Source organism: Lepidochelys olivacea, assembly GCF_965140295.1.
Source record: "Lepidochelys olivacea isolate rLepOli2 genome assembly, chromosome: 1".
Lineage (NCBI taxonomy): Eukaryota > Metazoa > Chordata > Testudines > Cheloniidae > Lepidochelys > Lepidochelys olivacea.
The window spans coordinates 253520588-253592676 of record NC_140411.1 but is presented as its reverse complement, the minus strand read 5'-3'; the positions used below and the strand labels follow the sequence as shown (position 1 = coordinate 253592676).

Below are 72089 nucleotides of genomic sequence, written 5' to 3'. Positions count from 1 at the left end.
AATAATATTAGAATCCTTTTTCCCACCAAATATCTCATTAAAAACGTAAGAATGGCCATCCTGGATCAGACCAATGGTTCATCTAGCCCAGTAGCCTGTCTTCTGACAGTGGCTAGTGTCAGATGCTTCAGAGGAAATTAATAGAACAGGCAGTCGAGCAATCAACCCCTTGTTGTCTAGTCCCAGCTTCTGACAAAGGTTTAGGGCAGTGCTTAATTTGTGCCAGGGCTGAGGCCTGGCACCTCGAGGCTTGACAGTTCATAGCCCTGGCACCTCTGGGCTTGCTGCATCATTTAGGAATGTAAAATAATTGCTTGAGCCCTGGCATCTCTTTCATTACAAATTTAGCACTGGTTTAGGGACACCCAGAGCATAGGGTTGCATCTCTGACCATCTCAGCTAATATCCACTGATAGACCTATCGTTCATGAAATTAACTAATTCTTTTTTTATACAGTTATACTTCTGACCTTCAGAACATCCCCTGGCAATGAGTTCTACAGGTTGAGTGTTCAGGGGTGAAAGTAACTTAAAGGACTTACTGGTACGCTGGAGCCCTGAGTGAGGGTGTTACCTCAATCGGAAGAGGCATGGCCTCAACCGGAAGAGGCAGGGCCTTTAAAGATTTAAAGGCCCAGGGGCTCCGGCTGCGGCTGGGAGCCCTGCGGCCTTTAAATCACCCCCGAGCTCCTAGCTGCAGAGGTGGCTGGGAGCCCCGGGGCTCAAGGGCAATTTAAAGGGCCCGGGGCTTCAGCCACCGCTGTTGGATCATATTAAAGAAGTTCTGTATTAAAATCAAAAATGAGTTTGATTCCCCATAGTTTAAATTCCAGGGTATTACTAATTAAGAGGTCTCTTGGTTTTTGGTACTGTTTGTCTCCCTCTATGTGTGAAACTTGCAAGCTGCTAATTGTGTTAGTACATTCTAAGACAGAGTCTGTTCTCAAAGCAATTCTTTGTAATAACAACTTCTCACACAGAGAGAGACTCAAAGCAATACTCTGTAACAACAGAAACAGCACCCAGAGACTCCCCGCCCTTTTGTTGTATTCATCTTGCTTTGTGAATAGCACAGTGAGGGACCCTGGGAGTATATGACTGGGAATGCAGACTTGGAGTTGTGTGGGGTGTGATTATCTTTGGGAGATCATACTGTATTGTAGGCCAGAGAGTATGTGTAATTCCATGCGGGCAGGTGATTACAGCTCCTCCAGAAACTAAGAACAGTGATGGGGGAGGGGGGTTACGCAGACTCACTCAGGTTGTAACACCTCCAGAGAGCTCCCACCACCTGGAGAGACTTGCATATACTAGTTCAAACTGGGACCAACAGACAAAGGACTTTTGGATAAACAGCTTGAGTTTAAACTGGCTCAGGACCTTCTTTCTGATCAGCACAGGCACAAGACCTTCTGCCCAAAGAGGGCCCCAATACTTCCTGGAAAAGATTGGAAGGATTTTGGCCTACTGAGACCACCAATCAGCCTTATGGGATCTCTGGTAAGCTTGTAGCATGTATATAAGAACTTTTATTGTTTTCTCTGTAATGCTTTCACCTTAAGAATAAATGTACTTGTTTATAAAGTGTAATCATAATTTATAACTGTTGGCAATTATGCTGTTCATAAGCCTTCAAAGAGAAAGCAAAGTGTAGATGCTGGCCTGGTTAGGTAGTCTGACTGTGCTAGGGATATCACAGTGTAGGTGGGGAACTGTGCAGCCTGGAAAAACCCAGCTTGGGAGGAGAGAGAGAGTGTGTCTGTCTCTCTACCCAAGAGAGGTGACAGCTGAGGAGCCAGGAACCTAGGGTGAGTTCCCTTACTGGACCATGTGGGGGCAGAGGAAATACAGGTGCTGTGGCCCTGAAGTATGATAGAGGGCACAGAGAAAATGACGGTGGTGGTGGGAAGGTAATGTTATACTCCTATTTGCTGTTGGCATCCCGAGGGGGGATGCGAGCCTCCTCCAAGTGCGGAGCTCTAGCTCTGGGCCTGCTGTGGTGGCAAAGTGGTGCCTGGCAGCCAGCTGCAAATGCTCTCCAGATCAATACTGCTATCCAGAGCCCAGTGACGGTTAGCGAGTATGTGAATAAGAGTGGTGATATGAAATTATGGTGGGCACTGAGAAAAGAGCAGGCTTTATTGAGGATGGATGAGGGCTCTGTTTAGATACCTGGTCCCTATTGCCATCTCTATGGGGCAGAGTTAAGGTGGTGTGGAAGGAATTGCTGTAACTGTGCTTCCCTGGCTTTCTAATATTTGTGTTTTTACTTGATTGAGTGCACTTCCTGGTTCTTGATGGCTTCTGGGTTTTTTTTTTTTTTTTGGCTGCCCACTTCCATGTGATGGAAGGGGACAGCCCCACTCAATTCTCATGAGAGTTCTGAATGGTCAAGAAGTGCAGGACTGGGCCCATGACACTTGTTACAGCCACATCTGTAAGTGGCAATTCTTTCCTCACAGTTTAAGTGGCTTAGTTAGGTCACCTGCTTTGGAAACTGCTCAATTCAAATTCTTTGGGTTCAGTTCCAAATTAGCTGCCCTTAACCTTACCTTTGCAAATGGTCAGTGGTACCAGTCCTTGTTCAATATCCGAGTGTCACCCAGGTATAACAAGCAGGCTCAGAGAGACATGTCAAATCCTTCAAAAGTCACAAAGGTTTGGCATAACTTTTAAATCCTTTCAGTCATTGCCTTGCTGTAAAAGCAGCTATCTCCCTGTCATATCAATCCACTTCCAGCTATTCATATTCCAGCATGGAAAATTAAACTGAGCTTTTTACATCTAAGTGAACTGTTGATTAATCACAGTTAATCCCACAATTAACTAAAAAAAAATTAATCGCAATTACAAAAAATTAATTGCAATTAATCGCACTGTTAAACAATAGAATAACACTTGAAAGTTATTAAATATTTTTTGGATGTTTTTTCTACATAGAATACAAAGTGCACAGTGCTCACTTTATATTTTTGATTATACTGTTAAATGATAGTATTTTGCAATTCACCTCATACAAGTACTGTAGTGCAATCTCTTTATGGTGAAAGTGCAACTTACAAATGTAGATTTATTTTATTTGTTACATGACTGCACTCAAACAAAACAATGTAAAACTTTAGAGCCTTCAAGTCCCCTCAGTCCTACTTCTTGGTCAGCCAATCGCTCAGACAAACACATTTATTTGTTCTATCGGCGGTAATTGCCATTTTTTTAATCACTTGTCAGCCCAATCTTGAGATATAAAAATATATTCAGCACCTGCTGATATTATGAAGACAGCTAGAGCCAGTTATAAAAAATAACATAACGCTTCTAAAAAGTCAACCCGAAAGGTGCTGCTAGAGGAAGAATCTGCAGCCAGTTTGTCGTCAGTATCAAGATAATGGGCCTGTTTCGTTTTGATTCCCCTCCTGCCACGCATGCCCCTCCCCCTTCCCTTACACCAGTTTTACTTCAGTGTGACTCCACTGACTTCACTGGAGTCACGATATCATAAAATCCATGCCATCAAGGGGACAATCAAGCACCATGTGTTTTCAGATGCATTCCTTTTGTTTCTTAACACTACCCCACGTGGGTTCTGAGGCATGGTATGGAAGAAGAGTTGCAAAGGGGAAGCCTTCTACAGAGCTTTTCCTACCAGTCCTTTAAAGTTCAGAATAGGGAACTGTCAGCCGGACCCTCAATATCTGATATTAACCTTCACTGCTGCCACAGGATGAGAGGTGGTCTTTAGCGAGTATCTGGGACCCAACTAGGGTTGCCAACTTTCTAATCGCACAAACACCCTTGCCCTGCCCCTTCTCCAAGGCCCTGCTCACTCAGCCCCCCCCCACGTCCCCCAGGCAGGGGGTTGGGGTGCAGGATGGGGTGTGGGCTCTGGGGTGGGGCTGAGGGGTTTGTAGAGTGGGGGGGGCCTCCGGGCTGGGGCAGCGGGTTGCGGTCCAGGGGCAGGGGGTTGCAATCCGGGCTCAGGGTTGTAGAAGGGGGTTGGGGTGTGGGAGGGGGTGTAGGCCCAGCTGGGTGGCGCTTACCTTGGACAGCTTCTGGAAACGACTGGCATGTTTGGCTCCTACGCACAGTGTTGGTCAGGTAGCTCTACACACTGCCCCTGCCTGCAGGCACTGCCCCTGCAGCTCCCATTACCCATGGTTCCCAGTCAATGGGAGCTGTGGAGTCGGTGCCCAGGGCAGGGGCAGTGTGCAGAGATCTCCTGGCTGCCCCTGCATCTAGGACTCCTGTACAATCCGGGAGGGTTGGCAACCCTAGACCCAACCCATTTAAAAACTTTAAACCCATGCCTTAAGCTGCATCCAGAAGTGAATAGGTGGCCAACAGAGATACTTGAGCACACTAGTGTGGTGTGCTCATAATGGTCCATGCCACTCAGAACATGGGTTTCTGCATTATGTGCTAGCAGAAGCTTCTGGTTGGCTTTCAAAAGGAAGATAATCTACACCAATGCACTCTGCTTAGAGATATCATAAAGGGGTCCCAAAGGCATAGGGTTGCCAGGCATCCTGTTGTCGACTGGAATGCCCAGTCAAAAAGGGACCCTGGTGGCTACGGTCACCATAGCTGACTGGGCTGCTAAAAGACTGGTTGGCTACAGGGAGGCAGGCAGGCTCCAGTGGTTTTCAAACTTCAGGTCGTGACCCAGTACTGGGTCATGGAATGTAAGGCACTGGGTCGCGGCGGCTCTGGTCAGCACCACCGACCGGGCCGTTAAAAGTCCCATTGGCGGTGCTGCCTGGCTAAGGCAGGCTAGTCCCGACCTGTTCTGACACTGCGCTGTGCCCCAGAAGCAGCCAGCAGCAGGTCCGGCTCCTAGCTGGGGGGGGGGAGCCCACAGGGCTCTGTGCGCTGTCCCCGCTCTGAGCACCGTGGTGCTCTGCACACCCATTGGCCAGTTCCCAGTCAATGGGAGTTGGGGATGGCAGTGCCTGCAGGTGAGAGCCACGCAAGCCGGTTGTGCGCCTCCGCCTAGGAGCCGGACCTGCTGCTGGCCACTTCCAGGGTGCTGCGTGGTCCACTGTGCCAGGACAGGCAGGAAGCCTGCCTCTGCACCCTGGCTGTGCCGCTCGCCGGGAGCTGCCGGAGGTAAGCCCACACCCCAACCCCGCACTCCAATCCCCTGCACCAGGCCTGACCCCCCCCCGCACCCTTCATCCCAGGCCCCACTCCAGAGCTTGCACCCCGTGCGCAGAGCCCTGATCCCCTCTTGCACCCCAACCCCCTGTCCCAGCTCAGAGCCCCTCTCACACTCTGAACCCCTCCATTCCTGGCCCCACCCCTCATCCCCAGCTCTGTTGGATCATGGGCATCAACAAATTTTCTTCAACTGGATTGCCAGGAAAAAAAAATCTGAAAACCATTGATCTAGACCCTTCCTGACACGTTTGTCTAACCTGCTTTTAAAAATCTCCAATGATGGAATTTCCACAACCTCCCTAGGCAATTTATTCCAGTGCTTAACCACCCTGACAGTTGGGAAGTTTTTCCTAAAGTCCAACCTAAACCTCCCTTGCTGCAATATAAGCTCATTGCTTCTTGTCCTATCCTCAGAGGTTAAGAAGAACAATTTCTCTCCTTCTTCCTTGTAACAACCTTTTATGTACTTGAAAATTATCATGTCCCCTCTGTCTTCTCTTCTCCAGACTAAACCAACCCATTTTTCTTTCAATCTGCCTTCATAGGTCATGTTTTCTAGACTTTTTATCATTTTTGTTGCTCTTCTCTGGATTTTCTCCAATTTATCCACATCTTTCCAGAAATGTGTCGCCCAGAACTCGACACAATACTCCATTTGAGGCCTAATCAGTGCGGAGTAGAGTGGAAGAATTACTTCTTGTGTCTTGCTTAAAGCCCTCCGGCTAATCCATCCCAGAATGATGTTCGCTTTTTGTTTTTGCAACAGCATTAAACTGTTGAATCATATTTAGCTTGTGGTCCACTATGACCCCCCCAGATCCCTTTCCACAGTACTCCTTCCTAGGCAGTCATTCCCATTTTGTACATGTGCAACTGATTTGTTCCTTCCTAAACAGAGTACTTTGCATTTGTCCTTATTGAATTTAATCCTATTTACTTCAGACCATTTCTCCAGGTTGTCCAGATCCTTCTGAATGTTAATCCTACCCTCCAAAGCACTGCAAACCCTCCCATCTTGGTATCATCCGCAAACTTTATAAGTGTACTCTCTATGCCGTTATCTAAATCATTGATGAAGATATTGAACAGAACCAGACCCAAAACTGATCCTTGCGGGACCCTACTCGTTACATCCTTCCAGCATGACTGTGAACCACAGATAACTACTCTCTGAGAATGGTTTTCCAACCACTTATGCATCCACCTTATAGTAGCTCCAGCTAGGTTGCATTTCCCTAGTTTGTTTGAGACGGTCATATGAGAGAGTCTCAAAAGCATCACCACATCTGTTTTTATGTCTTCTACCTTATAATCCAAAAGTGAGTAACATTCTTTTATTGTTTAGAATAATTCTGAGATTAAGAATGTACTATAAAACATCCTGGTGCTGATCCAAAGCCCACGGAATGCATCCGATGAAGTGAGCTGTAGCTCATGAAAGCTTATGCTCAAATAAATTGGTTAGTCTCTAAGGTGCCACAAGTACTCCTTTTCTTTTTGTGAATACAGACTAATACGGCTGTTACTCTGAAACATTTCCTTATTCACTTTCTCCACACCATTCATGATTTTATAGACCTCTATCATATCTCCTCCCCTTAGTCATCTCCTTTCTAAAATGAACAGTCCCAGTCTTTTTAACATTTCCTCTTATGGAAGCTTTCCATACCCCTAATCATTTTTGTTGCCCTTCTCTGTCCTTTTTCCAGTTCTAATATATCTTTATATTAGATTGGATGACCAAAACTGCATACAGTATTCAAGGTGTGGGCATACCATGGTTTACATAGTGGGATTATGATATTTTTTGTTTTATTATCTATCCCTTTCCTAATATTCTGTTGGCTTTTTTGACTGCTGCTACACATTGAGCAGATGTTTTCAGAGAAGTATCCACAGTGTCTCCAAGATCTTTCTTTAGTGGTAAGAGCTAATTTAGATCCCATCATTTTGTATGTATAGTTGGGATTATGTTTTTCCCATGTGCATAACTTTGCATTTATCTATATTGAATTTCCATCTGCCCTTTTGTTGCCCAGTCACCCAGTTCTGTGAGATCCCAGTGCAACTCTTCACAGTTAGTTTTGGACTTAACTATCTTGAGTAGTTTTGTATTGTCTGCAAACTTTGCCATCTCCCTGTTTATCCCTTTTTCCAGATCATATATGAACATGTTGAACAGCACAGGTCCCAGTACAGATCCTTGGGAGACCCCACTATTTACCCCTCTCAGCTGTGAAATCTGACTATTTATTCCTACCCTTTGTTACCTATCTTTTAACAATTTCTATCGGTGAAATTAAGATCTCTCCTATGTGTAAACTAGAAGAGAAAAGCTTGTCTCAGTAATGTCAAGATCCTGTAATGCCAACTGGTTTAAGGTTTGAACTCTTAGCCCTGAATGCAAAAGCAGCTATATCTTAGCACTATTAAAACCTACACAGTTCATGGATGTCCTGGATTTTAATTTCATTAAAATAGGCTGTCAATTTTGCAAGATTTGTGTCTAGGATCACAGGAGAAAAAAGAACATACTGTAATCTATGGCTCTGTCTACACTACAGATACAACCATGTCAAAGAACCAACCTACTTAGGGGAGACAGTTCAGATCCAGTTGATGCTACCAATTGGAATCATATTTGTAGCTGGTTTAGGGGACAGCTTTGTTTTTACTATGTTGCTAACATGGTTGTACTTGTGCAGACAGACCCTGAATTCCTTGCATCCCAGTGTCCCACACAGTAACCTGCGCGGGATGTATATTACAAAAGATGACCAACACCAGAGGATCTGGACAGCTCTGTCATTTTGTAGCAAGTTCTGAATTCCTTCAATGGCATGAACAAAATAAAGTCCTCAAATCCATGACAAGGATGAAATTCAACACCATCCACAAAGTTTGAGAAAATTGGCTTTGGGCAAGGAAACTATGCAGGGACTGGAAGGAGATGGAATCCCCACTTAACCCACAAGCAGGATGTGGGACAGCTCTGCTGCCCTCCATGGCTATTACTCCACAACTCCATTGCACCACATGTGCAGAGTTCTGTGATCATAGGATCTTTGAATTCCTGACCCAGATCACAGTCCATGCCCCCTTCCTCACCTGTCCAACCCCCAGTACTTCCTCCACACTGACCTAAGTAGAGCTGGTCTGGAACCCAGTTCCACCACATGCAGGGAACATAGAGTTCTCTGCACTGCCATTAAGCAACTGTCCATCCTCCAGAGCAGAACAGCATAAGCTTTTCACAATTCTTATGCTGCTAGATAAATATCACTCAAGTGCAGCTGAGAATGTCCAAAAAGCCAGTGGAATACAAAGAATTAGAAACTAACCACAACAACACAAAATTCCTACATGGTAAGAGATCTTTATTAGCAAGTGCATAATAAGCATAGTTATAAAAATTAACAATTAAAAGTACTATCAGTTTCTAATTTCATAGTCATTGTTTGTTATATTCGCACAATGCTTGAAAATAAAGATGCTTTTATCTTTTTCCATTTAAGATCAGCATTGATTTTTTTTCTGTGTTTAAAATGGAGCTAAGACTAACACAAGTTATTTTGTTCAAATTATTTTGTTCAAATTATTATGCTACAATTGTAGGCTCCCACACAGTCACAAAGCAGGGCTTCTGTCAGAATGTGCATCAGTAAAATCGCAACACTGCTCTGCTGAATAAAAGATGGTGAGGACATCGTTACTGCACCACCTCCAACTGTTACCTGGGCAGAGTGGAGGGGCTCCATTAATACAGTCTCTCAAACTAATCTCTCTACACCTGGACCTTCTTCCTGCAGATGTCCTTTAAAGTTCCCTATCACTCTTGTGGAAGGTCTAAACTAGACTTTTTAGTCATCTTTTAACATATTAATTAACCCAAATAAGTCAGTTCTAGAGCAGACACAACACAAAGCATTTGTTGCTACCCATGTTTAACCCTGGGCAGCCTAGGTTTAATTAATACGTGTTAAAACATGACTAAGTTTCAAGTGTAGACATACTCTTGGTGCTGCTGAGCTAGCTAGCTGTTCCATTGGTGAAACCAAGATTAATTACCATTTTGATCTATGGTACTTTTATACAGCCTCTATTACCGTAATATCTGGCACTGCACAATCTTTTAGAGTATGTATCCTCACAACACTCCTAAGACTATAGAGGTACTCATACCCATTTTACAAAGGGGAAACTGAGACACAGAGCAACAAAGGTCCAGATCATCACACGTATTTAGGCTTCTAACTTCCATTTATTTCAAATGAAGTTAGAAGCCTTACATACCTTTGAGAATCCAGCTCAAAGCGACTTTGCCCAAGGTCACACAATAAGTCTAAGGTGGAACCAATAATTGAACGCAGATCCCTCAAACCTCCAGTTTGCACCGTAGCCACGGGGCCACCCTTCCTCTCAGACGAGTTATGGTCATCTCAATTTCACAACCTGCCCAGTCTCTCTCTCTGGAAAGACAACAGTCTGTTGCGAATACACCCAACTGCTGGATCCCCATGCTTTATTATTTGTATTATCCTAGGACCTAGGAGCTCCAGTCATGGACCAGAACCCCATTGTGCTAGTAAATATACAAGTTCAGGAGACGAACAGTCCCTGCCCCCAAGGTCTTACAATCTAAGTGTAAGATGAGAGATAACCGATGAATACAGACAGATGGGAGTACAAGGAAACAATAAGATGATATTGGTCAGCACGATAGGCAGTGGTCTCAGCACTCCAGCAGCCTACCCATTCTCAATTTTGTATAGGCCTTATGGCAAAGGACAGTTTGAAGGAGGGTTTTGAAAGAGAATAATGAGTTAGTTTTGCAGATGTTTACAGGGAGTTTCTCCCCCACATAGGCACAGGCTGGGAGAATGCACAAAAGTGGCTGTTTGAAACTTTAACAGTGGAATGGAATGGGCATTGGAACCATCTTGGACGAATCAGAAGCAGGAGTCAATCTTTTGATACTGAAGGAGATAATAGGTGGAAGCAGGATAGGCTATGAAGGGCCTTGAAAGCAAAGACAGACAATTTATGTTTGATGTGCTAGAGAAGAGGGAGCTTGTAGAAGGAGAAAACTCTTCCACCCTTTCTCATGCTGTTCCCCATCTTTACTCTTGGGCTTGCCCTCATTAGCTGCAGCAATTGTGGGCGTGTCTTTCCATAATTGACCATTTTTACAGTTGAGCAGCTGGGGTTGCTTTTGCTGTCTGTGGGCCAGGAAATTTCTTAACCCCTTTCTGCCTGTGTTTTGTGTGGGGATCACTGGAGACCCCTTCACCCATGGTTGAAGTGATGGGCTAGGAAAATGATCTTTGCAGCAGTGTTACATTCTGAATGAAGACACGTGGAGCAAGATTGCATTTGCCAAGGTCAGAAAAAAGGATGTTGCAGTAATTGAGATGTGAACTGATGAGAACCTACCTGAGGGTTTTGGATGTGTGGATGGAAGGAAAGGCAATATTTTAGAGCTGTTATGCAGAAACAAGCTGCAAGACCAAGGACTGGTCTATGCTACAGAGTTAGTTTGACCTAGCTACTTTGCTCAGGGGTGTGAAAAATTTACCCCTCCTGAGAGCCATAGTTATGCCTATCACCAGCAGGAGAGTGAATTTGTGTGGGGGGGTGGAGGGTGAGAAAACCTGGATTTGTGCTGGAAATGGCCCAACCTGATGATCACTTTAGATAAGCTATTACCAGCAGGACAGTGGGGTGGGAGGAGGTATTGTTTCATATTCTCTGTGTGTATATAAAGTCTGCTGCAGTTTCCACGGTATGCATCCGATGAAGTGAGCTGTAGCTCACGAAAGCTCATGCTCAAATAAATTGGTTAGTCTCTAAGGTGCCACAAGTACTCCTTTTCTTTTTGCGAATACAGACTAACATGGCTGTTACTCTGAAACCTGTCAATAGTTATGCCTATTACACCACTAGATTGACCCCCTCTTGAAGCGGTGAGTTTACAATAGCAACAGAAGAACCCCTTCCATCACTGTAGTAAGTGTCTAAACTGCAGTGGTTCAGCTACAGCTGGCTGGTGCAGCATTTCTAGCATAGACATATCCTTAGACATAGCCTGGATGTGAGGACCTAGAGAGAGGTCCAAGTCAAAGTTGTTGGGCGTGAGTGACAGGCAGGATGGTGGTGTTGTCCACAGTGATAGAGAAAGGAGGTAGTCCCCTGGGTCTGGGTAGTGACTGGTCAACGGTTCCTAGCTCTGGGTCTCTCAGGCACACTCCCATGCTGGTGTGGCCCTACAGTGTAATTCATGAGTGACTGGCTATAGCACTCTTACAATATAGCTGGGAGCGATTTACATGCTGGAGCTGTGTGAGTAGACCAGGAGCGGTTGCTCTCACAGTAAAGCAGTGTAAAAGGCACCCCATGTTGGAGAATTGAACGGACACAGGTGTCTATCAGTCCAGATTGTACTCTGGGTAATGTCACACTCACAACCACCTCCTTACCTTACTGGGGGTTGTGGTAATAAATTCATTATTGTGTGTGAAGCACTCAGATATTATAGTGATAAACACCATAGAAAAGTTAATTAGGAAATTAATAATTCTGTTTTCAGAGCAGAGTTTGAATAGTGTGCAGTAAATAATGCTTGGGGCTAATCACTGAACAACAGGGAGAAAACAAAATATTGAACAGCTTCTTATTAAGGGAACACCGTCCAATCCAGGCACTGAATGAGAAATGGGTCCTATGGAAAAAATAGTATGTGATTGTGTAATTAAAAGATGTATCATAGTGCATGCACACAAAGGGGATGAATTAAGGTTGCACAGGCAAATTTAATTGCAGCATTTCCTAACTTCTGAAGGCTTGACTTTGCAACCTTAATAATGTTCTTTTAACATGGTTATGTGTGTATTATAAATATATATATATAATGCTATATTAGTAGTACAAAACACTGTAGTGCTCCTAGAAAAAGCTTTGGGTCATTTCTACAGAATAGTGTAGTATTTTTTTAAAAGACAGTAGGATTTCATGCAAAATATTCGCATGTTCAGAGTAGAAAATATTTGAGCTGTCTTTTAAAGCACTTTATTCTTTCAATATCCTTCATTTTATAGTTAACTACTTCCTCACTGAAGCTTTCCTGCTGTGACTTGACCATAATCTAGGTGTCACAGGTCCCAATCCTGTTGCCATTAAAGTAAAAATGAGTTTTGCCATTGACTTAAATGGTAGTGGGATCTGGCCCTAACTTTAGTATCAAAGATTTGAGAAGCTCTGTACCTGACTCAATGTGTGCTCACTGATTTATTTGTGAAATTCCTGGTTGGGGTGACAGAATCCACACAACCCTCTTAAAGCTGCAGAGCAAGGTTAATAGTGCATCCTTATAGTAATAAGGTAGCAAGTGATAAAACAAGCTTCAAAATAAATGGAGAGGAAAAATACATTCCTTAGGGCTGGAAAGATATTGATTGTTTAGATAATACTTGCAAAAAGCTTTCCAAAAATTAATGAATTAATTCTCACAACACCCAGCAGTTAAAATAATGTTCAAGCTGCACAAAATATTTGCAATGAAACATGAAGCCATGCAAAATTTGTCTGGTTTCATTTTTCATTAAAATTTGAACTCAGACCAAACCCATGAACCTTTTGAGTGAATCTGAGTCCTTCTGTTATGTGTATATATACACATACAATTCATGTTTTTTCCAAGTAGAAATTTGTGGATTTGGGTGACTTTTACTTTGAGGTTTTGCATGCCTTCGTATGTATGAATTTTCTCATCACTGATGCAAAAGAAAATGTTAACAAAAGCCCTTGTAAGGTATAACACCAGTTTCACACAACTTTAGGTAATGTAATTCTTAGCAATCAACACTTAATAAATGGTTTCAGAGTAGCAGCCGTGTTAGTCTGTATTCACAAAAAGAAAAGGAGTACTTGTGGCACCTTAGAGACTAACCAATTTATTTGAGCATAAGCTTTCCTGATGGGTCATTACACAAACTAAAACTATTTCCCCATGTTTATTCCCCCCCCCTCCATCCACCACTGTTCCCCGGACGTTCTTGTCAACTGCTGGAAATGGCCCACCTTGATGATCACTACAGAAGGTTCCCCCTTCCCCCCTCCTCTCTCCTGCTGGTAATAGCTCATATTAAGTGATCACTCTGGTTACAGTTTTCAGAGTAACAGCCGTGTTAGTCTGTATTCGCAAAAAGAAAAGGAGGACTTGTGGCTTATGCTCTAATAAATTGGTTAGTCTCTAAGGTGCCACAAGTACTTCTTTTCTTTCTGGTTACAGTGTGTATGGTAACACCCATTGTTTCATGTTCTCTGTGGATATAAATCTCCCCCCTGTATTTTTCACTGAATGCATCGGATGAAGTGAGCTGTAGCTCAGGAAAGCTTAGGCTCAAATAAATGTGTTCGTCTCTAAGGTGCCACAAGTCCTCCTTTTCTTTCTATTTAACAAATAAATACTATCTCCATCTTAGAAATGGAGTGTCCAACACATCCCTCCTCTTACACAGATACTCCATGCCCAGACAATTCGGTTTACAACAGCCACGTGTTTAAATTGATATGGGAGAGAGTTGCACGGGTCTACCCCAACTGCCCGCAATGAAACCTCCCATCAGAGAACGCCCCCCCCCCCCCATACACACACATCTGTGTGTGAATGGTGGTGGGGAGAGCTGTACAGGATCTACCCCAACCGAAACCCCCTATCAAGGCGACCCCTCTCCGAGGTGAGGTCAGTGCGCCTGAAGGATCAGCGACCTCCCCCAGCTCTGGCCCCGCTATAAAGGTTCTGGCGGGGGGCGGCGGTGGCGGCGGGAGGGAGCCCGCGCGGCCGGAAGAGCCGAGTGTGGCGGGGCTGGAGGGGAGGCGGCGCGGAGCGGAGGGAGGGCAGGCCGGCTGCGGGAAGCGGGGCTCCGCGCTGGGACTGGTTCCTTCGCAGCCATTTTCTGTCCAACCAAACAGCCGATTTGCGGAGGGAGCCAACCAGGGCCGCACTGGAGGTTTGTGCCTGGCTCCGGCCAATGATTGGTAACCGGTTCCACTGCAGGCTCGAATGAAATGTCCGTCTCCCTCCCCGGGCCCCGGCGCCGCCGCCGCGCCGCCGCCGAGGGGACCAGGAAGTGGGGAGAGGAGCCCGGGCCCCGCCAGCGCCCGCTCGCCTCTTTGTGCGGCCGGAGCCCGGACGGGCGGGGACGGAGCCGGTGGGGGCAGGCGGGGGGAGATGGGACCGAAGCGGAGCCCTCTCCTCCCCGCCACCGGCTCCCGCTGGGCCTGGGCTTTGGGGCCCGTGGCCCCTGCTCTGGCTCCATTTTGTGGGCCCGGGCGGCGGGAGCGCGGCTCCCCGGGCTGTTCCTGCCCCGCGCCCGGCCACACGCCGGGGAGGGCCCCTGCGGCGTCCCGGTCACAGCGCGGGCTGGGAGCCGCGATCCCCCTTTGCCCGCCTCCGGGATCCCCTGGCCAGCAGCGGGGATCCTTCCCTCCCTCCGCCCCCGGGTCGCGTCCCCTTCGCTCCTTCCCCCGCCCTGTAGCGGAGCGACTTGGGTCTCTGCGGATCGGGAGCCGCTTGTGGGGTCTTGGGCGGGGGCGACCTTTTCTGCCCACCCCCGGGCAGTCCCGGCCACCTCCGCTGCGTGTGCGGGAAGTCCGAGCCCCTGGTGCAGCCAGAGCTGCTCCCCGTCCTCCACCTCCCCCGCGCAGTTCCGAGTTTGTGGCTGTCAGCGCTGTGGGCTGGGAGGATGGCGGTGCTGGTGTGGTGCAGCGTCTCGGTGATCCTGGGGTCAGAGCTAGGACAGCTAGTCTCCTCTACATCGGCACCCCGGAGTTAACCTTGCAGTCCTCTCACAGGCAAAAACCCCTTGAAAGCGCTCCGCATGAGTAAGGAGCGTAGGGTGAGGCCCTAAAACACCAGGATGTGATGAGGATCTGAGTAACCAGGCAGGAGCCTCTGATACCACAGTAGGTAGGCAGTAGCACTTCAGTTTTAGACAGGAAATAATGGATTTTAGTCTCTCTCTTTTTAAAAAAAAAAACAAAACACCATACACAATTCTCAGAGATAAAATGATAGCATCTTGAGTCTGTGGGTAAACCTTCCCCTGAGGACTAGAAAGTAAGTGATGGGGAGAGGGGACTTTCCCTTCCTATAGGTGTGCCTTCCAGCAGCTACAGTTAATATGGAAATGACAGCTAGGCTTCTGAACAAGCTGATAAAAATAAACTTTTCTAGGGGTTTAGAAACTTGATGTGAACGTCAACCAACAGACAAAAAAGGGTGTCTGGTGAAGCAGGTTTGATCTTAGTTTAGGGGATTTTTGGCTGTGGGTGTAGGGAATGCATTACAAAACTTAATATTACAGTGTTTTCATGAAGTTTAATTCACAGAGCTTATTTAAATATAAAGATTTTCCTTTTGTGTTGTAACTCAGGCACAGCTGTATTCAAGTGCATAAGAAGAGGGAAATGAAATTTATTAGGCTGACAAATCTGAGCGAAGTGCAAAAGTAACCAGTAACACATGGTGACTAGTAACCTAAATCTGAAAACATTTCCATTTTAAGAGAGAGACAAAGTGGGTGAGGTAATATATTTTGTTGGACCAACTTCTGTTGGTGAGAGAGACAAGTGCTCAAATTTATACGGAGCTCTTGCTCTGTGTAAGCTCAAAAGCATTCTCTAATAGTCTGGGGCCAACATGGCTACAACACTCCATTTAATAATTGCTGTAAATTGTTTTACACACTTAAAATTTAAGATGCATTATCCCCTCTTATGTGCTAGCCTTTGCTGCCATCTTGCAACAAAATCCAGGCTGTTGACACTGAGAGAGCAAAGTGCTGTAGACTGCCTAAGAATAACCTGGAAAGGAAAACAAACTTAAAGTTCTAGTAACATATCAAAAGACTAATACTGTATGTGACTCTTCAAGCTTGTACATTTTGTAGGCTACTCCAAAAGTGTAAAACTGCAAAGAAATTTAATCAGATTCTACTACTGCCCTTTTTTGTGGCCAAGTCTCACTTAAATGCAAGTCCTTGCTTCTGTAAATAAGATTCAGTGTAGAAGGCTGTAGGACTGGTAGGGTTGTATTGATTCTTTAGGGGTATTCTGGTTTATTCAGTCATGGATTACAAGACTGTATCAGATAAATGAAGGCTGCCCTTCATCCTTGAATGTCTTATCATTTTATTCATAATGACCTTTGCATTGCTGACAGGAAAACATATTTTAAAAAGTTAATTGGGATGAAAAATGTAGGTTTTTTTTTTTTTTAAATCTTGCTTACTTATGTCTTACCTGACAAAAGAAGCAGTAGCCAAAAGGCAAGCAAGGAGCAGCTTGGGGTACTACCCACAGTATAGTTGTAGTTATATGTGCAAGAACTGTTTTCATGTGCAGCTGTTAGAATAGATTTCCTGAACAGTGTATACACTTTATCACTGTGCCAGCCAAACTCTGCTAAATAATTAGCTCTTCTGTATAGTCTGTATTGCATCTGTTTTAACATGTTAGGAAAAATACTATTTGTAATGCTCAGGAAAATCCAGGGTGGTCTGATCCAAAATCATTAATTCCCAAGATGGTATATCAACCACTTGTTGATGGTCTGAAGAGAGCTGGCTGGTTATGTAGTGTTGCCTGTTGGCATTTTGAGCTGCTAACTAGACTAAAAAATGCTAAAAATAAATATCCTGGTATTACCCTTCAATATAAATAATTGCAGTATTTGCCACATAAATGATATCTGATTGCCAGTGGGAGAGGAGACTGTGATTGTGGATAGGGGAAGTTGTTCTACAGATCTGTGGCTGGCAAGAGGACAGTGTGGTCCATGAGACTCTACTAAGATGTGGGCTGTGGTATAGAAATAGCTTTAATCCCTGACTTTAATCAAGACAATTTAACTGTTTTAATCAGGATTTTAAAAGGGATAAAATTGCTAATCTAATTTTTATTTAATCTTAAAATTAATTGTTGGGTATCAGATCTGAAATCTTTCTGTGATTAAGCAATGAGGTTATTGCCTTATTCAGAGTCTTTATTTTTAATTACCTTTTGTAACTATGTTATTTAGAAAGTGTCTAACTTCTTAGGATTAGTGCCAAGTAAAAACAGATGAAAGTTAAAATTTATTTACTAAATAGAGTTCATCACAATGTATAAGCCACAATGTGAGAATTAAACTGAATAGCTCAGCATGTTCGAGTATCAAGTATTGGTTGAAAATAAAACTATCCTGAATTAGTCTGGTAAAATTCTACTTGCTCTTTGCTTGAGGTGAAGAAATTATTTTTCATAAGCGTGTGAAATATTTTTAAATATGATAAAGGAAGGACAAATAGCCTCTGCCCTGACTTAAAATTGTAACTAATCTATGGGGGGGAAAGCCAAAAATAATGGATCAGAGTAGAAAATGAAGGATATTTTTAAGTAAAGGTACTAGGACAGTTATTAAAATATTGAGTGTCTTTAAAACATTTCAGACTGTGTCTTCGTGCTTGTGCTGATGGAATAGATAGGACAGAGCACTGCTTATCCGTTTCAGTCTCTGCAAAAGTAGTGGAACTGCACAAACTTTCTTAAATAGCCTATATAAGCTCTGATTCTTTCCAGTTCACATCTCTTCTCCCCCCATGCTTGCTCCCTCGCCCTCCCTCCTCCCACCAAAAAAAATCAGAAACCCACAAGAGAAATCACAGAAACTGTGCCCAGTTATTCCTGGTGTCCCCCACCACGCTCAGACCAAGCCACTCAGTTTAGTGGGTGTTTCAACAACAAGAAGAAATTTGTTGTTAGAGCCTTTCCATACTGCAACTGTAACCATGGTAGTGTACAAGTTAACTGGCATAAGGGGCTTCTGTTAGAACACTTTTTATATATAGTGTGGAGGAGCCTACATCAGGGGTAGGCAAACTTTTTGGCCCGAGGGCCACAACGGGCTGTGAAACTGTATGGAGGGCCAGGTAGGGAAGGCTGTACCCCCCAAAAGCCTGGCCCCTGCCCCTTATTTGCCCCCTCCCACTTCCTGTCCCCTGACTGCCCACTCTTGGGACCCCCTGCCCTAAACCCTCACCCCCCCTGGGATCCCACCCCCTATCCAACACGCCCCCGTATCCTGACTGCCCCGACCTATCCACACCACCCCCTGACAGGCCCCCCGGGACTCCCACGCCCTATCCCACCCCCCTGTTCCCCGACCCCTGACTGCCCCAGAATCTCCGCCCCATCCAACCGCTCCCTGTCCCTTGACTGCCCCCGGGGACCCGCTACCCAACCCGTTCACTGCCGTGCGTGGCGCTGCCGTCACCTTACCATGCCGCTCAGAGCAGCAGGAGCTCGCAGCCCTGCTGCCCGCGTGGCTGCATGGGAGGGGGAACAGCAGGGGAGGGGCCGGGGGCAAGCCTCCTGGGCCGGGAGCTCGGGGCTGGGCAGGACTGTCCCGTGAGCTGTAGTAGGCCAGAGGTGGACAAACATGGAGGGAACCCCTTACAGCCTAGATGCTGAATAGCAGCAGTAAAACTGTCCAGTCTTGTCAGTGTCATTCTACAGCTCTTAGGGAAGGCATTGAGCATGTAAGCAGATAGAGATGCTTCAGATGCAGGAAGAACACAGGGCATCCATTCACAGGTTGCAAATGTATAAAGACTTTAAACATTTTAATAAAGTAATTCTGTAGAAATTGATGGAATAACATCCTCTCTCTCCATCCCATGCACATGCTCGTTAGGCAAAGTTTCTTATCTAAATTGATGGAGTGGACTATTCAAGCTTTTGTCTAGTGGTTATATTGCTAAGACTCTAGGATTTTCAAAATTCAATGAATAAAGATGAAGGGGAAACCTCAGGATTTGGGTTAAATCAAGTGCAGCTACTGAAGAGGATACAGAAAGCTCAACAAACTTATTCTAGTCCCTTCCCTGCCAGTGCAAGATTATTGCCTATGTTGTTTGTTTTATTTTTTTCTTGTATGATATTTAAAACTAAACTAGGCCTGCTGCTTAACTTCCTGTGGGAGATCATTCCAGTCTTACAAATCACATTGCTAGGGAGTTTTCCCTGTTCTTAAGGCAAATTTTTCATTTCCTGTTATTGTTAGTTATGGACTTTTTATTGTACTGTGCTAAATTTCCTCTCCTCGGTATTCACACTTCTCAGAAGTTTGTAGGCTTATGTCCTTCCATAGTTGTCACTGAGCCAAGCCACAGATATGGCTTACTTTTTCCTTCCAAGTAAATCCTATATCCCATTTAAGTTTTTATGATCTTGAGGTGTTCTGAACTGAGTTTAGTATTCTAGGTGTAGTCTCAACAGGGCATTGCTGACAAGGAAATAATGCATACTGCTCCAGAACATCTTTATGTGCAGCCCCAGAACCTCATTTTTTTAATGCAATATGATAGTGTAAATTCACATCTAAACTAATTTGCTGTCCACTATTACCCATGAGGCTCATTTAGTACAATTCTGAATGCCTGCCTTCCTCTCTCCCTCCCTTTCTTGAATTGTCTTCAAGTGTTTAAATCTCCATTTCCCCCAGCAATTTCACTGAATTTCCTGCCAGTTCTAACTCCTCAAGATCTCTTTGCAATATTTCTCTGTCTTCAGTGGTGGTTGCAATACTTCCCTGACCATTTACATGCAAATTACTGTGCTGTTTACTTCCAAATCATTGACAATATCAAATAAGAATGGAACTAACCTGACCACTTCAAATTCCCAATTCATGATTCTCAATTTGATACATTACCCCATATTATCTTTATTTGTGCTCACTCCATTTGCTTGTGTTGCTGTCCAAGCCAATCTGTTTTTTCAAGTCATTTTTCAAACAGAAATGTAGAATGTAGTTGTATTTTGATTGGATAGGTATGCAATCCATTATACTAATTCAGTGTGTTCGAGGCTCCATGTATGATGCCATTATGTAACCACGCAAACGGGGAAATATGCTCCTTTTTATTAAAAATGATATTGTATAATCCCACCTCAATAGGAACACAGTAGAGTTCCCCTTGTGCAGGATTTGAGTCCTTCAAGTCAAGACAGAGTTTTCAAAGATGCCAAGTCCCATTTTCAAAAAGAATTTAAATGCATAAGTAATTTTTGAAAGTGGGATATAGGCTCTTGACTTGCATAGGCACTCTTGAAATTATTAACCAAGGTCTAGTTCTCCCTCTAGAGGCTCACTGATGTTCTGAAAATTAGTACCCACTTGCAGCAATGGCTTAGTTGCATTGTTGTTAGCAGAAGTATCAGTCTGACAGGACTCACTGCCCTTCTCCCCCACACTTTGTCAGTGAGTCAGATTACTGTATGCTGGGGGTATTTCTCTGGTACATTGAACTTTGGTGCATTTTTAGAATAATTTCAGTTTAAAACTGGATGCTTTGAATTATTTTGTAGCCAGTTAACATAGCTGTATACCGCAGTGCTTTATTGTTGCATAAATCAGGTCATGCTATATAGGGTATGAGCCTTGTACTGAGCTGACTTTGAGCATGTTAAGTAAACACTTATGGTGATCTTAACCCCCATGACAGATTATTGTAAATGTTAATTTTAAACAAGTCTGAATTTAAAACTCCAGTATTTTATTATGACTATCCACTGTGACAGAACTGTTAGTAACAGCAATCTTTAAACAGGCTCATGTTAATACCAGAAACAGAACCTAAAGAAACATTAGTAGGGTGTCATGTTAGTGTGGTATCTCTTCTCTTGATACCTGGCTCCAGATGGCTTAAGCAACAATTGAAATTTAGTTTATTTCTTTCCCTCTACACCTCAAAACCATGGAACAAATAGTGTTTACTCCGGAAGGGTTTGGGATTGGATTAAGACAGGATAATGAAAGTCCCAGTTGAACTATGAGGGAAAATTCCAGAGCCTATGTCTGCTGTTAATCTAACTCTTATAAAAATGAAGATACAAGACCGTAAGCATAAAAGTTCATCCATGAATAAGGAATATTCTTTATCATTTTTCTGTTGAAGTGAGAAGACTATGAGGAGCACTCTTGATGTCTTTGGGTAGAACATCTAATTTAAAAGACCAGATTCCACCAGTTCCAACAATGGAATAAATTCTCTTCTTGGGTCTTATCTGTGCTTGCATTTTTTCCCAGAAATTCCTCCCCCCGCCCCAAAAAAAAGTCAGTTGTACCAATCATATAATCAGTAAAATCACTCATATAGGCACTGACATTTTACCCACTGTGTCCAATAGACTTGTTCTGAGCAGGGTTAGGCAACACTGCCTCAAATGCTGATGGCTGGCTAGTGCACTCTGTATGAATGCTTGCATCATTGTTATCACAAGTGGGGTCATACAGGTGGAAGCAAGAGTAAGGTGTGGGGGGGTTCCCCTAAAATTCCCCAGTGCAGATGGGGGGAGGGGGAGGAGAAGAGAGTCTGTCATCATAAACTCCATCTTCTTTTGTGTGATTGCCACTTTTCAGGGACTCCACTTTTTATTGCTACCTTCACTTTGGAGTGTGACCTTCATGTGGTATTGCATCCTCCTTTGTGGACTAGAGCATCAATATTGGTAGTACTGGCTTGACACAAATTGAATGACTGTCTGTGAAGAGGGCACAGAGCAATCTTCAACAACCAGCCCATCCAGAAGACCAATGAACTCTGCACAGAAGCCGAGCTGGAAAAGTAGCTGATGATCCTCAACCTAGACACATGAATAAAGTCTCTGAACCCTTTGGCCAAGAGGGAATGCTCTCTGTGAAAGGGGTGGGGGATGTCAGACTAATGCCACACTCAAGAAGACCAGGCTAAGGAGAGAAGAGGCAAGAAGGGCTGCTAAGCCTAAGGATGCTGATCAAACCCAGGAGTCGCAGAAGGGATGAGATCAGGGATGAGGAGAATATGTTCAGGACTGTTATTTTTCAGAGATCTGTAACTCAAGTGATTTTTAAGAGTAAAGTGTCTGCAGTTAAAAAATTCCTTTACTAAGCCCGTATTCCTTGCTTGCCTGCCACATTGTCTTGGAAACTGTTAACACAGTGTCGTGGAACTCTGAGGGAGCATATATAAGCACTTGAGGCTTAGGTGGGCTGGAGTGTGAGGTGACTGGACTGTGGGGGCCAAGTGCCCAAGGGAGGTGTCAGACACGTATCTTCACCTTGGAATGTCTAAAGACCCAGGGCTAGGAATAGTGACCAGTCACTGTCCAGACCCAAAGGGCTTAGAAACATGTGGTATCCAGTAGTTGTGTTCACTCACAACAGAAAGTTGTCTGCCCAGAGAGGGGGACTAGGCCAGGTTCATGTGGTTAAACTAGCAACGTTATTAATCTTGTAATTCCTATCAACATAGTTACAAGGTTGCTTCTTCAGTTCACCTTGGATTCATCCACAGCAGATATACTAGCACCCCTGTTACTGTAACAGCCAACACTGGTGCAGTTTGACCTCTTCTAAGCTGCTGATGTAGACAGGTCTCAAGCATTTTCATTCTGATAACTCACACTAGTGACAGCAACCAAGTATCTGCAATATCGCTGGTGGTTGCAGTAAAATGGGTACTCAATCTGGTATAGACTATGTTCTTGAAGAAAACCCTTTCTGTGGTCGTAAAGATCCATGAGGTGGATCCCTTTGTAGGATCAGGTGTAAGATTGCTTTTCATTCTCTCATTAAGGAGAAATCCAGATGTGACTAGTTGGGGTTTTGTTAGCCAATGACTATGTAAGTTTAAACAAGAAACAACACACAAAACCACAGTAAACAAGGTTAATTCAACTCCTGAAGGTAGGAAACATTTACTTTAATTCCCAGATATGGAAATGATGATACAGCATGTGTCTTGCTGAACATTAAATAACTGGAATTAATTTTTAAGTGAATATGATAGACTCTATTGCTGCTATCACACTTTATCTAAAATGGTTGCCTTGAACTCCGCTATTCCTCAATAACAGAGTAATGAGAGATGATTGTTGCCGCTTCCCTACTATGAAAGCAATGGAGAAGTCCTAGTATAATAATAATGTTACTCAATTGACCACTTGTGCACTCTACTAAAGTGGATTTCTTGAAATAATGCCAAATTAAATTTTAGAATTTCATACGTTTTATTAATACTGATTAAAATTACCCTACATTTTTTGCAGTGTAAGTCATATTACAGATGTAATCTTACTATCATGGCTGATAGCACATACTAACAGCCAGAGTTGCTTGATATTTTTCAAATAAATTTTTTATTGAAATTCAGCCTTTTATGCAAAGAGCATATTTTCGTGAAAAAAACTTTCAAAACGTTCCACTTTTTAAAAAAGCTTCTGATGGAAACTTTAAGTGAAAAGATTTTGTTTGTTTTTGAGAAATCTTTTTTTCAGTTTTGGTATGTTGTCTCTGGGGGGAAGAGGGGAGGGAATCACTAGTGTTGCCCAGGCAAAGTTTAATTGCATGATGGGGTTTTTTTTCTCCCCCCAAAATTGAAAAATCATCAAAAAATCAATTTAAAAATAGTTCTGCCGAAAAATCAGACCATTACAACAAACAGAATGAAAGATGCTTCTGAATTTGCAGAAATTTCAATTACTTTTTTTGGTGAGCTCATGACAGAGATTGAGGTGAAACCATTTGGTCTGCATACAACCCAGAGCTGCTGGTCTGTGTGCCTGCTTCAGAATTAAGCCAGAGGGTCATTGACCAAGAAGCATGCATCGCGCAGACAGAACATCCAGAAAATTATAAGCAAATGGCAATTTTCAGTGTGACTTGGCCAAATCTGGACATATTTTCATGGGGACAGCAAAAGGCACCTCTGTAGCCCCAGGACTAACTCCCAGTCAGATTTTGAGTTCTTGCTCCTAACCAATGAGGCTTTTACAGGGTTTCTCAACCAGTTGTTTGCAGCCCAAAACCAGGTTGCCAGTATGTGTCAAAGGATGGCGAGGGGGCCAGGTCCTGCTTCTGGGGTTAGGAAGTGTTTGGGAGGTGGTGGGCTAGGCAGTTACAGATTTTTGCACTGCTCTTACCCTGTAGGGGTGCATCCTACAGCTCCGCGCTTGCGGGGCCAGCTGAGCTCAGGTCCTAGCGTTGAATGTTGCTACCTGGTATGCAGGGCCACAGCATCGCTCAGGTTTGACCCAGCTGTCCCTCCACCACGGTGACTGGCCAGCCAGGCCAAATTTGAGCAAGTGGTGCTGTGATACTTTGCACCATTCACAAATTTGGCCTGGCTAGACCTGAATAGCACTGCAACCTCAGAGATTGCAATGCCCAGAGTAGGGAGCTGAGCCCAGATAGCTCTGCAGGACAGGAGCTACTGCTGTGGTATACACAGTGTACTTATTTAGTACTTAATATGTATACTATATATTGTAGGTAAGATCTGGCTTACTAAAACATTTGTTTTTTGCACTAAAACTATTTACTGGGTCATGACAGGCCATAAAGATTTACAAATGGGTCCTGAGCTCAAAGGATCAAGAACCACTGCTTTAGAATTTCTTTTTAAAAATTGGCAAAATTACCTATGTTTCCCTATTCTCATTCTCAAATGGTTGCAGAGTTTTTGCTGAAGCTTTCTTCCAGAAACTCAGTTTGAGGCAGAGGCCAAACATGGAAAACTTCAGCCCATGCAGTTAAAAGTTTAAAAGTTATAACCAATTGAAAATGGGGTTATGGGTAGTCTGAGGCTACTAATATAAGGCTCACTACCTAAATGTAAAATTATGTTGACATAAATACTACTCTTTTATAAGAGCACACCTGGTTACTTTTCAAAATAAACAGTGTAATTCTTTTTAAACACTCAGCTTTTTAGCATGGTCTTGTAGTTTAACCTGTGGCTGCCTGTGTTTTGCTTAATAATCTAAAAGGAGAATATACAGTCTCCGGTTGTAATCTGAGAGAGTGTTGTGGCTTGTTTTCTGCCTGTATGGGGACTGGAGAGAGGGATTGTTAGCTTTCATTTTCATAGACTACATTAAGCAACCCTTTGAATGATAAAGGATGTTTCCTTGGTCTAATATTTTTCATGAACAGTACTGTATTACGCTAAAAGTACCTTCCTATAAATTTAAATATGAAGGAGCTACTGAAGCCAAAGCATCTCAGGTCAAATTCAACCTTAACTGAAGAGCAATGGACACTGTTTTTAATAGGAAGGTGCTTGTTTATGCTAGCTGAATTTGGCCCCTTACTTTCAAGGTAACTTAAATGAATCTACTGCTAAGCAGTAGCATTTGTGGTATACTGGAGTGCATGATTTTGTTTTGTTTTGTTATAGATGGATGGTGACAGTTCTACAACAGATGCTTCTCAGTTAGGAATTGCTGGAGAATACATTGGTGGTAGTCACTTTGTAATACAGCCTCATGATGGTAAGAAACCTACCAGTTAAAGTGGAAGTTTGTCTTACTTTATCATACTTAATAGTATTCTGCTATGTCCTGTACCTTCTTGTCTAGCTCTTCCACTAATTTTCCATCATTCATGAAGCTAAGAATTGATATTTATCTGCATTCATAATGACTCCCTGCATACAATTCAGTTTTGATCAATTTGAAAATGGGTTTGCAACTTTCAGTGTTTGCTTTCAAAGGGGCTCCGATGCTATCTAGTGTTCTGGGAAAAAGAAGTAATCCACACTAATATGCTCTATGTTGACCTGTAATGGGGTGGTGTGTGTTAAATATCAAAGGATGTTGCTTGCCTCTTTGCTGGAAGAGGAATGTCTCTTTTTTAAAAATAAATAAATTTATAACATTGTTCAATAAACAAATTAAATCTTAATATTTGTGAAACTGGTGTCGGGAAGTACACATGGACACATCCAATATTGTAATATATAAAAAGAATACATATTGATGAGGTGTGATAGAAAACAACTTTCCTAGGCACCACAATGTCATGGGCGCATGTGTTAATTTTTAACAACTCTGGGCCTTCCAGGGCTGTAAGCAAGTGTAGTACTCACTTGGAAGTTGGGAATCTCCCATTTCCACCCTTGTTGTTAAATCTTAGACGACTGGCACTATTCAGTGAGGTTTATTTCAGACCAGTATCATTTTCTTTTGCTGTTGCGGGTGGGGTTTGAAATTTTACATTTAGGGGATGATAAGAAGGGGCACTTCTGTGGCAAGCTTTTTTTAATGGCAGCTATATGAAGTTGATCAGAGGTTTGGAATGTTAGTAGTCCTGGATTAATAAGGAGACTACAGGTAAGATGATTGAAGGTGCTTGGCAAATGCACCCAATACTAACTTTTCTTTATTTTGCTAGACACTGAGGACAGTATGAATGATCATGAAGACACAAATGGCTCAAAAGAGAGTTTTAGAGAACAAGATATATATCTTCCAATTGCAAATGTGGCAAGGATAATGAAAAATGCCATACCCCAGACAGGAAAGGTAATATCCATGGTTAAATCCAACAGGTCTGTTCTGCTAATGAGAACATATTCACGTATTACATTCATTCTTCGGTTAGGCAAAGTTGGGTTCCAGTACAACATCCCTATCTTCAGTTGCTGAAACTGTATGCTTGCTCTTTGAGAGCAATTTTTTTTGGCCAGGTTTTCCCAAAATTTATTTTGAACTATATTTGAGTTACAGGAATCCAACAATTAAAAGATTAAACTGCTCTTTTCATAAAAAATATAAACTACTTATTTATTCATCCATATTATGGAGTCTGTAGCTGTGGTGATCGGTAGTATTTTTCTAGACATGCAGATTATGCATAACTGCCACATAAAAGCGGACTTATTTGGTCAAAAATAGAGGCTAATATTTGAGCTGGCTTGCTTAGACCTTATCTAAACACAAAGTTTGCAGCAGTTTAACTAAAACTGTTTTTAAATCAATTTAAACTGATGCAAACCCCTGAGTGGACACACTTAACAGGCTAATGAGATTGCTAAATTGATATGACAAATGTAAAAGCCGGGTCCAAAGTAGGTTTTGTGTTTATCTAGTGTCTACAATGCTTTACGTAGACAACGAATGTTTTCAAAATAGCCACCAGACGTTCACTCATAAAAGTTATCAGGCATGGTGGCAATCAAATATTGACAACTGTTAAACTTGTAGGAAAGAGATTTCTTCTTCTTCTTTTTACATTTTTGGATTGGAGTGCAGGGAAATTGGAATGAGTGAGCCAGTTTGGATGAAATAAGAACTTCCTTCTCCATCATCTGAGGAAAAAATCTAGTTATTCATCTTTGAACTTCTGTATTTCCAGAAGCAAGACGCCAAAATGCCATAAAATAGGCTGTTCTAATGGCTTTAATTTCTGGCCTTACTAGAAGTACAAGTTATGAGAAGGCTTGTGAGAGCTTGTTCTCATGAGACTTGTACTCCACTTCTGCAGACTTGAGATTTGATTAAGTATTGGAACCCTCTAAGCTACTTATCTTAACCAAACAGTCATTGTCATCTGAATCCTCTCTAATATTACATAGGATTTGGAGTACAGCTTACAAAATAATCAGACAGCTAGCAAGACATTAAAATATAACCTGACATAGGCAAGCCATGGCAGTCATGGATGCTTTCAAAACCCCTGAGTGTTTCAGTGTAGGATTGTTAGATTCATTAATCTTTTCTTTACGCCAGATTTTCAAAAGTGCTCAGCACCCACAATTGAGGTCAGGTTTTCCAAAGAAGTTGGCACATTGGGTGCTAAGTTGTCTTGAAAATCTGGCCACAAATATCACAATGGGAGCTGCTACCTCTAAGTGTCTGGATGCTTGAAAATTATGTCTGAGAGAATATGGGGTTCTGAATAAAGATTGCTATTACTCTGAGATACAAAGGTTCCTTCTTCATATTCCAACTGGAATAGATTTGTCACATATGAACAAGCATCAAATAAGGATAATGCTTCAGTGGATTCCTGTTTATTTACTTTCCTAAAATACTCAGCTGTAGCACCCCTCTGCTATTCTAAATCACCTAATTTATTTTTAATGGGCTAAAAACTTTAATTTAACTCACCTAATTTATTCTTGGCAGGAGCACATCTGTTTATTCACTTGAATGCTTGTTTAGAAAACTTAGAATATTAAAAACCACTGCTGGGCAAACCAAGTAAGCACTAGTTATGAATCTGATTAGGATAAAATATCCCTGGCTGAGCTGCAGAAATTTAGTTCTGGAAGGCCTGAGATACAGGCTCCATAGCAGATTGAGCAAATTAAAGGAGAATAGAAATTCATGAAGCTGCTTTGTCCCACAAGACATTATAAAGTGCTGTCCAGTCAGATTCATCCTGATGACTCCAATTTCGTACCTTTCTTAGTTTCCATTTCCAGAAGGTTATAGTACCATGAGATTCACTTACACTTACAACTTAGGAATTCAGATCTGACTGTGAATATAATGGCTTGTGTCCAAAGAGAAGAAAGGGAAGCATGCAACCCACTAATGTCTCTAAACTGTGTGCATATGTAACAGCTCGTACAAAATGCAGCTGTGAAATATTACAGAAATTGTAGAGGTCTGCAGTGTCACCTGAAATAGTAACATAATAGTCTTAGTTTATTTAATATGCTATTTTATCTGCATTTTACCTGGAACAGCAGTGACATCCAGTGACTGTTTTGCATATGCACACTAGTTTTGTTCATATATGCATATTACTTACGGATAATTATTGTGGGGACATTCCCATATCTTCTAGTTTATTATTCCCGTACTAAGAGTTGGGGTTCTACAAGTTTTTAGTGTAATGTTGCAAGACTCTCCGAACTAGTGGGCCTAAGGGCTTTAACCCACAAGCCTGATCCTGAGAGGGGCTCAGCACCTCTAACTTCCAGTGAAGTCACGGGAAGTTGTGGCTGGCCGGCACCTTTCAGGATCAGATCTCTTAACTGAGCTTTGGGAACAGGCTTAGTAAGTAGAACTTTAATTTGCAGTTTATTAACACAGTGAAGCTTAAGCAAACTTCAGGTGACTTTAGTAATGGTTTTTCTTACCAGATTGCTAAAGATGCAAAGGAGTGTGTGCAAGAGTGTGTAAGTGAATTCATCAGCTTTATAACATCTGAAGCAAGTGAGAGGTGTCATCAAGAGAAACGAAAGACTATCAATGGAGAGGATATTCTCTTTGCCATGTCTACCTTGGGATTTGATAGTTATGTTGAACCTTTGAAGCTGTATCTCCAAAAATTCAGAGAGGTTGGTAGCCTATCTTTCCACACAGGTTTAGACAAACTTACTGTGTTCAGTGTTGGCTCTTTTTTATTATCTCCATATACAGCTGAAAATGGTTCATTTGCACCGTACCCCAGAATCTACTATCCAGTGACTGATGTAACATCCATGTCTACATCAGAATAGAACATGACATGGGATAAAAAACACTTAAAAACATAATTAAGAGTATTGGCAAATTTGCTGTTCCAAAGTAGCTAAATTGTCCAACTGATGTTTTTGAAGAACCTTTCTAACATTATGGTAAAAATTAGTTTTTGTGCTCCTGTTAAGAACTCAGCCAGATCCTCAGCGACATTCAATGCAGCTACACTTACTCACACCAGCTGAGGAGCCAGCCCACTACATTCTATCAGATTGCATTTCTAATCTGCGAAGGGGAAAGGTATATTTTTAACACATTACTTTGGTGACATGAAAACTTGTCAGCTACATGCTTGTTTGAGCATATTTTGCTTTGGTTGTCAAGTACTTTCCAGTACCCTGTTTTGGCATTAACATTTGCATTTCTTATTGCAGAAGATACTTCAAGATTTAGCATATCCTCTAGTCTTCTCAGAATTTAGCATGAACTTTCTTCCTTCCAGCAACCTTCATTTCATGCAAAATAGAGCTGTCCTCTGCTTTTTTCCACTTTGGGGGGCTGAAGAGATTAATGTATATTCTATTCCTTCACCCACCATCCCTCTGTGGCAATTTATGCCAAAGAGTCGGAGTTTTCCTATGAGACAGTGGCATGAGATGTTGACTCAAGAACTGAGTCTATCCAAACAAGTTATAGGAACTTTCAGCTAATAAGCTGCTTCTCCCCTCCTCAACATCCCTCCATTCTTCCCGCACACCCACGCCGTACATAGAACACCCTATACTCTAACCGTCTTCCCTGTGTTCATGTAGCAGTGTCTGAATGCTAGGCTAGCTTGCATCAAAGACGGCAAATTGCAGCTTGTATGTTGCAGTAGCTCTTCAGAAAATGTTTAAGCCCATTTGGTTTCAAACGTACCTCTTCTTTACAGTGACATAGGTTACACTACCAACTGTGTCAATAGGCTAATGGAGCTAGCATTTAATATCTGGATTTGTTGGCTCTGGTTTTGCCTGTCTGCTATAAATGATGTTCCCAGTCTTGTCTTCAGAGTACTATACAAAGGAAATGGCTTCAACTTTTTTTTCTTAAATGTATGGACAGTTTGTCATTACGTTAGTACTTGCCTTGATGTTTTCACAAAAAGCCTGGCTGATGAAACAGCACACAGTTCATTGGGTGCCTTAACTCATCATGCTGACCCCAGGTTTTGGTTATATTGGATACTATGGGGAAGAAATTCATTATCTTGGGTTTAAATGTGACCTTCCTATTGTATGATATTGGCACTGTACATAATTACTCCCCAAAGCTATTAGAAAAGGCATTAAAGCTATAGCATACAAATTAGTGGAACAACCCACACTGCATCTTCTCTTTCCCACTTCATATCCCAAGAACCGTACTAGAAAGTGTATATATCCATGTATAAAATGCAACCAATAAACTTATGTAACCAACATATGTTTGCCACATTTTTAGTATTCCTGGAATTCTGCAGTCTGCTGTGGCTTATAGGTACAAAAGGTAGACCTAACTATTTCTTGTGAGTTACCACAGGACTCTTACTTCTGCAGAAGTTGAAGGATCTCCTATAAAAGTGCAGTCTTTATACTTTGCTCACATACTGTGTGTGTTTTAAAGAAACATTATCATTGCAGTCCTTGGATGTTAGTGTCACACTTCTCCTTGCTGCATACAGGCTCTGTTAGCAGTTGTAAAAGTTCCCATTTTAGGAAACTAGGATCATGAGCAATCTAAGGTAACTATTATAATGCAAACATTTTCTGTATTTCATTAAAGGCAATGAAAGGAGAGAAAGGGATTGGAGGAACAGTTACAACTGCAGACGGTCTTAGTGAGGATCTCACAGAAGAAGCATTTAGTAAGTAAACTTTTAAATGGCTAATTCAGATCTCATTACTACTTTATTTGTAGATCCTCTAAGGTTTCAGATTTGAGGAAACGTTAATCCTCAGAATTTTCTTCTTCGTAACTGAGCCTGGGTCAGACTAGCTGGGTGGGATCTAAAATAACCATAATTTTCATTTCGGACGTGTTGGTGATAACCTGCATTTAGATGCACTCATTGGAGTCAACGGAAGCTTTGTGCGCCTAGGGTCAGAATTTATTCATCAGTCGTTTGATATTAACTTTGCTGTTAGTAATCCTATCCAATGGCACTAGGTTTACATTCTAGTCCTAATGTGAAGTGCTTTGAGAGCATGAACTAGTGCTGTAATTTTTCATTAGACTTTAAAAAACATAGTTTTTAAAGGTTTCAGAGTAGCAGCCATGTTAGTCTGTATCCGCAAAAAGAAAAGGAGGACTTGTGGCACCTTAGAGACTGACCAATTTATTTGAGCATAAGCTTTCGTGAGCTACAGCTCACTTCATTGGATGCAGTTTTTAAAGTTTTCTTATTTCCTTAGTAGCTAACCATTCAAGCCCATATGCAATCTTCCTGCAAAAATGCACGGGAGGGAAGCAAGTAAATCACATTTTGTGGCGTGGAGCCACAGAGTCTGCCAAAATGAAATTGAGGCTCCTCTCTGGCTCCTGTCCATCTAAAACACTTACTTTCTCTTGCTGTAAATAGAATGCACAGACTTTGTGGACGTGGGGAAAAAAGGCAGCTGTGGTCGAGGGAAGAAGAATCTTGTGAAATTATTCTTTTCCTTTATGGCTCCATTGTAGCGTACTTCCCCATATCCTGCAATGGGGCCTGAAGGTTCATAGGGGTCCCTCAAATTTTTTTTTAAATTTGGAACTAAGATCTTAATAACAGTGGAGTCTTCTGTTCTTGCTTTAAGTACCTGTGGGTAGTGGTGGTAAAGTGGTTGCAGAGAAGTTGAGGGAGAGCTCTCACCACTTTCAAGAGTCAGACCAGTTTAAAAATACCTGGTAAATGCCTCTATTAAAATTATTGTTAAACTAATGCGTTAGAGATGAGCTATAGACTTGAATCAGGTGGTGACCTGCTGAAGCAATGAGATGCACTTTGCACTCCTATACAATCCCATTTTGGCTCTACAGAATGTAGAAAAACCTATGGAGGCTCTTGTGGCCAGAAAGGCAGTTTCCAGCAGGCCTTGTGATTCTGAGAATTTAAATGGGAACATTGCAATGGAATTTTACAAGTTATTTTAATAAAATGCAAAACCCCCACAGTTAATGAAACATTGACATTCACAGTTTAAAGTCAGAGGTCAGCAAATGCAAAGGGTAACTTTCCAACAGCAACATTAACTCCGCCATGCTGCGCCTTCTGTATATTTTCTGCTAGACATTTAAAGACAAACAGTAATGTATGTCTATCCATTTAGCAAGGTAAACAGGAATAGAAAATACTGTGTGCGTAATGACTTAACGTTGCTAGAGAAACCTCAACTCTTGCAGGTCCTGATTGTTTGGATCTAACCTTTAGGATTTTTAATCCTACCTCTGTTGCTTGCAGTAGCAGGAGATTGAACTCAATGACCCAGGGGTCGTATGTAATTTCCCAAGGACTCATGTAAAGAAAAATGGGTGGAGGAGAGAAAGCTAACTCAACCGCATGAATGACCCCTTTATGCAAGCACTGATGTAGTACTCACAGGAAACATTCCTATGCTTCTAGGAAGCATGTGCTCCTAACAGCACCATTTGTGTATGTACTTATTAGAAGTACTAGTATAGCACTTTCAAGAACTGGTGTGAAGACAGGATACCCCCATCTACTGTGTGAGTTTGCTGTCTACTTCCCAAGTTTGGTCTCTGGGAGATGCTCCCTAATCTGGAAGCAGAAGGCTGAAGAAATGCCTTGACACCTGCTCACCAATCATATTTCAAATTTCCTAGGCTCTGGAGGCTTCAGTACATTCTATGATGCAAAGCTTGAGAGATTGGGAAAGTTACTTCACACATGTCATTTAATGCCAGCATTAAAAAATGGCAGTTTTGGAGGCGAATAGTAGGACTTGGCAGGGAGCAGGAGGCCCTGGCTAAGAGCCAGCAGAGGCAGAACTAGGAGACAGAATCACTATCTCTTACATACATGACTTGCAAAGCACAGTTTTTATATGTGCAGGATTATCTTGCCTGAAGAGTTTAACTTCAGACTTAGTGTGTCTTTTGCATGTAACTTTTAGTTTGGGCACAACTTAATTCAATAAAAGTCAATTTTTTTTAACCAAATATGGTAGAGACCAAATTTAATCTCTCAAATGTAAGCTGTTCAGCTCTGTCATAAGTTTGGTTAAACTTTTTTTACATGGGAAACTGATTTAGGGTTCTTTTGAGGTTTTTCTGTTTTTGTCTCTTATCCTTATATAGAAATGGCTGGACTTTCCAAACCAGCCCCTTATTCTCTCCAAATGCAGAATATCAGAGTTCTACCTTTTGCTTTCCTAATGACTTCTATAATAATTCTACTCTTTGATTATCACAGGGCTTAGACCCACAATTACAATAATGTTTACCTAACAGGTTCTCCGTTTATTCTCTTGACTTCCACACCACACTTTAGTCAGTTTACTTGTCAAAAACTTTTTTATTCATTTAACTGGCTTCCTGTAGGTCACTGTGTGTTAAGTCCAAGCTCTTTGTCATGTCCTTCAGAACACTGCACAATTCCATCCAAGCCTACATCACAGCTCTAATTGCTACCATTACCCTTACCACTGCCCCATTTTCTCCACTAACAAATCCTACTCTCCTGTCATGTCTTGTAAAGCATGGACTATGTGCTCAATGCTCTAAGAAATTTTTTTAGAATTCAAGCGGCCAGTATGGTAAAGTCCACCTCAGATTGGAAAGTACAGCTGGTTTTTGCCTTCATACATCATCACCAGTAAAAATTTTGCAAGCTGATTTCAGATAATGATTTGATGCAGAATAAAATCAGTTTCAACTCTGCAGTGCTAATGGCAGTTAACTTGTTTTTGTTAGTAAAGTAAACTGATGTGAGTTTATAGTACTCCAGGAGTAGATATGATGAGGCCATAGTCCCTCTGACCATAACTGAACTTTCTGTTGTGAATGATAATATATACATTAAACAAGGTTCTAAGTCTTCTGCAGTTTTGTCTAACTTCCTTAACTAAAATGCTCTTTCTTTTAGCTAACCAGTTGCCAGCAGGTTTAATAACTACAGATGGCCAACAGCAAAATGTTATGGTTTATACAACATCTTATCAACAGGTACAGTATCCTCTCAAGCACTCTCTTCCTTCTGTCGCTAAAATTGAAAGCCCTATTTCAACACCCCCCAGTCTGAAAGAGATGAGAATAACTTGTATTTAGACCTTGTATTTGTCATGCCTTTCTGACACTACGACCATGCAAGATTACTAAATGTGATACATCTTTCGAGGATGGAAACTTGAAACTAAGCTTACGTTCTTCCTCCCTCCTTTCCCTTCCCCCCCCCCCCCCCCCCGGTCTCTCTAGATCTCTGGTGTTCAGCAAATTCAGTTCTCATGATTTGAAGAAGGCTTTGGATTTGGGAATGGAAGAGAGAGACAAGAAAGCTGTACAACTTGTGAGAAGAGACATTAGTTTAAAATGACAGAGGAGAGAGTTGTCTCTTTGTACATTAAATAGCTGTAATGTAGCTACCTGAGGCTTGACTAATGGAGGTGTGAATTCTGACTCAAATCTTTTTTCATGAATTTTAAAAAAAATTGGATTTTAAGGGTATTAAAGTATTTTTGTTTTGTACAAGAGTTTGTTGCTCTGTATAACTCCTGTATGCATTGTATATTGCAATTTATTACTGTCAGAGATTTGTAGACAGTTTCTTATTTTCATATTGAATCATGTTACTTTTGTAATTCAAGTAAACAGCTGAGTTTAATTCATGTTTACCCTTTGAATAAAATAAGGGTAAAGTTCATTTTGAATGCAAGTTGCCTTTATTATAAAATTTGAATTGTTATTGGTTTATGTAAATTGTCTTGCATGTCTTAACTAGATTTTTAATGTTGATATATTTATTGAAAATTTGAAAGGGATTTTTTTTCATGAAACTCTAGCAGCTCAAAAGAATTTACAATTGTTTTTTTAATGTAACTTTAGAATTTGTTAATCCAGAAGCAAACAATTGTTAGATCTGTTTAAATTTAGAGATTTGGTGCCCATCAACAGCGTTTACTATAGTACAACAGTTTTTATTTGAGATAGCTACTACAGGCATTCATTAGGCTACTTTTACAATTCCATTAACTTAATAACTCTGTACAGACTCCTGAAGAGTAATTTGTTAAATTTAAAAGTAGTCTTAGAGCTATTGAAATTATACGCTTTCCTTTTATGCATGGTTTTTGGAAAGCCAAATCCCAAAATTTAATTGTTTCCTCAAGTGTTCTAGGAGGATTTTATAGTCCTGTGATAAATGACCTCAATTTATCTTTTTAAATGGAAATGTAATAAGGTGTGGTTTCCTGTAAGAGTGTGGGAACGCTCAGATGTTTCAGAAATAGTGTGTACAGAGTGTGTATACGTGTGTGTGTGCGCACGCATGTATACACGCATCTGCATGTGTGAGTGACTGAAATGTGAATAGGTGATAAAAATCTGAAAGGAAAGACTCAGACTTCTAGTTTGCTGTCTCCTTCCTGATTTTGCAATAAACTGTACCTAGATAATGTAATTTTGTATATTTAGTGAGCTATTCTTAGTAACGTTGCTGGTTGGTTTGTTTTTTAAATAATTGGGTGAGTAATCTTGTTAGATACTTCAGTGTCCTAGACTGTGTTGGTGTAAGGGTGGCTGTGTACTAGCATCCCTGTTGTTCAGCCTGAGTTCGGAGACTTTTAATATTTCTATTTGCATTTCAGTGAGCTGAAAGTTAGTATAACTCTCACTCTGCCACCCATCTCTTTTTTTTTTTTTAACTTAAAAACAAAAACAAACCTTTGACCTGGTGCCGTAATTTTCCTGGAGGCTATTTTGCAAATGTGATGTTCCAATCCTTAATGGGCTAGATAATTGGGTTAAAACAAAACAACCAAAAGAATGAAATTTCAGAATTATGGGCTGTATGTGGCCAGAAGTCTTTGTGTATCTTTCTTTGGTAACTGAAATGTCATAATTTATATGTAGGTTAACAATATGCCAAGGCAAGCCCCTGGACAAGTCCACTGTATTCTGTGGCAAGATGGACGTATCTTCTGTAGCAGTGTTCTCAGGCAGTCTGGTGTCATTTTTGCAGCAACAAGTTTTTCATTAAATATGAGATTAATAACACAAGCAGTACAGGAGCCCTGAATGTTTTATGTTCAATTTATTTTAGACCAGTCCCATATTTCTAGTTCTTGATGTGCAGAATTTGGTACTGAAAAAGGGTAACATTTAAAGTGTGCGGGACAAACTAGAGGTTTTGGCACTTGGTGAGTGTACAGAAGGGATCTTGGACTTACAGGAAAAGCTCATTAGTTGGATAGTGTTGATTACATATTTTAATACTGATACTTAATCTCTTTAACTCATCATTTTAGGTTTCAGAGTTAAGTCTCTTTGAGATGGAGGAGTGTGCTAGTCTTTCTGAAGTCAGGAAGACAACACTGCAGCATTGCACACAAGCTGCATCATTTCAGGGTTACATCCTCAAACATGAGGGATGGATTTTATTTATTTTAAATTAAAGCTTAGATTCTAGAACACAGCTCTGGCAAGGGATGAATTCAATGGTGTTGAATTACATAGGTCCCTACCTATAGAGATAGAAAGTACAACCTAGATAGGTATGTTTTCTCTCTCTTCCCCAGCTCCCTTCCATTTAAAAAAAAAAACAAAACAAAACCAAAAACCCTAAACAAAACCCTCAAATGCCATCAATTTGGTCATGTCATCTGATGCTTTATCCCAAGTGCAGTTCTGTAATAAAGTTTTTTGTTTGACTGTTTTTTTCTGAAGTAATGTAACCCTGATTCTTTCCAGAGACATCAAGCTTGGTACCTTGTTTCACATTTTAATGTTAACTCAAAATAGCACTAGTGTATGAAAGATCACTTCATGCAGCATATGCAATAGTTTCTTATTGTAGCTGAAAGCATGTAATGGCAGCCTAATATCAATCCACCCAATAATGGAATTCTTGGTTAAAATTTCTGCTTTACTTGGTCTTCTAGGCCCTTTCCGCATATAAAAGGGGAAGAGAGTTAAACGACGGTGGCCAAAGTTGTCAAATAAGGGTGATTAAAGTCTCCTCCCCCACCCAAAAGGGATCTGACTTGTTGGGCCCCTCTAACTCCCATTTTCATTACTGGTGCTCAGCACTTTCACACATCACCCCACTTATTTAGGTGCCAAACATTAAGTACTTGTGTTTTGATAGTTTTAGCTTGTGCCTTTGCTCCCCCTGGTCTGGTCTCTGCTGTGTATTGAATTATGTGGTGTAGTCAAAGTGTGTAGAGTGGACTTTTGGTATGTATGGAAACAGATTATAGAATCTCACTGACCTGTGCTTATGTGTCTGCTATCTGCATGCAGTATGGATTAGTCAGTCTCCACTCAAGCTTCCTTGAGGTTTACAGGTCTCCCTGCTTCCTCAGTAGCTGGGATTCCGAGTGTAGGGTGAGTAGCTAATACCGCTCTGCACGGTATTAACATAGTTGAGGCAAATAAGTGCTGAGGGAGGGAGGGGGAAATAGGGTGACTTGTCAACTACATGGACAGGCAAATGGCAGCTAGCAACTGAAAACACAGTGGCTTTTCTCTTCCAAGCCCACCACCTTAATTTCTGCATGATCTTACTCATTTTTGCTCCCCTTTCTGCAGTGGAATGGAGTATATGGTTCATTGTACCTAAGCAGTGCAGCATATACAGTACAAGTGGCTTGCAGAGGGATACCTCAACAGAGGCTGATGCATAACACCACCAGGGAAAAAACTTATTTCACTAACATCTAGCATTATCCTCATTTAGGGTTGTGGAATTCTTTGCATGCTAGCAACTTTAGAAGGGAATAATGTTCCATTTCATCTAAGCAGACTTAATTTTTTTTTTAAAGTGATCAGGTATCTGTTTTTAGACTGAATCCCTAGGGCTCTTTTTGTGCAGGATAAAATGTGGGCAAGAAGGGGGATGACTTTTCTTAAACTGAAATCTATTACTTGAACAGTAGCAGTCTCTTTACCATAGATGGAAAATATTACTATTAAGTAAATTTCTAGCATGAATAATGAAAAAAGGAAAGAGGAGAAATAAATGAATGTGTTAATCTCTCTTCCTATTCTCTGCATTACTTTCATTTTAAAAATGCATTTAGATGCAGTCTTTAGTTTGAGGCCCAAACACTTAATAAAATAGAGTTTTAATATTTCCACTCTGGGGGGAAAAATAGGTTCTCCTCACCCCTACTGTTAGACTAGCTGGGTAAAGTGAACCAGGATGGATGCAACTGGACTAGTAAAGTAGGAATTGCACACATCAGAACCACTGCAACTCGCAGTATGGGTGTACTGTTACAGTAGAAGAGTGCCTGTTTTCTTTTCCTCTCCAAAGCGAAAGGCTTTTTCAGAAATAGCTTGCATTTTTATTGGCAGGTGCAACCATTCAGAACTTGCACACTGCAAGAGACTTGTAAATTATACATCTTAAGCAACTGCCTGTTGATCAACTTACTTGTTACTTGCAAGGCCAGCCTGAAACTGAAGGGCATGCTGCATTTCATCAGTGGCAGGTAAAGGTAATTGTAAAGCTAATGGAAAGATCAGTGCTAGTTCAATGCCCAGCTGTCTAAAGCTGTGGTCCCTCGGTAGGCAGCATAGTTGCTCCTCCACATCCAGTAGTTTTGAAATTTGGTGCCTGGTACATATAAACTAAACTACTGTCTCCAACTTGTGGCTGCAGTGCAGTTAAAAGAAAAAAGACATCAGTGTTTAGAATGATTCTGCTATGCACTTTCTCAGAAACCCTTCCAGGCACACTGCCAGGGTCAATTTCTGGAATATCCTCTTACAGTACAGCAGGCTGTATGTTACATTTATCAGAAGTGATGCTATCTGGTTTGCCTTTGTATGAAAGAATACTCTCAGGAGGCTAAAGTCTATTCTTCAAAAGGAAACTGCCTGAACATTGACAATTTAACCCTTGCATCCCTGGTAATCACTCTGGGCCATCCCACACAAAATATCAGATTTTAGATTACTTTTGGTAAAGTATTAACAGTTGAAAGCTTACAGTTTTGTTTTGCATTAAAACTTGTTTCCCCTCTCACATACCCCAGTGGTATATGTTTCAGTACTTGCAACCACAAGACAGTAATAATCCAGTACTTGATGAAAGTCTCTACCTATTCATTTCCAATCAGAAATTCATCTCAGAGTTCTCTAGTAACATACAATGCAGGAGTCACCTTCACATCCCCAACCATTGAGAACATCACTAATTTGGGGGTAAATGTCCACATTCTTGTAGATCTGAGTCAGGTTGCCTGATTAAGTCATGGAGGGCAAGAACCCTATTTTCTCCAATTAATATCCCAGTTCTTGCTCTTAGGGTTTCAGCCTGAGAAACCAATTTCATTAAGGAGCATACCAGCTATTATTATTTAATGACTTCATATGGACTGCTTATGCTATTGCCTCATTTTCTTTAGGCAGACTGAATCAGGAACAGCCAGGTCCTCATTTACTCAAGATAGTGACATACCTGCTGATTTGCTCATCCATAGGCATTTCATTATTACATAATGGGAGGGGGAACTACAGCCCAGTTCTAGCTGTTTCATTTACTTAAGGCTATCAGTGAGCCATTTCTTCTCTGATCTGCCACTGTTAGTCTCTCTTTTGACTAGTTATAATGGAGCTGACTAATCCTGGGGTTTAGGTTTTCTTACAAATCTCTTCAGTTACTGCCTTAGTAATTCTCCTGGTAAGTTTGAAAGAGGAATCCATACCCCATCACCACTGCTCTTCTTGCATCAGCTGGAGATGGGGACCATGAGACTATCATCAGCTATACTCGTAAGACACACCACATAGTTATGCCTTGCCCTCCTCTGGGAATAATCAGATCGCATTGTAGAAAGGCACTGCTTAGTCAACCTGGAGCAACAGGTACTCTCTTAAATCAGACTTAACACACAGTTCCTAATCATGAGAAGGATTTGTTCTATTGCTAGGAACATTTCAATGTTGGGACATTTCAATGCCTGCCAGCCAGCCTGCTTCTAGGGCTTCTACACTGGACAAGTCACAGATATCTCTCAACACTCCTTACTTCCTCAGAATTGCATCTTCAGAGGATTAGCCGGCTGCCGGGAGGTAGTCAAGCCAAATTCTTACATCACAGGCATTTGATATGTCTGTGTAATTTAATCTTCTATAAGGTTAATACACCTCAACTATTCCTCTTCAAAATAATTGTGGGGATTGGGGTTAGGCCAGTGTAGACAAGATAACATTTCATATACTTCTGACTGCTTTGCCCTTTATTAACAAGGCCCTCCAATAAAGGTGGTGATACTGCTTCATCTCCTTTTGCATTTTCAGTAATTGGCATCCGAATTCAGGTCCATCCGTATACTGTCAGTCAGTTCTTCCACTAGATATCCCTGTCATCTCCCTCATTCTTCTAGCTAGGAAGTAGTCTAGGCATAGGTAATTGCTACATTGTTCCTGTTACTTCGAAATTCATTTTACAGAAACTTTCCTACCATAATGTTTTTTCTTGATAAACACAAACCAGGAGTAAACATTTTCAAGATCCTATACTATACTAGCTGTAGCTACACCCCTGCCTACCCTCAGCCTAGTTATGATTTATATCTAGGCAGCTTACTCATTTCAAATAAACCACACTTCATTGGTGTAAATTGTTGCTATGGAGGGGGTTGCAGTGGTAGCTAAATCCCATTGTACACAAGACCCATGTATTCGCAATCTAAAATCAGAATATCAGATACTAAAATGTTACTATGAGTACACTGCAACCCAAGACATAGGTTTTGCACTTTTCGCAACAATTGAAGGGAACAAGCACTCTGTGTATTTTCAAAACAGTTTGAAATAGTTTTTATGCTAACTGCTTGTACATGTGACATGCAGTATTTTCACATTTGTATTGTTAGATATAAAAATAACCTTCAAAACTGCTGTCAGTAACTCACTATAGCTCACTTAGCTCAAAGGTTTTAATGTTTCCCCTTTTTCTTTGAAGACATATTTGAGCCTTAAGGTTTTTTTATTTGGGTTTTAAAAAGCAGCCACACTGTCTTTAAAATGTTACATGTTCACTAATAAGATACTTGAGGGAAAGGGGAAAACAAAAAACCCAACACCACATTGAATGCAAACCCAGGATGGCCCTTCCCTCCAACAGGCAAGTTTTGGAATTAGTTCCCCTGTCTAAACAAGAACCACGCTGCTGGTGTGAGAAAAAGGATATTCTTATAGTTCCAGAAACCTCTGTTCATGAGTAAATTCCTCAATCTGCAATCCCTGAGAAAGAGTTCTCCCATCATTTTGTTCTACCTCTTAGCACTCATTCTGGAAGGTTTCCCATAAGTAAGCATTCCTAATACGCTAAAGATACATCTCAAGCATATGGAGAGTACTTATGCCAACTGTACCCCCTTCATCTCATTCCATCCAAAATACCAAGGCCTGATAGCTGAAAAGTTGTTGCAGACAAGATGTTAAAATCTCCACCGGTTGGCATGCTAGGCATCTGGGAAATTATTCACAAGAGTCCCTAGGGCAGAGGTGGGTAAACTTTTTGGCCTGAGGGCCACATTGGGGTTCCAAAACTGTATGGAGGGCCAGTGTAGTGTATTAAATTCCTCCCCGTAGGAATGTACTACTTACAGTGCATTACTTAACGGCTGCCACTCCTGGTGCTCCGAGCAGCATGGTAAGGGGGTGGGGAGGGTTGGATAAGGAGCAGGAGGTCCCATGGAGCCTGTCAGGGAGTTGGGGTGTGGATATGGGTCAGGGCAGTCAAGGGATGGGGGCGGGGGGAGGGGGTTTGGATAGGTCGGAGGTTCTAAGGGAAGTGGGAGGGGGCGGATAGGGGACAGGCTGTTTGGGGAGGCACGGCCTTCCCTACGCAGGTGTAGTGTATTAAATTGCTACCTATAAGAATGTGCTACTTACGGTGTACTACTCACAACTGCCAGTCCTGATTCTCCATAAAATAGCACATTCATACAGGGAGCAATTTAATGCACTACACCTGGTGGCTCTCACAGCCGCGCTGCCTGGCAGGAGCTCACAGCCCCACCGCCCAGACCACTGGCAGCATGGTGAGCTGAGGCTCCAGGGGAGGGGCTGGGTGGCTAACCTCCCCGGCAGGGAGCTTAAGGGCCAGGCAGGATGGTCCCACGGGCCATAGTTTGCCCACCTCTGCCCTAGTGGCATTGAGGAAAGCGTAGTAACCTCACCTGCAGAATGAGTACATTTTCATTCCTCCGCAGCAGCAGCTGCCTTTGGTAGGAACATGTGTCTGGGCTGCTTACCACAATTCCTTACTTTATATGGAGGGAGGGGAGATCTTCTATTCCTGCCTATTATTCTGCTATAATTAAACCTGCTTATCCTTTCCCCCTACTTCTGTGATTCACTGCTGGCTACTTCCCATTAATGATGAATGAGGAGAGAAGTTGTGCAACAGACCAAGAAACTTCTTACCTGGTAATTTTTAGCAGCTTTTCTCCTCATTCAACTCCCCCCAGTAGACTGGTAAATGACGCTTACCAAATACAGCCCTTGAATGGAAGCCAGAAAAAATGCAAGAAGAGAGGAAGACCGCAAATAACATGGCAACAAACAGTTCTGAACGACATCAAGCACCTCAACATGAAATGGGAAGATCTGGAGAGAAGGGCAGTTGACAGGCAAGGATGGCAAATGTGGGGAGCCCAATGTGCAGCAAAGGAAGGGATGGACTAAGGTCTAAGGCTATAAGCACTATAAAAAACAAACTCATAATGGGTATTGACCAGGAAAAATTAAGTTCAGTGATAACCTAACCACTCATGGGTTTGGAGAACACCTAGTGAGTAGTACTGAATCATATACACATGGTCAATGCAATTATTGGGATGAGTCCCTCACTAACATCTTTTCTCACTGTGATGTGTCAATCTTTCAGTGCTTTGTTGTTTATTTATAAAGAGACCGTTAAAATATGCAGTTCAAACCACCTCTAAATGTCAGTGTCAAAACAACTTTTCTACACAGTCTTCAAAGTGTCCTGGAACCATCCAAGTCGAACAATCTTGAATAACTGGCAATACTAAGATACTTTTGTGGCACATCAAAACAGGGCTGATTGACAGATTAGTACTGTCAAGTGAACTGAAACAAACAGCTCAAGTCTGGCAAAAAAATTGTAGATATTTTTACCACTGAAAAAATATTTTAAAAGGACCCTGCTGCTAGTGCTTCCAAGTCAGAATGAGATGACCTTGGGAATCATTCCCTATTTTTGACCATAACACCTGAGGTTTGTTAATAAGCAAAAACAAAGGTATTTTAATCTTAACCGCAAAATGTGCATTGACAGAACATCTGCTGTTCGTTGGGAAACAAATATTTCTTACACAAGAAAGAAGAACTCAAATTTGGAAGTATTTTTTGAACTCTTTTGCTTTCAATAAATGACAACCTGCCTTTTTTAAAAAGGTTATTTCAGTCAGGACTAGGAAGAAGAAAAGACTTTTTAATTTACTCACATTCTATCTGTCTTTCCTTATCCAACTAATTTTCTTTGGGACAGGCAGAAGAGATGCATTTGAATAGTCCAGAAATTTCAAAATCTAAAATTGTTCTGGGGAAAGGTACTGTTGACATTCATGTCTGTATCATGATCATGCCCTCCTTCCTTGTACCTCTTAAAGCAAATTCTTAAGTTTAAAACCTAAAAAGACCAAATCGTTCAAAGGACTCTGACCTTTGAAATTTGTTCACAAATAGTTCTCAATTTAAAGTACCGACATACAACTCATTTTATAGGACAACCACTTTATTACAAAGAATAAACAATGCTTTGAAATAAGATATATTCAATTATTTTTTCATTGTACAAAACGTCCATTTTCTTTGTAGAGATCACTGCAGTAACAGGCCATAAAACTATAACCACCTCAAATCAACCATCCTGAAATACCGGTTAACAATAGTATCGTTAACTACATCTCCAAAGTTTCTGGCTTGGTCATCACGTGGTCTACTTCAAACTAAATTCAAAGATATTGCTATAATTACTTTAAAACACAAAATGTAGGTTCTCATTCATTTTATTTCAAATTTCACAAAAACATTCTTAAGTTGTTGCAATATCTGCCACAGCTAGCATAACTTTTCTACTTATGTAGTCAGAACTTTCATGAAAAGTCTATCAAACCCCTTGAAATTTCTACAAATTTGATATTGTACTCTGATCAATGTGGATGTTTTGTTTACATGTATTTTAACAACAACAAATACGGAATAATGAGAACTTCTGATGCAGTTTCTCAAACAGCTAATTTCAATCATATCAAATAAATTTAAAAACTGGAACAGACATCTCAGTATATTTGTGCAACATCTAGCTTATAAGCAAATAAAATGTTTCTCTAAGATGACACTTAGGTGGGATTTAGACATTTTGCAAGTACAGTTCTGAGAAGCAGACCTCAATGTGCATTTTCACAGTGTATATAACGTAATTTAATTTTAAAGTAAAACTGCGAAGCACGGAACAGGAGATTTGCATTTGTTCACTATTCAAACATTACCCAACTGGGATAACGGAAGAGAGTGAAAACTTACATAAAGCCAGCTGTAAGTACACTTACACAGAAATCATATTTTGATTAAAAATACCACAGTTCTACCTTTGGTCATCGTGACACATCCTTTAAAAAATAAAATGTGCAAAGTATATGAAACCAAGTGCAAAAACTCCATCCATGGACGTACCCAACAGATTTTATTCTTAAATAATATCACTAAAAATCACAACTACCAACCAACAAAAATCAAAGCCATAAATGTTTTCTAAAGGCATCTTTCACAGTACTAATAAGAAAAGCAAAGTTATACTTTTCTAGTTACAGCCTGCGTGTAAGTGGAGATTTTAGTTACTGGGTAGTGTCAAGGTCATAACTGATGAAGTAGACCATTATATTAAAGTTTTTAAGCCCATTTAACTTTGTCTGCAGGAAAAAACCCTACATAAAAATTCATGATGTGAATACTCAGCTTCAAATAAATCTGTTGAAATCAACACTATATGCACAAGGTTTTTTTCTTGTCAGGTTTTCTATTGTTATGAGTAGAACTATTTTTACTACTCTTATGTCACAACCGGTTCTACAATGAAGATTTGTAAAGTCCCCAGTGCTTTTACATGGCATCACAGATTGTGGCAGTGTTAAAAAGGCCGTACCAGCACTTCCATTATAAACTCTGACTTTTAGAAGTCTAAAGTTTGGCCATAAAATTTACTTCAGCATATTTGGGTTATCCAATCTTTTATTGAGAATCTTTTGCCAAATATCTATGCCCCCATTAAAAACCAAACCAAACCAAAACAGGTAAGTCCATTCTTAATTTTTAAGATTACATATTTACAGTACATGTTCTTAACACAAATGTAAGGGGAAAAGGCAAGTAATTCCACCTTGATGTATATTATTTTGGCATTGAAGGAAAAATTTAAAGTGCAAAGTATAAAACTTCATTGCACATGTGCAGTAACTCATTTTATAAAAATTATTAGATGCCTCAAAATCTATTCACCTAGTGGCCTCACACAATTCAGCCATTTTACTCTACACTTTGGTAAACAAATTATTTTTTTTAAATAAATAGCATTGAAATGTTTACATTTTTTCTATTACTGTGAACAAACATTTTCTTTAGCACAGGAATGGATCAACCTATTCCTAACAGCAGTGCTTTTTGAGCTAAATAACTATCTAATTAATGAAAAATTACTGATAAGTAAATGGGAGTATTGAACTGATTGCTTTACTTGTTTATTCTACCAAACAAGCAGTTATGAAGACTAACTGGAATAAATATGTCATAAGAATTAGCATATAATATGTGCAAAACTGCTTACCATGTATTTTGACTTTGGTTAAATTTTTAGACTAAAATATTTCAGAAATGTTATGGAAGCAACACAAGCGATTACAAACATAAGAATGAGGTACATTAAATTCTTATTAGTGCAAAAAGCAAGCATATGCTGGAAGCAAAGCATATGGATTTAAAAAATGGATGAATCCTCATGAAGGGTTTAATATTAGACCAGAGAGGTCTCTTTGTAAACATTAAGAATATTTACAGATTTAAGATTTGTACAACTTCAAAAGGATAATCCAACTAATAGTAGTGCATTTACATTACATTTATATTTTTCAAAACAGAAGTGACAGTTTCCTAGTATTTGCATATCTTCAGGGAATGCCTTTAAAGATTAAAATATTTGTTACAAATAGTAGAAAAATCATTTCTTTACAAAAAGTACATATATTAAAATATTCTATACATTTTAAGATACTATAATAAATGGAAATGTTTGCCTTGCACTCGGATACCACAGTGATGAATGTGGTATAAGAACTTCAACTGAACAGAGAAAACTTTGTAAAGCCTCATTATCTGTGCAATGACATTTCGACACGGGCAATCTACAAAATCTTTGAAAACTGGCACAAGTGGCAGATAATCTTGTGCACCTGCAGTTGTAACAAATTTAAATTCTGCTTCAAGTGTCAATTTCAGATTTAAAAGACAGTGATATTTAAAATTTTAATCAAAATGGTTGTTGATAGAAGGTAGTATCTAATTATTTGCCTTCACTATAAGAATTTCTGTATATGGTAGTTCAACCTGAACAAGGCTGCATAATGCTGATGTTTAAAATGTAAAAAAAAGTGTTCATATAAATTTAAGATAAAAACAATGCAAAAATAAAATATTTGGAGCATTTACAAAATATTACAAATGTTAAACACTACATTTATAACTTGAATTTTATTATGGTGCTTCTATTTTGAACTTGATGTTTTCATTTCTGTGAAAAGAAGGAGACACACTATTATCTATATGAAGTCACGGAACGTTTAAGTGGTCTGACACATTCAAACAGACCATATTCTTGAAGTTTGTATCTAGAGATTTCAGTATATAGATTATTGCCAAAACTCTCAAAGCAGGGCTGAAATAGTAAAACACCAAACTGAACTCTTCTACATTGTCTTCCCCCATATTAGAGAAACAGTTTTCAAGTGTGGACAACAGAGTTTTCTTATAGTTCACCTTTGGTTTGAGCCCTGCAATTGTTTTACTGGTTTAAATGTAAAAGCTAGAAAGTAGTAATGAGTGGCTCACTGTCCTCATAAGCCAAGACACGAACACAATTTTAGAAACCTTAAGAGAAAGCAAGTGATTTCACTGCCCTTACTGGGTGAACAAAATCAGGGCACCTCATACAGAGGCAACAAATTACTCTCTCATTAAAGAGGAAAAAGGACAGAAGGAACCAATCAAAACAGTGGATGATACTAGTTAGTTGGCAGTGTCAGCAAGACAAAAATTTTGAAGTTGAAATGAAGCTAATTAGAATCTAAAGTTTGTTTGGGTTTTTTCTGTTAATGTATACCTGTGGGGTGAACCAATACATTGATTTAAGTTTTTTTTCCACTTTTCAGTTTTTACTTGTATCCAAATTAATAGAACAAGTTGTCTGAAAGTTTTAAGCTGAACTTAAAGACCAAATTTCTAAAAACTGTACAGATCATTCACGGAGAAGAGGTTTCCACATGCATGCTGCTGAGGAAAAATGGACTTAACAACAGAAAAATGGTTTGATAAATAGTTTTCTCATAGTGCAGATAAATCCCATTTAACACAACATTTGGTATCCACTTTACCTTGAAGCCATCGAACTTGTGTGGCTGGTCCATATCCTCTCTCATTCTTTGCAGAAATCCTGAACACTATAGCAGGTCTGGAGGTGTAATCAACATGGGCATTTGAAAGCTGTGCAGCAGTCACTACACATGATGTTTTAAGACCACAGTATATTTTCATAAATACAAGCTGATTTGGGTTTTCGTGTACTTGTGTGGTACGAATAGCTAAGTAAGCTGAATATTCCAAGATATTTCCAGAAGGTGAAACAGGTGGCTCCCATGAAAGATGAATACAGTCTACACTCTGGAGAAAAATTTGAAACATTATCTGCATAGTATCACAATGTGTTGAAACTCAACTGTCAATTAAGTACATTACATAAAGTTCCATTACCATTTAAGTGTGGTTATACTCTATGGAGAGTGAAAAGGCACAGTCTTATTCAGACCACCGGTCCTTATCTGCTTACTTTACTTACACAAGCATTTACTACCTTTTACTCTTGACAGCAATTCTGAGCTAAAACAGGTATGGAAAACAGAAAACTTCTACTCTGGCTTATGCAAAACAAACAAAGAGCAACACAAACACCGTGATTCTAGATGTACAAATAAGGGGATATTTTGGGGAATGAGGTTGTGTAAGTGTAAATAATGGAAGAAACTATTTAAAATGTATTATTGGTAAGATAACATAAGTCAGAAAAAGCAGAGACTGATTTTCAGATTCCAAGTTGAATTTGTTGGGCTGGCCATTAAAAAACAAAAAAAACATCTTTTTATTTGTAAATGAACAAATTTAATACAGTCATTGAGACACAAATATTAAATTTCAATGTCATTTTAAGAACTTTTCAGAGCGACCAACATTTTAACAAGATTACTGCCTGATTTATAAAAAAAACATTCTAAAACATGACCAATTCTTTGGATCTTTTAACGTGTTGTTGTCAGGCCTTTTCTTTTAGGCTGCAAGCACCTCAGGACAGAGACAGTTTAACACAACACTAAACAAAGTCTGTACTGATCAGAGAACTGAAAAGTAAGTGTTACCTGGTAATAATATTTTCTATCAACACCTCTATCTCAGTGTTAAGTGTCTGAATGTGGTTCTTAACAAAAAGGCCACACCAAAAAAAAAAAAACAAAGTTACAGCAAGTAGAATTTACCCATTAACTTTTGACACTATATGATAGGCCAGGTTTTTTTTGTTTGTTTGTTTTTGTGTTGTTTTTTTTAAAGTAAAAATCCCAGAAATTACCAGATTAGGTTTGGGAGTCAACACTACACAAAGTGAAATCCTAATCAGCTTTCTCACCTTGGTGATTCTGACCGTTGAAGGTGCCCCAGGAAAACCAGGAATGCAGGTTTTAAATTCATTGACTTTACTGAAAGGGCCTACACCACAGCCATTAATTGCAGCAACCCTGAACCTGTACACAGTGCCTGGAAAGAGATCCTGTTTTTTAAGTAAACTGTAGTCTGGGACATCTGTATTTTCCACCTGAAAATTTAAATAATGCAAAATTCAAGTAAATAAGTTTACCTATAAAACACTAAAAATCACACCTAACCTAATGAATTAGCAGGTGGCAGGATCAGCTTAAGAAAAAACTAAATTTAAAGTGATTTTAGAAGTGTGCGTGAACAGTATATACACAGTGGACCCCAGAAGTTAGGTCAAACTGTTATAAGGGCTAAGAGTAGCCCTTATAACAGAAGCATTTAAGAGAAATTTATAATCCCCATAAGAATAAAGAAATCCTCAGCTACAGTTTCACTGTGAAGTCTGCTCTGTTAAACAAGCCATAATATGCTGTATTCAGTGTGTTTTTTCATCTGATTATGGTCAGTGATAAAGGCAGGATACTGGACTAAACAGAAATTATTTGCTTTGGTAGGGAACACAGGGGTTGCCATACGTTGCTTTGTATTAGTGTCACAATTCTATTAGTTTTCTTAAAAAAATATATTTAGTTTGTTTAATTTCAGTAATTTACAAAAATTATACTAATTAAAGCACTGACCTACTGCAGAGGAATGATAGATAAGGTAAAAAACAGTTAAAACTGTAATCCCTATTTTCACTTCCTGAAAAATGCTTTTTGATTGCTTTCTAGCATTAGTGTAAGTGATTTTTTTAATTTTATTTTATTTTTCGGACAGTGAAGGGAATGGCACAAGCAAGCTTTTTAAGTTATGCATTTGAAAAAAGGAACAGTCTTATGCCCAAGCTATTATATTTTGTCCATTAACTTTTTATTTCAGAAGTTGCTGTTTATAGTCATGAGCTATAACTTTGAATTGACATACAAATAAAGTTGAATAAATCTTAAAAGTCACTATGCTGCTAACCAATACAGAATTCATTCATTTGTTTAAGTAAGGACATGTGTAATGTCAAACAATGTTAATGAGTATTAAAGAGTCACATTTAAAGGAGAAGAGACCTCAGTGAATAAGTTTCAAGGTTGTATTTAAAAACAGATACTATATTAAAAAAATGTATAGCTAACCCACACAATTTCTTAATTTTGAAATCCAGTCGCAGGTTTCTACGTTTTCATACCTCCAGTGATCACACACAAAAAGTTCTTACTAGTTTGAAAATTTACCAGTTTGAGAGCTATTGCCTATGTAACACTGGCATAAAACTAGTAAAAACTTAAGTGCGCCTTCCCTATAATCATGCATTTTATTCGGCTGGTTGAAGATTTAGCCTCAGAAAAAGAACGTAAGTAAGCAAGATATCTGCCAGCATCCTGAATTAGGTTTAACTGTGGGTCCAGAACTCCTATTAGCACTAGCTCCTCCACAGTGTACCAAACCAGGAAATTCCCAAACCTTTAGTCTCAACCAGTTAATACACATGGGCAACACATTCCAAAATTAAGAACACACGAATAGCACTTACCTTGTTGGAGATGCTTGATTTTTCTTCTGGCAACAAATAGTACTGGCTCACCAAAGCACTACTGCTTTTAAAAATTCCCACATCGTACCACTGTCGTTCTCTTGTTTTCACTGTTGCCATCTGTCTTAGTGGAGTAGTTTTCTAATGTTTGAGGAACACATTATATAGACCACCCATACTTTAACATAAAAAAGTCACAGTTCATAAAACTAAAATATATGAAAAAAGAACTCCCAGTCACTCCAGTAAGTTACACTTTGTTGTACTTACAAAGAACAAATATACATTTATTACTCAAATGCAGTTAAAGTATTGAATGGTTAAACTTGTTAAAAACACTGGTATTTCCAAACACATGAGGTGGAAGGTATGCAGATAGTATGTGCCAAGACAGATATTTTACTAACATATTAGAAATACAAATAGACTGATGTTCTGATGCCATTTCTAAGAGTACTGCCCCAGAAAAGAGGTTCTTCTAGGAAGGACATTTGATTTTTTTGTCACCTCTAAAGGGGCAAGTAGTTCTATATTAGCTCATCTTGCAGTTCAAAAGGAACTTAATTAAATTACCTATAGGTTTGAAACTGTGCAGTATGCCTGATCTAAAGTATGCAAGACTACATACTTCTATTTTAATCAAAGTACTAATTACAGGATGCATTTATGACCCTATTAGGCATACCAGCTATATACACAGTTGTACTATACTGAGTGATAAGAAATGTGGTCCTAGAGTTGAAATGTAGTTCAGTTTCCTCCCACCTTTCCTGAGTAGTTGTTTCATTTACACTCTCTCATACCAAACCATTTGCAACACAGAAGTTATTTTTTGAGAGACTGGATACAACGTATAATTTTCATCTGTACCGTTCACCGCAACCTACTAAGCAATGCATCATGTTTTTCTTTCAAACAAAATATAACTATCTGGAGGGGCCTGACACTAAGAACAAAGATCATCATTCATTATTATGCAATATCACATACTTACAGATAAGTGCACAGTCAAGTTATTTGTTTGACCAGTGCTGACTTTGGTTGAAGGTATTATAAAAGTAGTTTCAGCAACTAGAAACAAGAATTATATTAAAAACATTAGTTCACATAAAACAATTGACATGTAAAGACAAATTCCATAGCTTATAAAATTTGTAAATGGATTTCAGTGACAAGTGTCTCTTGCAAAAGTCTATTCAGTATTTCAGACATAGTTTGGTATGTTTTACATGCAGTGCTATTTACAACCTGACAATTTTAATAGCTTTTTTAAACCAACTGTTGGTTTTAAATTTACAGAACAACTCTAAGGGTGTCCGGCGTTGCATGCCATTGCAGTTAAAATGGTAGCATCAATGGAGACTAGACCTACACAATTCTAAGGCAATGGCATTATTAATAGTTATGGCCTAGAGTCATATATAAATTCTGTTTACAACAATATTGGACTATACACAAACAAATCAGACTGGGGCAGAAATTGCCCACCCAGTATGAACAATCTAAATGTTAAACCTAGGCAATGAATAATTTTAAATGTATTGCTCATGCATAAGGCTAAAGTTTTGTCATGGTTATTTTTAGTAAAAGTCAGGGACAGGTTACGGGCTTCCGTAAATATTTATTGCCCGTGACTTGTCCCTGACTTTTACTCACTGTGACAAAATGGGGATGGAGGAAGATCCAGCACCCATGGCTTCCCACCCCCTCTGCTCCTGAGAGCGCCAGGGTTCCCCTAGGCTGGCTGAGAGTGCTGGAGTGCCCCCCACCGTCTGACAGCTCTAGCTGCCGCCCCAGGGCTGAAGTTGAAAATGTCACAGAGGTCTCTGGAAGTCATACAACCTGAGCCTTACTCATTCATATCAGTACAGATCATGTGAGAACTCTAAACAAGGAATATAGAAAATAACCCACCAACTGGAAGAGAAAAAATAACTAATTCATTACATTATATAATTGTATTCAAGATTCAGACAACTCTAATTACTCCATTTGTATTCTGTGCTTACATGTCAAATTGTTAGAATAGTGCTTGTGTATGCAAGACATCACCAGCAGAGGGTCAACCAGTAGTTACTGCTCTCAGGCAATGGCAAATAGTTCATATTCACTTCCTTCTAGAAATTTTGTATTGGCATGGTTTATACATTGAGTTTACATTTCAGACATTTCAATCATACATTAGGAGGTGGTCAGTCTAAAATAATAAATGTGATTAATTTAATTTCATTTGTGGTATGAGGCTTCCAATTTGGAAAGAAATTAAGATGATCTGAGGTCACCATTTGAATATATTGCATTTTTAGCCAGAAAAACACTGGAGCGCGCAAATGTGCACAGGCACCAAAGTTCGTGGCTACCATTATCTAAAAGGTGGATTTTTGTCAACTAGTAACGAATATCTGTAGCACTTTTCACCCACACAAATCAAAATGGTTTACAAAGGTGCGTAAGGATTATCCTCACTTTAAAGTGAGACCAGCGCAGAGATCTTTCAGCTTGCTCAGTATCATCAATGCCTCAACCATTATTTCAATCCCAGCCACTATTCAAAGATTACAAAATTTCCCACCACACTAGAAGTTGGATGGCCTTAGATAAATATGGCTCAAAATACAGTATGTGAAACACATTTCAAACCTTCAGATTTTGAACTGAATGTTGTTAGTGAAGTTTCATCTTTAACAACTGCCCCATTTGTACTTGATGACTCAGTTTTAACAGCCTGCTGGGTTACCATAGTTTGTGTGCTGGAGACAGTACTGGATACAGAAGCATCAGGATTTACAGTTCGTATGTCCAAGTCACGTAATTCAGCTACATTTGCTGAAGTCTGAGGACCTGCAATATGAAAAATATTAACTCAACTTCAATATTGATGTCAACTGATAAATATCAGCCTAATCTAGATTTTTAGTCTGCTATAGGAATTGATGCTAGCCAGATCCACACTAGAATAAGTCTGGTTAGATCCCTGCCATACACCAACTTTGGTGTTATTTAATTAATATCAATTTCTCCCCCATACTAGTTGATATATTTACATAAAACACAAAAACACCTAACTATGGACAGGTACATAAGATGCTTCTTAGTTCCTCGACTGATAAAATCGGCCCATCTGATTAAATTCTGTTATTCTGCTAAGCATTAAATCTGGGAGGTAAAAATTTAAACCATTGATCTAAAAGCAATTCTTAGTAGCAAAAACATCTGCAACCTTGAAATCCTAAATTTTTGCCAGTCCATGCAATTTAAGTGACTAGGAATATTATAAACTGTAGAAGTTAGTTTCTCAGTTGATACTTTCTATGCCAATTTTCAACCTGTAGCAACAGACCTTTCTCTTGTAGAGAGCTATTGTCATATTGTCATTATGATGACAAGTATTTGTCATCATAATGACAGAAGTGAACACTTTATTCCTCTTAAAGCACAATAAACTAGGGACAAATTATGGTTTCATCTTTCCCCCCTGTTATAAATATGTACAGTAATAGATACTTTGTGAAAGGCTTAACTTAAAAAAAACCCCACAAATATTCTTACTTTGCTATATTTGCAAGATTTTAACTCTAACTTTTCTTTAGTCTCTACTGAATAAACTCTTACCTAAAGTGCACGCTGGCAAAAGTGAGGGGGCATTTGACTCTTTGAATCCTCTAGAATCTAGATGGTTTTTCTTTGTAGCTTCTTGTGTAACTATGTTTTCAGGTTCAGTAATATTTTCTTTAGCTTCTAGTTTTAATAATGAATTAGATGAAACTTGTACCTATCCAAAAAGGAAGCAATTGTTTGTTTACAATAATTGTTAGAGTTTACAATTTGAGCTGCAAACATTGCAAGGAAATGTTTGTTCATAAAATCTTTCCACTGGAATTTCAAATAAAGATGAAAGTAATTAAACTTGTAAAACATAAGCTTTTCACAAAGTCTAAATTTGATCTGATAGCGTCCTTGTAACATTCAAAGCTCTATTTTGGAGACCACTAGTATTCTTAAATGAAAGTACGTGATAACTTTTAATTTGCACATTTACTGTACATGTACAGTTTATTTGCAAATAATCACATAAAGTACAATTATGTAGGCTCAACTATATTCCAAAAAAGATTAAGACATATTAGAAATCCCCCCTCCATACTCATATCAACATATAGTATTATTAAAGAAAACTTGTATTTCATTAAGATCCCCAATTAGTCTTGAGGAACAAGTTGTAGTCTTTAAGTGTCTTCAATTTTTGATTCCACACAAGTTCGCCTGTTTTTAGAGGCCTTAAACAGTTATGACCTAATCTAGATTTTTTTGAAAGTTTAAGTCTTTTTAACCAGAATCTCTCTTTTAATGACCCTTCTTTTACTGGTAACAGCAGAAGGGAAGTCAGCTGTACACACTGCTATTCACAGGTTTCCAAAGGCCATATTAGGAGTCAACTGCTACTAACAGGCTTCCAAATACCATATTAGGAGCCTGCTACAAAGAAAGGAATTTCACCAAGGCTCTAATAACATAGCATATCCTCTCTGCCTCTCTGTACCCATTTTGCTGGGGCTTTGAGGACAAAGGAGATTTTCTTCTTGGTATCAGGCTCCCAGCTACCATAAAGTACTCAGTGCAACTGCAGCTTCCCTCTTGTATCAGCAACAATGGCTTTTCAAGACCCTCCATTCAATCAGGAAGTGAGGTAGCATCATTAGAACAGAAGTAATGTAATTAAGCAGTTAATTTTTTAGCTTAAAAATATTTCAGACTTTTTAAAATTGGCAAATTAGGGTGGGAAGTGAGACCATCACTAAAACTTTGTCCTGATTTGAGAATTTTCAGTTTACACTTACATTATTAGGAACCATGTGATTTGTTTGGCTGTGAAGATCCAGCTTGATTCCTGGAGGAAGGATGATAGTCATTGATTATAGACTTTGCTGCTGAGTAGAACCACCTTACAGGTAAACAAAAACAAATACCCATTGATTCTATGAAGCATTAAAATGCTTTATATGGAGTCTATTTTATCCCAGTGAGTGAGCGCCAGAGCAGTATGAAGGTGCTTTTGTGTAAATGAGAATCAGGCCCTTTGTCTTATTGTCAAAATCTCTGTTTCTACTTACAGTAGCACTAAGTCTGAAATGAAACTGTAAGAGCAAACAAAATCAATGGAAATCCTTTTCCCAATACCTTCTCCTTCAAGTCACATACAAATAGGATGTTAAACTTACCTTTGAACTCATTCCCCACTACTTCATGTACTGGCCAAAGTCGCAGCCAGATTTCAAGGTATCATAGCAAAGTACAAAATCCATTCTGAGCATGGATTCTATTTTCCTGCCTCATATCAAATGTTTCACTCTGTAAGTCACTTCCAGGCTCATGAAGTTCTAGCTTACATCAAGGAACCACTCCATCATTCAGCCAACTCGGGGTCAGGAAGCACAAGGGTAGTTTAAAACGAGATTTTCAACTCTTGAGTTGCAGTGTGTGCACTCCCTAGGCACAGCCAAGGATTTGGGTCTTTATCTTACATTAATTTTAAAATGGATAGTTAAATATGTATCTATGTAAATATCTACAGGAACCTTTGTAGAAATGTAGTTTCATCTAAGGGAAATATTGCAGTATACCTTGTGAACTCAGCAGTGCAGTCTCAGGAACCACAGTTCCACCAGTCACCATAGGGGCTGGGGAGTCAGCATTTAACTGAAGAAGATATCCTTCAACTGTAGGAACTTCATCCCATTTTACTTGAAAAGAATTAGTTGTAGCTCTGATCAGCTGTACCTGCGATGGTGCTGATGGTTTCTCTAAAAGACACCAATTAAATACAATTGGAATATTTAAAGCTGCTCTTTCATTGCAGTTCAAATGATATTTCTGTAATGACAGTACATCAACGGTTCTCATTTCTCCAAATACATATGGCATAGGCTACGCGACAAAAAAGCATTTTTCAAACAAGTTATAAAATAAAGCCAGAAAATACTAAATTGTCTCTCTTGAGTGTCATACAAGGCACATTTTTTGAAGTCTCATGCCAGCAGAAAAATCAATGAGGTTTTAGGCTGCATATGCAGAGGCATCACTTCAAAGATCATGGATAACAGAGACTCCCTAGATAGCTTTATTGACAATGCACCTGAAAGACTGGTTTAAGTATCTCTAGCACTGAATGCAATTGGACAGAATTCAACAAAAATGGCTATGAAAAAATGTGAGAATATTATTGCTTCATTAAGCAACTAAGAGTGGAACACAACCTTTTACAAGTACCTGAAGCGTTCAAACACCAAATATAGCAATTGTTTAGTGTGGTGAAAGAGGTAGCCGCAACAATAAAGTGAAATTAAGGAAAATTTAAAGTGCACATCAGGAAAAAACTTACAAAATGTTTAGATAATATACTCTTTAGCATCTTGTACTCAAGAATCTTAGAGGTATTTTATTGAATTTAGCCTCATAAAACATCTTTGCACGCCTGTGGGATTTGAGGCCTGTGAAACAGAACATTGTTTTTCGCAGAAAGCCATAACAATAATCTTTAAATGAATCAACACTGAAACAATTTTTTACTAGAAAAACCTGAAATTTAAAAGTTCACTAAACTTGCTATAGATTAAAACTTCCAAGCAGGTATGATGCCAAGTTTCTATATTGTAGTAAGATGTACAACATATTATAGTACTTTTATTATGTTCTTACTCACCTGTATCTAAATACCAAAGGTCCTTGCAGCAAACTTGATTATTCCAAGCTTTTCTGTAACCATCTCTACCACTCCAGATGTACAGACGAGTGCCGACTGCCACAGCACAGTGTCCAGCTCTTGGCCCGGGTAACAAGTTCTTTTTGTCTTCCTGACAATCTGAGATTAGACCGATCCATTCCGTGGTATCTAGTAAGTGAAACTTGAAATAATCAGTACCATTCAATAAGTGTTTTCAAAACAAGAAATACAGATAATAATCCATCTAACTAGTCAAAGGGAAAGTGATTGTCTATGAGACTATACATGTGTTTACATTTACTCATTTGAATCATTAATGGTTTGAATATTCTCTAACCTCTGAAGTTAGACCAGATATCATCTACATTGCAGACAAGTCATTTGAGCCCCCACTCCCCCACTGATTTGTATCATATATGATCTACAAATGTGTCTCCTGGCAAACAAATATAATTGAAGCCATTTTCCTGATCTTTGGTTGCATCATGTGAAAATGTAGAGTAAAAAGGTATGGGTCCTAAGGTAGCTCAGTGTGCATAACTAAAAGGCAACAACCGTGTCTTAGAGTACAGGAATATAACAGAATACAGAACCTATTGGGGAGTTACCCCAGCATTGTTCTGTATTTACAATGCTGCTGACTTCTTACAACTAGGGCTGCTGATTAATCACAGTTAACTCACGCAATTAACTTAAAAAAATTAATCGTGATTAATCGCAGTTTTAACTGCACTGTTCAATAATAGAATGCCAATTGAAATTTATTAAATATTTTGGATGTTTTTCTTCATTTTCATATATATTGTATTCTGTGTTGTAACTGAAATCAAAGTGCACATTATTTTTGCTTATAAATATTTGCACTGTGAAAATGATAAAAAATAGTATTTTTCAATTCACTTTATACAAGTACTGTAGTGCAATCTTTGTCGTGAAAGCGCAACTTAAAAATGTAGATTTTTTTTTGTTACATGACTGCACTCAAAAACAAAAGAACGTAAAACTTCAGCACCTACAAGTCCACTCAGTCCTACTTCTTGTTCAGCCAATCATTAAGACAAACAAGTTTGTTTACATTTAAGGGAGATAATGCTGCCCTCTTCTCACTTTCTGGTGATGTTGTAAATAAGAACAGGCATTTGCATGACACTTTTGTAGCCAGCATTGCAAGGTATTTACATGCCAGATATGCTAAACATTCGTATGCCCCTTCATGCTTCAGCATGATTCCTGAGGACATGCTTCCATGCTGACGACGCTCATTAAAAGGAAAAAAGCGTTAATTAAATTTGCGACTGAATGCCTTAGGGGAGAATTGTATGTCCCCTGCTCCATTTTACTCACATTCTGCCATGTATTTCCTGTAATAGCAGTCTCGGATGATGACCCAGCATGTTGTCCATTTTAAGAACACTTTCACTACAGATTACACAAAATGCAAAGGTACCAATATGAGATTTCTAAAGATAGCTACAGCACGGTTTAAAAATCTGAAGTGCCTTCCAAAATCTGAGAGGGACGAGGCGTTCAGCTTGCTTTCAGACTAACACTCCAATGTGGAAACTACAGACCCCAAACCACCAGAAGAGAAAATCAATCTTCTGCTGGTGGCATCTGACTCAGCTAATGAAAATGAACATGTGTTGGTCCACACTGCTTTGGATTATTATCAAGAAGAACCCGTCATTACCATGGATGCATATCTTCTGGAATGGTGGTTGACACGTGAAGGGACATGTGAATCTTTAGCATATCTGGCACGTAAATATCTTGCGATGCCAGCTACAACAGTAACATGAGAACATCTGTTCTCACTTTCTGACACTGTAAACGAGAAGCGGGTAGCATTATCTCCTGCAAATATAAACAAATTTGTTTGTCTGAGTGATTGGCTGAGCAAGAAGTAGGACTGAGTGGACTTACAGGCGCTAAAATTTTACAATGTTTTATTTTTGAATACAAGTTTTTTTGTACATAATTCTATATTTGTAAGTTCAACTTTCATGATGAAGAGATTGCACTACAGTACTCATATTAGGTGAATTGAAAAACCACTATTTCTTTTGTTTTTTTACAGTGCAAATACTTGTAATCAAAAATAAATATTAAGTGAGCACTGTACACTTTGTATTCTGTGTTGTAATTGAAATCAGTATATTTGAAAATGTAGAAAACATCCAAAAATATGTAAATAAATGGTATTCTATTGTTTAACAGTGTGATTAATCACACATTTAATCACAATTAATTTTTTTAATTGCTTGACAGCCCTATTTACAAACATGACATCTGTTATCCAGAAAGTATTTTTCATTAATTAAATGTACACCCAGATCAGTGGAGAGCTTGAGAGTAAAACATGTGCCAGGTGGGATGTGAAACTGGTGTCTAGTTCTAAAGTCACCTAAGACTATTTTTTAAGACTTTACTCATAGGTTTACATCTGTTAAAACAAGTGTTCAATTTATCATTATCAAAAAGGGCAGAAACACTAACCCAAATTTAGATAAGAAAATGAACTGGTACACTTCCATTCACCATCACAAGCAGAAATCTCATCCTCCACTGTCTGTGGAACCCATCCACCAAAAACATACATTCTAAAAATAAGGGAAGAAGGATGGGGAAAAAAAAAAGACAAAGCTAATTAACAGTGTTCCCAGGCCTGTTGCATCGTTCCATCTCATTATATACTCCATGACAAAACAGAATATTTACAGGACTTCAGTGTCTCAATCGTAGTTTACAAGAGTTTGTTTATGCCCCACAATCTCTTTCTAATCGCTGCTGTTACAGGTCTATAGATATCAAAAGTGTTGAGCAAAATAACTACGAGAAATATTCCACATTAATACACCTCTGGCATATTTCTTATCTCAATAAAGGCAACTGAAACTGCTAGGTATTTAGAAGTTAAAAATCTAAAGTAAAAACACAACTTCTACAGCCCTTCCATGTATTGTTCACAACAGACCATTTTAAAAGACTATCAGATATCAGAATTAGAAATGTGTTGTATGAAATACAATCTGCTTTTAGGAATAAAAAAAAATCAAAAGTTGTGATCTTGTCTCAGAGGGCACTCTTCTTCTTCCCCCACCCCATATATACAACCTGTAAGGTGATATAAATTGGAAGCAAATATATTTACTTTGATAAAGCTATCTGATGGACTGAGTTATGCTACTTGGTAGAAGAGTAATCTAGGGCAGTGGTTCTCAATCAGGGGTACACATACCACCGGTAGTACTCAGAAGTCTTCCAGAGGTACATCAACTCATCTATATATTTGCCTAGTTTTACAACAGGCTACATAAAAAGCGCTGGCAAAATCAGTTCAAACTAAAATTTCATACAACTTGCTTATACTGCTCTATATACTATGCACTGAAATATAAGTAAAATATTTATATTCCAATTGATTTATTTTATAATTTTATGGTAAACATGAGAATGTAAGCAATTTTTCAGTAAGAGTGTGCTGTGACACTTTTGTATTTTTATGTCTGATTTTGTAAGCAAGTAGTTTTTAAGTAAGATGAAACGGGGTATGCAAGACAAATCAGACTCCTGAAAGGAGTACAGTAGTTCGGAAAGGTTGAGAGCCACTGATCTAGAGGGTAAAAGAACATACAGCAATTTTCCATGTTTTAAGTATTATTTTGTATAGTTATACAAAGGGACCAGGGAAAGAATTAGATACATGCATGACTCAGTCTGATTACATGATTCAGAATACAGAATTCAGTTCTGTTGATGGAAGTTTATGGGGTTGCGTGTGTGCGCGCAAACATGCGCGCTCCTGTGCGTATATATTTCCACAGCACTTTGATGGCCTATGAAACGAAAGAGTAATGATCAAGCTCTACCTCTCCCCCTAAATTGTTATCAGCAGTATTGCCTGGAAAAATCTATTCAAGCTAAATGTTATAGATACTACTAAGTAACATCAGTCTTTTTTAAAATATCACTCTAAAGTAAAGCATTTCAACGTACACTCCCCCCCCCCCCCCCTCCGACTCCCTACTATCATTCAGTATCTGGAATGTTTCTCTCCCACTTCTTTCTTCAGCTCCAGCATATTACAATATTGAAGTTCCTACAGAGTAATAGAATGACCCATCTTTCAGATGATTTTATGTGTTACCATATGTTCAAATATCACACTACCCTGTTTTATGGATTATCATTCTGCATTTGCAAAAGCGCATGGGTGGTTATTTACATGTATTAAAAGCCATCTCTATTTTCATGAATTTTTGAAATTTGTTAAATGTTATGGCTTGAGGTAAAAAGCAGTGAAGTTAATACAGAAGACTATGTGCCTACTACTGAAAGAGCTTTAAAACTACAGTCTACCAATAAACAGATCCGAGAAATTACCAACCAGCAGCTCGTCTCCACTAGAACTAGAAGGATGCGTTGGGCATATTTGGGACATGTACTCCGGATGCCAATATGCAGGCTCCCACATGATGCTGTTAAGTGGAAGCCAACTGGTGTGAGGAAATGAGGGTGGCCAAAAGAAACCTTAAGACCACCCTTTACCAGAAGAGTTGATTTCAATACCACAGAGCAGACAGAAGCAGCAGCTAATGACAGAGAGGAATGGAAGAGACTAGTTTCTGCCCTGTGCACCAACATTAGCGTGAGAAGGATGTAATAATAGTAGTAATACTACTAAAATTCACTAACAGCCTTAATTTAGATGATGGCATATTGCTATCTCCATAGATTCCACGAAAGCACAACATCCAGAAGAGCATTCCACAAGGCCAAAGCTGTTTATGTTGTACAGTGGTGGGTAAGGGTAATCCAACACAGAAACACTATATCGTCATTCTCCTACTAGGTGTACCTTTCTATAGTTGAGCTTTTAACAACAGACATACTTGTTTCCTATTACATTAGCTGTATGGAGACTGCGAGGAAGTGGCACCGTCCCCTTAGTTTCTGGTCTTGACCAGGTCATGGTTTCTAAAAAAAAAAAAAAAAAAAAAAAAGATAGCAGCATTTCAGTAGAGTAATAAATATATTCGATACAGCGATTTGTGCATATCACTTCCTAGATTTCAGGAAATACTGTGCATGTACCTACTATTAATTAGATTTTAACAAAGCAAGAAGGTAGCCCCTTTCAAGCTAATTTCTATCTTCATATTTATAGTTTTTTAGTAACTTCACACTAAGATGATTTTTATGTTAACTGTCCTTTTCAGATTTATATAATAGGTTGACAAACCTGTTTACCAATTTGAAATTGAGATTATAATCCCAATTTCACTAAGGCTACTCAATTTTTAATTATTTTGGTAAGAATATTTAAGATTTCCTAGTAAAACCAATGATCTCGGTGTGCAAGTGAACGTTGCAGCATGTTAGTGGTAAAAGTAATAGTCATAGAAATCTGACACATTTTGTGCCACTGAATAAAATGGCATTAAGACTATACACTGGATGTCATTAAATCATGTGTTAACTACAATTATATATCAGATCACTAATTGTCATAGGGTTTCACTTTTCCTCAACACCAGACATGCACTTCAGCTGATTCACACACTGACTGAACTCACCTATGTCAAGCTCCCAAAGGTCATTAAGTCGACAGCCACACATCCCTCCAAAAATATACATCTTTGGATTTCCCAAATCTTTTCTGCAATACACAATGGCTGTGTGGGATTCTCGAGGAGAAGGCAAGATCCCTTTGGTCATTGGAATGCTCCAGCCTATGACTCCAGAACCATGTTGCAGCTCCAGTTCATAGAAATCATTTAAATATCTAGTGTAAAATTAGGAAGATATTGAAAAATATAACTGAAGGATTATAAAAGGGAACATTGGTGCATTTTAGACCCCGCCCAGCACTTTTACTTTTTTCAAAAGGTTATCATAGCAGACGGCTATAATGATTTTATTTTTACAGTATCCATCAAACGTTTGATGGTAGGGGCCGTACAAACAGAATAAAAACAAACTCCACAAAATAGCATCCTTTTTAAACACAAGCAAAAAAGAGGAAGGTCCAATTTATAAAAAGGATGCTAAACATAGGGCCAGTATTCGTTTTAAAAAGTAGGTTTTAAAAATACTGAGATGATATTTAAATGTAAGGAGGGACAAAGTATGGGCAGATTTCAGGCACAAACTGTACATCGAAGAAAGTCTGCTTTCATTCCATTTTTGACATCTGGCATTCCACAAAAAAGCCATATTCAAAAGTGACACCAAGATTCTTAGCATGATTCAAATTTCCTCAGCAACTGAAGAGCGACTTGCTAAGCTGTAAATGATAAATACCCTATGATATGGTGCATCAGCAGAATATGAGCAGAATGCCCTCAGGTTGGTCAGTGAAGAGGGAATTCACCGTTTATTGTTGAATTAAATGAAATCCACTTATTGCAAGTTACTTTTAGAGAACTGTCTGAGTTCTGATACTTGTTTCAGTCAAATCTTGTTTAATAGGGAGAAGAGAGTTTTGGCACATTACTGCAGCTAGCCAGTTGCAAGTGGTCTTAACTGCCATTCACTGTGGGGGAAAAAGTATTTTCAGCTTTGGTATCCTATGTGTGTTGATTTAAAATTAACTGTACTTTGAAGTGTTTGTATATGCAGCACATTCCATGGTTCTCCGCAACATTTTGTGAACAAAATCTTCCAACCCAAATCCATTGAAGCAGGAAGACTCATGGGAACTTCCATTAAAGTAATTTAAATTAAAAAATACTACTCGCATGCCAAAGCACTGTATAAAGATATGTAAGGGTATAGCTACATTGTAATTAAACACCTGTGGCTGGTCCATATCAGCTGAATCGTGCTTGTGGGTCTCTGGCTAAGGGGTTGTTTAATTGCAGTGCAGAAGTTCAGGCTTGGGGTGGAGCCCAGGCTCTGGAACCCTCCCAGCCTGCAGGATGCCAGAGCCCAAGCTCCAGTCTGAGCCAAGGCACCTACATCACAATTAAACAGCCCTGAGCCTGAGTCCCAGTCAGTTGACATGTTCAGCAGCAAGTGTTTAATTGCAGTGTAGACAGAGAAACATCAGATGACCTTTTTGGGTACCAGGAGATCGAAGGTAAGAGACTACTGTTCAGAAATTTAGTAGCTAATCCTGGAATTCTGCAAAACGGCACTCTATTTAGCTTCCACTGCAAATATGTCAGAGTTTCGAACCAGTTATCCCTGCAACAAGCCTAATGGGAAGACTATAGCAAAGCCCCTTTATTGCGCAAAGACTATCTAACATGCATTTCTAGTAATTCCATCACTATCATCTGGGACATGAAAAAAATTTCTTCTAACCCTTCAGAAGCTTTTTTGGTTTGTGTCTTGTTACATCTATTATTTACATATTTTGATCAAACACAATCAGCATACCTGGGAATGTTATTGTTTGAATCTTCACTTTCATTTGCCAGGCCACCAAATAAATAACACTTGTTACCATATAAAGAAAAGCTGTGGCCAAGTCGAGGACAAGGTGGTGAACCAACAGACGGAGACTGAGGTTTTACTTTTTTCCACAGCCATCGACTTGCCTTAAAGGGGGCAGGGGGAGGGAAAAAAGACAACTTCAGAAATCAAATCTGCTCACATACTATCAATAAAGTGTAATTTGAGAATCAAGATATCATCATGGACTATTCTTTGCATATTTTCTGTATAATCTTTAGTTGAGTATTAATTTATTGAATATTTCCTGATACCCTCCAAAATCTAACAGGAATAAAGTTAAGTAACAACTGATAATAAATTAATGAAGTAAAACCTAATGACATTAAACATTTTCATTTTATGTTCCATTTTCAAGATTTAGTTCTTCTCTCCTCAACAGAACACACAATGCTCATCCATGCCAGCTTTCTGAGAGCCGCAGCCTATCAGATCATGCCAAACTCAATGTATTATTTCACTTAAATAGAAGCAGAATCTGCTGCATTTATCCATTTTGCTAAAAATCTTTAAAACTGAAAGGTCTTTATTGCGTTTCTTACCTGTAATTCATATAAATCATTACTGTATCTTCCATATTCAACCATTCCTCCGAACACTAGTATTCTGGTGCCATCGCAGACAAATCCATGGGCTGCACAGCCTGGAGGAATATCTCCTCTAACAGCAGGAAGAAACCACTGATTTGTAGCTATAGTATAAAAAAAAAATTTTAACACCCAGAGGGAATTGATGCTCCTTTAACAACTCTGCCATCAAAAGAGGGACACACAAGAGACACTTTTTCTTCTTTACTGACTGTAGGTGGCTCTCAATAGGAAAGGATAACAATAAAGAGGTTATAAAATAAAAAGCAAGTCAATCGACGGAACCACCACCACATTGATCACTGCTCTGTGAAACAGGTGTTACTGAACATAAACACTGGCAAGTCAAGTGTAATTAGTCAGGCCAAAAAAGAATCTGCACAGCAACAAGCAAAAGACATAAAAATCTAACAGTAAAATTTTTTAAGCACATCAGAAACAGGAAGCCTGCCAAACAATCAGTGGGGCTACTGTACAATCAAGGTGCTAAAGAAGCACTCAAGGAAGACAAGGCCATTGCAGAGAAGTTAAATGAATTGTTTATATCAGTCTTCACTGCAGAGGATGTGATGGAGATTCTCATACCTGAGACATTCTTTTTAGATGACAGATATGTGGAACTGTCCCAGACAGAGCATACAAGGTCAAAGTGGGTAACTGTCCTGCCCAAGCTCTCACAATGAGTCACTGGCAGATTCAATAGTAGTAGTTCTGGCTTCCTCTACAGTTATAAAAGAAAAGGAGTACTTGTGGCACCTTAGAGACTAACAAATTTATTTGAGCATAAGCTTTCGTAAGCTTATGCTCAAATAAATTTGTTAGTCTCTAAGGTGCCACAAGTACTCCTTTTCTTTTATAACTGTAGAGGAAGCCACAAAGTGGCTGTTAGTCTGTATTCGCAAAAGAAAAGGAGTACTTGTGGCACCTTAGAGACTAACACGGCTGCTACTCTACAGTTATACTAAGTTCTAGATCACACACTCTCTGCCCCTGTCAACACTAGAGAACCTTTTGAAAAAATTTCCATTATTGCCAACACCAGTTCAGATTAATCGAATTTAGCAACATTCAGAGTTTTAGTGCAGATGTGGTTTCCATTACTAACACTGTCTTTAGCGCTATGTCATCTAGCCCTGCTATGACAAAGTCTTGCTAGATTGGTGCAGAAATTGAATTAATGTTAACAACTGCAGGGAATTCTTCACAATTATCCCTAGTGAAGACATGGCCCAGGTAACTAGTAAAAGTCTCTCACACTGGTCATACTCACTAACTTCCACACTGACTCCTCCCAAAGAAAAGACATCTTTCTACTGTCACAATGAAATAAAGGTCAAAGTCACATACCCTTTTACTACCATAAAGTGTTTTAAAGGGACACTATCAATTTGACATCTAGTCAGTGTTAAAAAGTTTCATTATATTTACCCCAAACAGTAATACATGTACATTTAAATTTTCTTATTGTAAATATTTTTCTCCCCTTTGGCTGTCAGCTTCCACACACACACACACACACTCACAAACAATAGGGGAAACTAATTCTGCAAGAAATACTGTAAATACACAAAGTAAAATGTAAACAACACTTTCCCCAATCATATGTTATTTATAAGAATATGGTAGATTAAGACATTTTAAAAAGTGGGGTTTTTAAACTGACTGCATCTGTTTCAGTGTAGCAAAGTCATATCTGCAAGCTGGTATGGAAAAATTTTGCTCAGAAGAAAATCTAACATTTCTCCTCTGAATGAACTACCTTCAAAATATTTTCACAATCCTGACTTCAGCTAAAATGCAGTCACAAAAATCATACAACCATTTCTTTGCTATTTATATATGTTTCTATAGTACTTAAATTTGGAGAGGGAAAATGATGGTCTAGCTCTCATTTTCTCAACTTGGGTGTCCTTTAATTCTTATCCCAACCAGCAGTAGCGAAAATTCATTTGTATGGAACAGCCTACCTAGTCCCCATCTTAGGTCACGCACTGAAATTCTACACAACTATCCCAGTTGGAGGGGATTCTGTGCAGTGTTTCAGCATCTAATCTTTTATGAATAAAATTAATCTTCAGGAGTTGCTGTCTGAAAAAACTCCCAATGCAACCACATTCACTTTGCTAACCCAGATCCATTTCTCTTCATATTCAATGCCCTGAGTTGCCACCAGAAGGAACAAGTGGGATTTGGCAGATGAAGGAGAGACAAGAGCAATAAACTGGTCTCCACTTGCTCAACAGGCACCTTCTCAGTCAATTCCATCCAATCCTTCCGATCTAAAGAGGAGGCTATGACAGATTCACACCTAGGGACGTAACTTCCTTTGCCTTAGAAGAGGCAGTAAATCCAGCCTCGGCATTCAAATGCTGGCACAACGCCAGCGGGACCCAAATCTAGGGCAGATGTTTCTCTCAGCGGCCTGCAGCACAGACAACAGCAGCTGCCGCCAGACACCCAGGGCTGGAAGCCCACGTCCCACAGAAATCAGCGGAGCAGGGATAGAAAACATCCCTCCCGAGCCCTCCCCCGCGTGCACCTCCCCCTCCCCCCATATGCACCCGCACTCATGGCTCCCTTGGGAGATGAGCCCAGCCCGGCCGTGGCGGCGGCTCCTGACCCGTCCCCCACGGGCCGCGCCCCATACCCGTGTTGTAGACGTGCAGCTCGTCCGCGATGCCCTCGTTGCCGCCCCCGAAGATGATCACCAGCTCGCGGATGGCCACGGCGCGGTGTCCGTGGCGGGAGCGGGGCACCGGCCCGGTGGAGGAAGGGACCCGCCTCCAACTCAGGCCAGCAGCGGCGGCGGCCGCCGCCATCTTGCCGCCACTCCCACAATGCACCGCGCGGGCGAGGGGTGGCCGCGGGGGGGGGGGCGAGAAGAGGAGGTGTTTGGGCTGCGCGCGCAGCAGCGGCAGCGAGGGAACGTCCCTTCGGTTGCGTCGGACACACGCCGGCGTAGAGTGTGGGGCGGGAAACTGCTCCCTGCTGGGCTGTGGTGCCTGTGAAAGAAAAGGAGGACTTGTGGCACCTGAGAGAGACGAGCAAATTTATTTGAGCATAAGCTTTCGTGAGCTACAGCTCACTTCATAGGAATGCATCGGATGCAGTGAGCTGTAGCTCACGACAGCTTATGCTCAAATAAATGTGTTAGTCTCTCAGGTGCCACAAGTCCTCCTGTTCTTTTTGCGAATACAGACTAACACGGCTGCTACTCTGAAAGCTGTGCTGCCTGTAGCGGTTACTGATGGGTAACAGAGTGTAAGAAACTGCTATTGTAAACAGCTTTTACCTGAGGTAGCAAATGCCTACAGATAGCAATGTGTCTCCTGCACTCAGGGCAGGATAAAGTATTATCACAGAATCATAGGGATCTCCGAGAAGTCATCTAGTCCAGTCCCCTGCACTCAAGGCAGGACTAAGTGTTATCTAGACTAGACCATCCCTGACAGGTGTTTGTTCAACTTGCTCTTAAATATCCCCAATGATAGAGATTCCACAACCTCCCTAGGCAATTTATTCCAGAGTTTAACCACCCTGACAGTTGGGCAGTTTTTCCTAATGGCCAACCTAAACGGCCCTTGCTGTAATTTAAGCCCATTGCTTCTTGTCCTATCCTCAGAGGTTATGAAGAACAATTTCTCTCCCTCCTCCTTGTAACAACCTTTTATGTACTTGAAAATTGTTATCACGTCCCCTCTCAATCTTCTCTTCTCCAGACTATACAAACCCAATTTTGTCAGTCTTCCCTCACAGGTCATGTTTTCTAGACCTTTAATAATTTTTGGTGCTCTTCTCTGAACTTTCTCCAATTTGTCCACATCTTTCCTGAATTGTGGCATCCAGAACTGGACACAGTACTCCATTTTGAGGCCTAATCAGTGTGGAACAGAGCGGAAGAATTACTTCTCATGTCTTGCTTATGACACTCCTGCTAATACATCCCAGGATTACGTTCCCTTTTTTTGCAGTAGGGTTACGCTGTTAACTCATATTTAGCTTGTGATGCACTGTGACCCCCCCCCTATTCCTTTCCGCAGTACTCCTTCCTAGGAAGTCATTTCCTTCCTAAATGGAGTACTTTGCATTTGTCCTTATTGAATTTCATCCTATTTACTTCAGACCATTTCTCCAGATCATTTTGAATTTTAACCCTATCCTCCAAAACACTTGCAACCCCTCCCAGCTTAGTATCGTCCGCAAACTTTATAAGTGTATTAGTGTATATAAGTGTATATGCAATTATCTAAATCATTGATGAAGATATTGAACAGAAATGTATCCAGAACCGATCCCTGCAGGACCCCACTGGTTATGCCTTTCTAGCATGACTGTGAACTACTGATAACTACTCTCTGGGAATGGTTTTCCAACCAGTTTTGCACCCATGTTATTGCAGCTCCATCTACGTTGCATTTCCCTAGTTTGTTTATGAGACGGTCATGCAACACAGTATCAAAACTTTACCAAAGTCAAGTTATACCACGTCGACCATTTCCCCCCATCCACCCTGTCAAAGAAATCTATCAGGTTGGCTTGACATGATATGTTCTTGACAAATTCATGCTGATTGTTACTTACCACCTTATTTTCTTCTAGATGTTTGCAAACTTGATTGCTTTATTATTTGCTCCATTATCTTTCTGGGTACACAAGTTAAGCTGACTGGTCTGTAATTTCCCAGATTGTCCTTATTTCCCTTTTTATAGATTGGCACTATAATTGCCTTTTTCCAGTCTTCTGGACTCTCTCCCATGTTCCATGACTTTTCAAAGATAATTGCTAGTGGCTCAGATATCTCCTTAGTCAGCTCCTTGAATATTCTAGGACACATTTCATCAGAAGACATCTAATTTGTCTAAGTAATTTTTAACTTGTTCTTTTCTTATTTTTGCCTCTAATCTTACTTCATTTTCATTGGCATTCACTATGTTAGACATGCAATCACCACCAACCCTTTTGGTGAAAACCGAAACAAATAAGTCATTAAGCACCTCTTCCATTTCCACATTTTCTGTTATTGTTTTTCCCCCTTCGTTTAGTAATGGACCTTGCTGTCCTTGGTCTTCCTCTTGCTTCTAATGTATTTGTAGAATGTTTTCTTGTTACCCTTTATGTCTCTAGCTAGTTTTATCTCATTTTGTGCCTTGGCCTTTATAATTTTGTCCCTACGTTTTTGTATTATTTGTTTATATTAATCCTTTGTAATTTTTCCTAGTTTCCACTTTTTGAAGGACTCATTCTTGATTTTTAGATCATTGAAGATCTCCTGGTTAAGCCAGCATGGTCTCTTGCCGTACTTCCTATCTTTCCTACGCAGTGGTATAGTTTGCTCTTGTGCTGTTAATGTCTCTCTGAAAAACTGTCAATTGTCTTCAATTGCTTTTCCCCTTAGACTTGCTTCCCATGAGATGTTACCTACCAACTCCCTCAGTTTGCTAAAGTCTGCCTTCTTGAAATCCTTTATCTTTATTTTGCTGTTCTTCTTCCTACTATTCCTTTCATGACTCTATCATTTCATGATCACTTCCACCAAAGTTGCCTTCCACTTTCAAATTCTCAACCAGTTCCTCCCTATTTGTCAAAATCAAATCTAGAGCAGCCTTTCCATCCCACCATCAACTTCAACCTAGACCAATCCACACAAGCGGTCCATTTCCTGGACACTACTGTGCTAATAAGCTATGTTCACATAAACACCACCCTATACCGGAAACCTACTGACCACTAAACTTACCTACATGCCTCCAGCTTCCATCCAGGACACACCACATGATCCATTGTCTACAGCGAAGCTCTAAGATACAACCGCATTTGCTCCAATCCCTCAGACAGAGACAAACACCTACAAGATCTCTATCAAGCATTCTTAAAACTACAATACCTACCTGCTGAAGTGAAAAAAACAGATTGACAGATCCAGAAGAGTACCCAGAAGTGACCTACTACAGGACAGGCCCAACAAAGAAAATAACAGAACGCCACTAGCTGTCATTTTCAGCCCCCAACTAAAACCTCTCCAGCATATCATCAAAGATTTACAACCTATCCTGAAAAATGATCCCTCACTCTCACAGATCTTGGGAGACAGACCAGTCCTCGCTTACAGACAGCCCCCCAACCTGAAGCAAATACTCTCCAG

The 72089-nt window shown here is 39.9% G+C and overlaps 2 protein-coding genes across 8 annotated transcripts; one reads left to right on the top strand and one right to left on the bottom strand.

Moving 5' to 3' along the window:
• Positions 1 to 13866: 13866 nt before the first annotated feature.
• Positions 13867 to 35190, top strand: NFYB (nuclear transcription factor Y subunit beta). Of its 6 annotated transcripts, none has more exons than XM_084625981.1 (7): positions 13867 to 13889; positions 25413 to 25506; positions 26408 to 26538; positions 29109 to 29306; positions 31231 to 31312; positions 34529 to 34608; positions 34858 to 35181. In XM_084625981.1, exons 2-7 carry the CDS (start codon positions 25413 to 25415, stop codon positions 34888 to 34890), a joined length of 618 nt encoding a protein of 205 aa, XP_084482107.1. In that variant the 5' UTR covers positions 13867 to 13889; the 3' UTR covers positions 34891 to 35181. The 6 variants fall into 6 exon arrangements, with proteins under 6 accessions (XP_084482107.1, XP_084482109.1, XP_084482104.1 ...); XM_084625978.1 differs by having other exon boundaries at positions 13873 to 13894; XM_084625979.1 differs by lacking the exon at positions 13867 to 13889 and adding an exon at positions 14003 to 14162 and having other exon boundaries at positions 34858 to 35180.
• Positions 35191 to 44371: 9181 nt separating this feature from the next.
• HCFC2 (host cell factor C2) lies at positions 44372 to 68775 on the bottom strand. Of its 2 annotated transcripts, XM_084632762.1 has the most exons (16): positions 68595 to 68775; positions 65903 to 66051; positions 65286 to 65446; positions 63479 to 63687; positions 62795 to 62879; positions 60399 to 60502; positions 57882 to 58070; positions 56803 to 56982; positions 56020 to 56069; positions 54794 to 54953; positions 53822 to 54022; positions 52176 to 52252; positions 51182 to 51322; positions 49586 to 49771; positions 48285 to 48570; positions 44372 to 47425 (listed from the first exon to the last, which is right to left on the bottom strand). In XM_084632762.1, the coding sequence occupies exons 1-16, from the start codon at positions 68764 to 68766 to the stop codon at positions 47400 to 47402; spliced, it is 2376 nt and encodes a 791-aa protein (XP_084488888.1). In that variant the 5' UTR covers positions 68767 to 68775; the 3' UTR covers positions 44372 to 47399. The 2 variants fall into 2 exon arrangements, with proteins under 2 accessions (XP_084488888.1, XP_084488887.1); XM_084632761.1 differs by lacking the exon at positions 44372 to 47425 and having other exon boundaries at positions 48079 to 48570.
• Between the last annotated feature and the right edge of the window lie 3314 nt (positions 68776 to 72089).

Coding starts and splice junctions, on each gene's coding strand:
- NFYB (XM_084625981.1), top strand. CDS start 25,413: ATGGATGGTGACAGTTCTACAACAGATGCTTCTCAGTTAGGAATTGCT. Junction 25,507..26,407: donor TGTAATACAGCCTCATGATG/GTAAGAAACCTA, acceptor TTATTTTGCTAG/ACACTGAGGACAGTATGAAT. Junction 31,313..34,528: donor TCTCACAGAAGAAGCATTTA/GTAAGTAAACTT, acceptor TCTTTCTTTTAG/CTAACCAGTTGCCAGCAGGT.
- HCFC2 (XM_084632761.1), bottom strand. CDS start 68,766: ATGGCGGCGGCCGCCGCCGCTGCTGGCCTGAGTTGGAGGCGGGTCCCT. Junction 56,070..56,802: donor TGCACTGCTGAGTTCACAAG/GTATACTGCAAT, acceptor TCCTTCCTCCAG/GAATCAAGCTGGATCTTCAC. Junction 54,023..54,793: donor TTTGCCAGCGTGCACTTTAG/GTAAGAGTTTAT, acceptor TTCATATTGCAG/GTCCTCAGACTTCAGCAAAT.